The sequence below is a fragment of the Malania oleifera genome, chromosome 11 (genome assembly GCF_029873635.1).
Source record: "Malania oleifera isolate guangnan ecotype guangnan chromosome 11, ASM2987363v1, whole genome shotgun sequence".
Classification (NCBI taxonomy): Eukaryota; Viridiplantae; Streptophyta; class Magnoliopsida; order Santalales; family Ximeniaceae; genus Malania; species Malania oleifera.
Genome location: NC_080427.1, coordinates 50,560,158 through 50,632,246, shown reverse-complemented (window position 1 = coordinate 50,632,246; position 72,089 = coordinate 50,560,158). Strand labels below are relative to the sequence as shown.

At 36.6% G+C, this 72,089-nt stretch overlaps 1 protein-coding gene across 4 annotated transcripts; it reads right to left on the bottom strand.

Moving 5' to 3' along the window:
• Positions 1–21,413: 21,413 nt before the first annotated feature.
• On the bottom strand, positions 21,414–63,787 carry LOC131168654 (uncharacterized). Of its 4 annotated transcripts, none has more exons than XM_058128257.1 (9): positions 63,521–63,787; positions 46,486–46,612; positions 45,969–46,360; positions 42,009–42,197; positions 39,826–39,885; positions 38,453–38,542; positions 27,744–27,802; positions 22,743–22,893; positions 21,414–22,040 (listed from the first exon to the last, which is right to left on the bottom strand). In XM_058128257.1, exons 3-9 carry the CDS (start codon positions 46,308–46,310, stop codon positions 21,969–21,971), a joined length of 963 nt encoding a protein of 320 aa, XP_057984240.1. In that variant the 5' UTR covers positions 46,311–46,360; positions 46,486–46,612; positions 63,521–63,787; the 3' UTR covers positions 21,414–21,968. The 4 variants fall into 4 exon arrangements, with proteins under 4 accessions (XP_057984240.1, XP_057984241.1, XP_057984242.1 ...); XM_058128258.1 differs by having other exon boundaries at positions 46,486–46,573; XM_058128259.1 differs by lacking the exon at positions 42,009–42,197.
• Positions 63,788–72,089: the final 8,302 nt, after the last annotated feature.

The following is a 72,089-nucleotide window of genomic DNA, read 5'->3' as shown; positions in this document are numbered from 1 at the left end:
AAATTCCACCACCCTTACCATGTTGCTTAACATAACAATATTGTAGGTTACTATTCAAAATACTTCTAATATACATAGTATATTCCCGGTTTTTATAAATCTGTATATACGTAATAGTAACTGAAAAATTTCCCCATGGATAACTGTGTGTCATGATTTAACCCCTCATGACAAGGTTGTGCGGCCCGTAGGCGGGATTTACCCTTGCTGGCCAACTAGGAATAAATCACTATACTTCATCGGTCTGATCTGCCCACCTCAACCCATATCTGATGGGGAGTCTGTCCACGTCAAGGGCCTAGGTGATCGACCTACTACCACGTATTATCTAAATAGGTGGTTGCATTCATAACATGAATATCTGTAGCAACGGTACCGTGCTCTGTAACTGCATGGTTCAACAGGGTCTGATATTATATAATATATCTCTAAATACCACTATCTGATTTACCATGATTCTGAAATAACTGTAATAACCATGATGCTGCATAAACTGTAACTGTAATTCATACGTCATAATACTGAAATTTGTATAATCATAACACTGATAACTGCATAATCATAATACTGAAATTCTTATAATCATGGTACTGAAATTCGTATAATCATGGTACTAGAATTCGTATAATCATGGTACTGAAATTCACAAAATCATAGTACTAAAATTCGTAAACATATCTCCATACTATATTCATATTCTCAAGCCACATCATACTGTAATACATAATTTTCATAATTTAATAAACTGTATAATATTTTTAAAATACCTAGCATAACATATTTCCCTTACCTAACTATTAAAAAGCCCCTATGGTATACTGGCCCAACACCCGCAGGGCCTCCTACATAACACCCTGAAAATAACGTTTTTCAGAACAGAATATCAGTATTTCTTCGCCTACATCATTTCCTATAACTATCATAAGGCCAAAAATGGACTAAAATGTCTTACCCTGAATTTGGGATGAAATCCAACTTCATTTCACCAATAATCCGCTCCCGCAAACTTGTAGAGAACTTTGCCAGGAGCGTCGTGGTGCTTCAGATCGTCGATCCGACGACTGGCGGGGCCGAAATTGAAGAGAGAAGGGAGAGAGACCGTAGGAGAGAGAAAGGAGAGAAAGAGAGCACTGAAAATGGGTTAAAAATCCGAGTTGCACTATTTATAGGGCTATATTCGTCGACGAGATATGTCACCTCATCGACGAGTCCTTCAGTAAATTCGTCGACAAACATTACCCTTCGTCGACAAAATTCAAAGTAGCCCAAATCCATCTCTCGGTATTTTCTCGTCGACGAAACGGGAACTCGTCGACGAGATCCTGAAGACCTTCGTCGAAGAAACCCTGTATTCATCGACGAAGTCTACTGCCTCCTTCTATTCATGTTTCCATTTTCCTCCCTCCTTATTATTAAAATACTATTATTCTTCGGGTCGCTACATTCTCCCCTCCTTATAAAAATTTCGTCCTCAAAATTTACTGTTCATATAATTCATCATCCCTTAAAAGAAAATGGTCTACTTATTTTATTACCTACCCTCACTTATGGCAAAGGAATACCGTGGTTACATGGGTAGTTCTGGGATATTACAACCATAAAAGAAAATTTCCCCCAAAACTAAAATACTACCTAACTTACGCTTTACATTACATTTACACTAGACTCAACAAATTAAAATTACCATCTAAGCATATATATCAATACTATAATTCATCAAATAAATGGGGATATTTTCGTCTAATTTCATCTTCAAGCTTCCATGAGACTTCTTCAATTGCGTGGTTTTTCCATAGAACTTTCACTAGTGGTATCCTTTTGCTGCGTAATTCTTGTTCTTTTCTATCTAAAATTTAAACTGGAGCTTCTTCATATGCTAAAGCCTCACTGACTTCCAATTCCGCATGGCTAATAATATGGGAAGGATCTGGGATGTATTTCATTAGCATAGAAATATGAAACACGTCATGAATCCTAGATAGAGATGGCGGTAAAGCCAGTCGATAGGCCACTAACCCAATCTTCTCGAGTATCTCAAATGGACTAATGAACCTAGGGTTCAACTTACCCTTCTTCCCAAATCTCATGATCCCCTTCAATGGTGCAATTTTCAGGAAAACATGATTACCTACTCCAAATTCTAGTTCCCGGCGGCGAGTATCTGCATAGCTTTTCTACCGATCTGTGCTGCATTGATCCTATCTCGAATAAATCGGACTTTATCACACGCCTACTGAATTATTTATGGTCCCAAAACTCGCCTTTCACCTACTTCATCCCAAAAAAGAGGAGATCGGCATCTCCTACCATATAATGCCTTATAGGGTGTCATGCCGATACTAGTCTAATAACTGTTATTATAAGAAAATTCAACTAGCAGCAAAAACTGAATCCAACTACCTCCAAAGTCTAGCACACAAGCAAGAAGCATATCTTCTAATACCTAGATTGTTCTCTCAGTTTAACCATCAGTTTGAGGGTGGAAAGCAGTGCTGAATGCTAGCTGAGTCCCTAGTGCCTCCTGTAAACTCCTCCAGAATCGTGATGTAAAACGTGGATCACGGTTCGAGACTACAGATACCGGCATTCCATGGGGTCAAACAATCTCCTGTATATATATCTCTTCTAACTGGTTCATAGGGTAACTGACTTTAATGAGTAGAAAGTGTACTGTCTTCGTTAATCTATCAACTATCACCTATATGGCATTCTGACCGTGCGGCGCTGGTGGCAGCCCAGTAACAAAATCTATAGATACATGATCCCACTTCCACTCGGGAATGAAAAGTGGCTGCAACTGACCAGCCGGCCTCTGGTGCTCAGCCTTAACCTGCTGGCACGTCAAACACTGCTGCACAAATTCTGCTATCTCCCTCTTCGTGCCACTCCACCAGAAATAATCTTGCAGATCCCTATACATTTTCGTACTGCCAGGATGAACAGTGTATAGAAATCTGTGTGCCTCCTCTAATATCGTCCTCCTGATGCTGTTATCTGCAGGCACACACAATTTGGTGCGAAATCTCAAAGCTCCATTATTAGAAATACTGAACTCTTCCCCCTGACCATCCTGTACTCTGGCAACCACCTCTACTAACTCTGGATCATCTCTTTGAGCAGCTTTAATCTTTTCATACAGTGCAGGTTGTATCATTAAACTGGCAAAAAGCGCCTGGGGATCATCTTTCACTAATTCCACACTGATTCTCTCTACGTCCATCAGAATCGGATGCTAAACTATCGCTGCTAGCTGTGCTGTGTCTCCTGATTTATGGCTCAGTGCATCAGTTACCACATTTGCTTTACCTGGGTGGTAATTGATGGTACAGTCATAATCTTTGACAAGTTCCAACCACCTCCTCTGTCGCATGTTCAACTCTTTCTGTGTAAAGAAGTACTTTAGGCTCTTATGATCAGAGAATATCTCACACCTCTCACCATATAAATAATGTCTCCAGATCTTTATCGCATGTACAACCGCAGCCAATTCTAGATCGTGAGTAAGGTGGTTCTTTTCATATTCTTTCAACTGCCTAGATGCATGTGCTATCACCCTACCATGCTGCATCAGCACACAACCAATCCCTTTCAAAGATGCGTCACTGTAAATAACATAACCATCGCCTCCTGATAGAATCGTCAGAACTGGTGCAGTGACGAGCCGCTGCTTTAATTCCTGGAAGCTCTGCTCACATTCTTCATCCCACACAAATCCAGCATTTTTCCTAGTCAACCACATGAGAGGACCTGACAAAGCTGAGAACCCCTCAACAATTTGGCAGTAATAACCTGCTAGTCCTAAGAAGCTCCTAACTTCCTGCACATTTCTCGGCCTAGCCCAATTTACCACCGCGTCAATCTTACTGGGATCCACTGAAATATCATCCCCTGAGATCACATGGCCTAAAAATGCAACTTTTTCATGCCAGAACTCACACTTGCTAAACTTGGCATAAAGTTTCTCCTCCTTGAGAGTCTGCAACACCTGCCTCAAATGCACCTCATGCTCCTCAAAACTCCTCGAGTACACAAGTATATCATCAATGAAAACTACTACAAACTGATCTAGATACTAGTGAAAAACTCTGTTCATCAAGTCCATGAACACAATCGGGGCATTTGTCAGACTAAACGGCATAACGAGAAATTCATAGTGCATGTACCTGGTCCTGAAGGCTGTCTTCGCGACGTCCTCCACTTTTACTCTCACTTAATGATACTCGGATCTGAGGTCGATCTTGGAATATACACGTGTACCCTGGAGCTGATCAAACAAATCGTCTATACGGGGTAGAGGGTATTTGTTCTTAATTGTAACTTTGTTTATCTCCCTGTAATCAATACACATCCTCATGGACCCGTCTTTCTTCTTTACGAACAACACTAAAGCTCCTTACGGCGATACACTGGGTCGTAAACAAATCCTACAACTGCTCCTTTAATTCTCCCAATTTAGCTGGAGTCATATGATAAGGAACCTTAGAAATCGGTGCAGTCCCTGGAGGTAAATCTATAGGGAAATCCACCTCGCGCACAAGAGGTAACTCAGGTAACTCCTCTGGAAAAACATCTAGAAATTCTCGTACCACTGGGGTGCTATCAATTTGCAATTCATTTTCTAATGCTTCTTTTACAAATGCTATAAATCTCCGACCTCCATTTAGGAGTAATCTGCTTGCCTACACGGCTGACACTAGTTGTGTTGGAGCATGTACACGTGAACCAACAAATCTGAATTCCTGCTCTCCAGGAGATCTGAAAATTACTTCTTTCTAATGACAATCAATGCTAGCGTGATTGGCAGCCAACCAATCCATACCCAGTATTATATCAAACCCACACATATCCAATACAATCAAATCAGCTGGTAATACTTTTCCCTGAATTTCTATCGGATAGCCCCTCGATACCTTCTGACATCTGATCATTGACCCTGATGGTGTAGCTACTGACAGCGCTATATCTAATGACTGGGTCCCACTCTCAGATAATTTAACATAAGATACAAAAATGAAAGAATGAGTAGCACCTAAGTCAAAAAGAACAATAACTGGATGTGATAAAACAATAAATGTACCTGTCACCACATCCGTAGCAACCTCTGCATCACCCGGCGTCAGAGCGTATACTCGTGTTGGGGACATTCCTCTGTTGGCCACCATGAGGCGTCTGGTATCCTCCCCGAGCTGCCTGATGTCCTCCCTGATAGGGCTTGGGAGCTGGGACCTGATATGGCTGAACTGGGCATTCACGTATCACGTGACCGGGTCTCCCACAATGATAACATACACCTCTGCCTACCTGGCACTCCCCCAAATGATGTCTTCCGCACGTCTGACACACCAGGTAAGTCAGCGCACACTAGTTCCCACGAGGTCCTACCATCTGCCTCTGGTCTCCCCCATCGCGACCTCCTCTCCATGGACCCCTATTGGTGCCAGTCTGAATACCCTGAGCCGCAGGCCGCTTCCTCTGACTCTGAGCTGCTACACCCCTCTGTATACCACTCTCAATGATCCCAGGTCTATCTACAACCTATGTGAATGTCTGAGCCCTGAAACCAATCACCTGCTCAAACAAGTTCTGTCTCAATCCCTCTTCAAACTTCCTCGCCTTTTTCTTTTCATCAGGTGCCAGGTGTGGAGCAAAACACGACAACTCAATAAATTGAGCCGCGTACTGGGATACAATCATTTGCCCCTGTACCAAATGCAGAAACTCTGCTGCCTTCGCACTCCGAACGATAGCAAGGAAATACCACTCAAAAAACAGATCCTTGAATCAGTCTCATGTGCTACTCTATCAGACGTGCTGCTCTCCACTAGCGCTTCGTCTCCCCTGTCAACTTAAATGCTGCAAATGCTACTTTCTGTTCATCCGTACAAAGAAGCACAACCAACATCTCTTCGATATCCTGGACCCAATTCTCAGCTACAATCGGGTCAACTCCTCCAGCAAAGGATGGGGGCTTCATCCGCGTAAACTGCTCAATCGAATAGCCATGCTCCCCCGATCTCCTGGCCATCTCAGCCATCACCTGCTGAGTGACGCTACGTAGTATAGCATCTATATCTCCTCCACCTATGCTGAAAGGTCCTGGCCTGTCCTCCCCAGCATTCGTACCACTGCTTCCTAGGTCCATCTTGAAAACAAGAAACACACTTAAGCAATTTATCTCTTATACGGATCTATCATGTACCAACTCAAAATTAATTACCTTCCCTAACCTTAACTCAATATCCAGTTCTGTCACCTAGACACACGACCCGACAATAGTTTACTATGATTTTTCTGAAATCGTCACCCTAGGAAAAACACAGAAACCACCACGGTAATCCTGTACCCGAACATAGAACAAACCTCAAATCTTTTTTCCTATACTCTGGTATTGCTTCTGCTGCATTCTAAAGTCTACAGAACATAACAACCGAGGCTCTGATACCAAATTGTAACGACTTACTTAATTTTCATGGTTTTTTTTTTTTTTTTTTATAGCATAACATTTAAAATGCTCTGATACCAAATTGAATCCTTAACCTAAGCAGCAAGAAGCGGAAATCATATAAACATAACCAAAAATCATTATATACAATACCAGAGTGCTGATATAATTCCCAAAATATACATATAGGACTGTTTTCTCAAAACACCATCAACAGGCTAGGGTTATACAAAAATACTCCCACAAATTATACTCACTCTCTACTGACAGGGCAGTATTGTGGCCCCTCTATCTGCGAGCCTGGTCTGCTCGCCTACCTGGATCACCTGAAAAATGATTCAACACTTGGATGAGTCAACGCTCAGTAAGACGAAATATGCTATTACTAGTGTGTGACAAATAAGCTATAATATTATGAAAATATGTTTCCACATAATCATGTATAACTCGATATGTAAATACAGTACGAGTAATAAATTCCACCACCCTTACCATGTTGCTTAACATAACAATATTGTAGGTTACTATTCAAAATACTTCTAATATACATATTATATTCCCGATTTCTGTAAATCTGTATATACGTAATAGTAACTGAAAACTTTCTCTGTGGATAACTGTGTGTCATGATTTAACCCCTCATGATAGGGTTGTGCGGCCCGTAGGCGGGATTTACCCTGGCTGGCCAACTAGGAATAAATCACTATACTTCATCAGTCTGATCTGCCCACCTCAACCCATATCTGATGGGGAGCCTGTCCATGTCAAGGGCTTAGGTGATCGACCTACTACCACGTATTATCTAAATAGGTGGTTGCATTCATAACATGAATATCTGTAGCAACGGTACCGTGCTCTGTAACTGCATAGTCCAACAGGGTCTGATATTATATAATATATCTCTAAATACCACTATCTGATTTACCATGATTCTAAAATAACTGTAATAATCATGATGCTGCATAAACTGTAACTGTAATTCATACGTCATAATACTGAAATTTGTATAATCATAACACTGATAACTGCATAATCATAATACTGAAATTCGTATAATCATGGTACTGAAATTCACAAAATCATAGTACTAAAATTCGTAAACATATCTCCATACTATATTCATATTCTCAAGCCACATCATACTGTAATACATAATTTTCATAATTTAATAAACTGTATAATATTTTTAAAATACCTAGCATAGCATATTTCCCTTACCTGACTACTAAAAAGCCCCTATGGTATACTGGCCTAACACCCGCAAGGCCTCCTACATAACACCCTGAAAACAACGTTTGTCAGAACAGAATATCTGTATTTTTTTGCCTACATCATTTCCTATAACTGTCATAAGGCCAAAAATGGACTAAAAGATCTTACCCTGAATTTAGGATGAAATTTAACTTCATTTCACCAACGATCCGCTCCCGCAAACTTGTAGAGAACTTCGCCAGGAGGGTCGTGGTGGCTTCAGATCGTTGATCCAACGACTGGCGGGGCCGAAATCGAAGAGAGAAGGGAGAGAGATCGTAGGAGAGAGAGAGAGAGAGAGCACTAAAAATGGGTTAAAAATCCGAGTTTGCACTATTTATAGGGCCAGATTCATCGACGAGACACGTCACCTCGTCGACGAGTCCTTCAATAAATTTGTCGACGAACCTTACCCTTTGTCGACGAAATTCAGAGTAGCCCAAATTCATCTCTCGGTATTTTATCGTTGACGAAATGAGAACTCGTTGATGAGATCCTGAAGACCTTCATCGACGAATCGTCAATGAAACCCTGTATTCGTCGACGAAGTCTGGAAATTTCCTGAAAATTTTTATTATCTCCAAAGTGCGATGTCGTCGACGAAATCTACTGCCTCCTTCTGTTCATGTTTCCATTTTCCTCCCTCCTTATTATTAAAATACTATTATTCTTCGGGTAGCTACATAGATGATCTGAATTGCTAAGACAATACTGTAACGACCTGCTTAATAAATTGGTTTTTTTTTTTTCCATAATAGAAAATAACATACTCTGATATCATAGTATTAACCTAAGCAGCAGGAAGCAGAAGTCATACAAACAAAACCATAAACCATTATATACAATACAAAACCAATACTAGAGTACTACCATTTTCCCCAAAATATACACATATAACTATTTTTCAAAAATTCCCTCAACTATACTGGGATATACAAAAACACTCCCAAAAAATGTACTCACTCTCTGACAGGGCACTACAGACGCCCCTCTATCTGCAAGCCTGGTCTGCTCGTCTACCTAGATCACCTGAAAAATATTTCAACACTGGGATGAGTCAACGCTCAGTAAGAAGAAATATGTTATTACTAGTGTGTGGCAAATGAGCTACTATATATATCATGAAATCTGTTTTATATAAACATGAATAACTGAGTACAAAAGTACACCACCCCTTTTTCCTATTACTTAACATATCAGTATTATGGTTATAATTCAAAATACTTCTAGTGTACATGAGTAGGATCTCTGTTACTGTAAATCTGTACATATGTAATAGTAACTGAAACTGTTCCATGTGGCTATCTGTGGCATGACATGCTCCTCATGACGAGGTTGTGCGGCCCGTAGGTTGGATTTACCCTGGCTGGCCATCCAGGAATAAATCACTGTACTCCGTCAGTCGACCTGCCCACCTCAACCCATATCTGGATGGGGAGCCTAACCTCTTCAAGGGCCTAGGTGGTCGACTGTACCACGTATTATCTGAATAGGTGGTTACACTCATAAAGTAACATAATATCTGTAGCAACGGTACCGTGCTCTATAGCTGCAAGTGTAGTGACGTCTCGGGAGCGCGTGTGTCCTAGGCGGCGAAATAAAAATCAAATTTTAAATTTTCAAGAAAAACAAGGAATGTCGGAGTCGCCACTAACCTTTTAGTGTGGTTAGAACACATGATTACTACCCCGTTAGGGGTAGAATCGGTCTACGTTACCAGAGCTGGGGTCGGGAGTTCGGTTACGCGAGGGGAAGGTACGAGCACCCCCTACGCGCCCGTTCTTACGAACGGTACCTAATTAATTTAAAATTATCCCTAAGTTAATTTAAAAAATCTTTAAGTTACTCCTTTTATGAGTTTATAAATATAGATGAAAAATAAATAAATAAATAAATGTAATATATACATATATATTCCCTCAGAGCTTAAGGTACGTGAAGCCCGAAAGCTCATACTCTAGCATTAAAATCATAGGGATAAAAATAAATAATAAATAATAACATAAAATAAATATTGATATCATAACACATAATACAAAATATAACTATACCCGAAAAACGAAAAAACAAAAAAAATACTAAGAATATTTAATATTAGTAATAATAGTAACAATTATAAAAACAAATCACTATAATAGTAACCCTATACTAATAATATCGTGTCAATAATACAACGCTATATAAAAATATCACAATGATACTACTTAAATAATTACAGTATATTGATTATACACTTGTAATAATAATACATGATCATAATAATACTCCCTCAGTATATATATATATATATATATATATATATATATATATATATATATATATATATATATGGACATATGTATGTATGATTATAATAAATAACCGGTACGCTAATATATGTATGATAATAATAATATACATATGTACAAGTATATAATAATTATAGCAATCATTATATTAGTAATAAGAGGCCTACCTAAACACCGCAATACCTGCCTTAATCTTAACATGCAATTGATAATAACATACACAATATGGAAATAATTAATGAAGGAAACAAACCTAATTTAGAATTAAAATATGGAAAATAATAACAGAGTAAGTAAATAATAAAAATGGAAATAAGTTACTTCTACAATGTGTATGGTTACCAAAGTTAATATACAACCCTAAATATACAAATATTACATATAAAATGAGCGCAATAATAATTAAAACCCTAAATAGTGTAAAGAAACCTAGACATGCATAAAAACCTAAATAATATCTACACATGATATGATGACAATAAAAACCTTACTTTGATAATACATAATAGACACAATTTAAATTTGAATATCTAATTATAAAACAAATACTATAACAATAAAAGAAAAAAAACCCTAAATACGAATATACTACTTATTAAATAAATATATGACAACGAAAATTTTAACAATAATGTTCAATTAACCATAATACTACTTATTTAACATATATACAATTCAAAATTTAAAAATTGAAACCAGCCCCAACAAGTAAAAAGAAAACCTACAAAAAAAGAGAAAACCAATTAGTATTTACAGTAATTACTACAAAAAAAAAAATCTAAACAAATATCGCAGCAATAAAATGAAACCTAAAACACAATATTTAAAATTTTAACGTATATACAATAAAAAGTCTAGTTGTGAATATTAACTACATACTACGACAAATAATATATTAATATAAGTACCTATACAATGAAGTTTTAAGCTTTAAATATTAAAACAAATCAAAATAAGAAAAGAAACAAAAATAAATAAATAAGTAAACAAATAGCTAAATAAATAAACAAAAGGAAAATAAAATAAAATAAAATACACGTGCGCGTCGGAGATGGTGCTAAAATAAACCTGTATATTAACTCTGCAATGAACATGAATGTTAGCTATAACAAAAAATATATATATATTATAGTACTTAAAATACTAAAACAATGTTAGTTACAAGGAGTAAATAAATAAATGGAAATATATGTGCATGTGTGTGCAGAGTGGCTGCAGTGGGTAAGGCGGGCTTACAGTGGGGTTGTTAGGCTTGGGGTTGCAGGAGGGCTGTCTGTGACTCGTGCGAACGGTGGTTGCCGGAGCTAGGTGTGAGGGCACTGTGGGGTCTCGCCAAGATGATGGCTGGGGGTGGCCGGAGATCCTCGACTGTCTGGAGTAGCTGGTGCTGGCAGTAGGTCCAGCTGGTAGATTTGGAGGTGTGCTTCGGCTTCAGTTGGGGATCTCTACAGGGAGAGGCTGGCCGTGAGGGATGGATGGGAGGATGCCAAAAGGTGGGGGCTTGGTGTGATGTCGTGGGTGAGGGCGGAGGGACTGGTCCTGGAGCAGAGGTTCACGGTCGGAGGAGGTTGCAAAGTCTCGTCGGGTAACTTGGCCGTGGGGCAGAGGAGCTGAAGAAGACGACGGGGACGGTGGTGGCGACGACAATGAGAGATGGTGGCAGGATCTCCTCTGCTGCGTGTGAAACGAACACACACACACACAACACTTCTGCTAGGGATTGCGGCTATGGTGGAGATGGAGGCCATAAGGGAGAGACGGTTGATGATAGAAAAAAAAAAAAGTCTTTTTTTTTTTCTTAGGTCAGCGCTGCTCCTGGATGTAGGCGAAGAAGAAGAAGAAGAAGCAGAAGAGAAGAAGATGACAGAAAAAAATTTCTTTTTTTTTGCTTTGGTTCCCGGCCATGCGCCCCCTTTGGCTGTGGGAAAGAGCCTTTAAATAGGCTCCAACCCCAAAACCCTAGGTCAAAATAAAAAAATAAAAAAAAATAATAATAATAATCAAGCAATAATAACAATAGTATTTAAAAGTAAAAATAATAACAAAGTAATAATAATAATGTATGAAAATAATAATAATAATAAATAATATAAACAGAAATAAAAATAATAATAACAATAATAATAATAGTAATCAATAATAATGAAAACTAATAATAATAATAATAATAATAATAATAATAATAATAATAATAATAATAATAATAATAAAAGTAATAATAAAATGAAGATAATAAAAATACTAATAATAATAAAAAAAATAATAATAATAATGATAATAAAAATACTAAAAATAATAATGATAACAAAATAATAATAATAATAATAATAAATTGGGTCTGGGTAAAAATGGGGTGTCTACAGCAAGTCCAATAGGATCTGATATCATATAATATATTTCTATATATATCTATCTGATTTACCATGATTTTGAAGTAATCATAATAACTATGATGCTGCATAACGTACTGAAATCTAAATAATCATAACATGAAACTGCATATTCGTAATACTAGAATTTGTATAATCATAGTACTAAGATTCGTATAATCATGGTACTAAAATCCGTAAAATCATGGTACTAAAGTTCACATAATCATAGCTCTTAAATCCGTAAAATCATGGTACTGAAATTCATAAAAATCATGAAACTACAATTCGTAAAACATATCCCCGTACTACATACATATTCACAAGCCACACCATACTTTAATACATAATTTTCATAAATAAATACACTGTATAATATTTAGAAATTTCCTAGCATAACATATTTCCCTTACCTTAACTCTGAAAAGCCCCTATGGAACACTAGCCTAACTCCCGCAAGGCCTTCTACACAACATCTTGAAACCAACATATGCCAGAACATAATATCAGTATTTTTCTGCCTATATCATTTCCTATAACTACCAGGAAGTCAAAAAAAGTAGATAAAAGTCTTTACCCTGAATTTGGGGCGAAATCTAACTTCGTTTTCCTGACGATCCGCTCCGATAGTCTTACAGAGAACTCCACCAAGAGCGTCGTGGTAGTTTCGGATCATTGATCTGACGACTGGTGGGGCCAAAAACGAAGAGAGAAGGGAGAGAGAGTCGTAGGAGAGAGAGAGAGGCGCGGTGAAAATGAGAAATATCCCGATTTTTAGCTATTTATAGGGCTAGATTCGTCGACGAGCCACGTCACTTCATCGACGAATTCTTAGTAATTTCATCGACGAAGCCCTGTATTCGTCAATGAAATTCAGAGAAGCCTGAACTGTCTCTCAGTATTTTCTTGTCGACGAAGCCCTGTGTTCTTCGACGAAATTCTAAAGACCTTCGTCGACGAAACCCTGTGTTCGTCGATGAAGTCTATGGCCTCCTTCTGTTTCTGTTTCTATTTTCTCTCCCTCTTTAATATTTAAAATGTTATTATTCTTTGGGTCACTACATTCTCCCCTCCTTATAAAATTTCGTCCTCGAAATTTACTCTCTGAATTTCTATCTATACTCTCATCATTCTGTAAAGAAAAAGGGTCCACTTATTTTATTACCTGCCCTCACTTATGGTGGAGGAATACCGTGGTTACATGGGTTGTTCTAGGAGATTACATATACCAAAATAAAATTTCTCCCAGAACAAAATACTATCTACTAACCATAATCAATACATGTACCTGCAAAAGAAAACTTATCTAACCATTATACTTTACCTAAGTATCTCTATACCTCTTGGAACAACTGTGGGTATCTCTATCTAATATGCTCCTCAAGCTCCCAAGAAGCTTCCTCTATGTCGTGATTCCTCCACAAAACTTTAACTAACTGTATCTCTTTAGTGCATAAAGTCTGAACCTTTCTGTCCAAAATTTGTACTGGTATTTCTTCATATGCCAATGAATCCTTGAGCTCTATCTCTGCATAGCTAATGACGTGGGATGGGTCTGGGATGTATTTTCGTAACATGGCAACATGAAACACGTCATGAATACGAGCCAAAATTGGCGACAAAAATAGCCTGTAGACAACTGACCCAATTCTCTCAAGTATCTCAAAAGGGCCAATGAACCTAGGGCTCAACTTGCCTTTCTTTCCAAATCTCATAACTCCTTTCAGAGGAGCTATCTTCGAAAATACCCGATCTCCCACATCGAATTCCAACTCTCGGCGGCGAGTGTCTGCGTAGCTTTTCTGCCAACTCTGTGCTGCACTGATCCTATCTCGAATAAGTCGGACTTTATCACATGTTTGCTGAATTATTTTCAGACCCAAAACTCGCCTTTCGCCTACCTCATCCCAAAAAAAAGGAGATCTACATCTCCTACCATATAATACCTCATAGGGTGTCATGCCGATGCTAGCCTGATAACTGTTATTATAAGCAAATTCAACTAGCGGCAAAAACTGAATCTAGCTACCCCCAAAATCCAAAACACACGCTCGTAACATATCCTCGAGTACCTAGATGGTCCTCTCTGTCTGACCATCGATCTGAGGGTGGAAAGCTGTGTTGAATGCTAGCTGAGTCCCTAGTGCCTCCTGCAAGCTCCTCCAGAACCGTGATGTAAAACGTGAATCACGGTTCGAGACAATGGATACCGACACTCCATGGGATTGAACAATCTCCTGTATATATATCTCTGCCAACCTATTCATAGGGTAGCTGACTTTAATAGGCAAAAAGTGTGTTGTCTTCGTCAATCTATCAACTATCACCCAAATGGCATTCTGACCATGCAACGCCGGTGGCAGCCCTATAACAAAATCCATAGATATGTGGTCCCACTTCCACTCGGGAATGTAAAGTGGCTGCAACTGACCAGTCGGCCTCTGGTGCTCAGCTTTAACCTGTTGGCACGTCAAATACTGCCGCACAAACTCTGCTATCTCCCTCTTCATGCCACTCCACCAAAAAGAATCTCGCAAATCCCTATATATTTTCGTACTGCCAAGATGAACAGTGTATAGAGACCTGTGTGCCTCCTCTAGAATCGTCCTCCTGATACTATCATCTACAGGCACACACAATCTGGTGCGAAATCTCAGAGCCCCATCATCAGAAATACTGAACTCTTCCCCTTGACCATCTTGTACTCTGGCTATCACCTCCACTAACTCTGGATCAACTCTCTGAGCAGCTTTAATTTTCTCATATAATGTGGATTGTACAACCAAACTGGCCATAAGCGCCTGAGAATCATTCTTTACTAAGCGCCTGAGAATCATTCTTCACTAACTCCACACCGAGTCTCTCTAAGTCTATCTGAATCGGATGCTGAATTACTGCTGCTAACTGTGTTGTGTCTCCTGACTTATGACTCGGTGCATCGGCTACCACATTTACTTTACCTGGGTGGTAACTAATGGTGCAGTCGTAATCTTTGATGAGCTCCAACTACCTCCTCTGCCACATATTCAATTCTTTCTGTGTAAACATGTATTTCAGGCTTTTACGATCATAAAATATCTCGCACCTCTCACCATAAAGGTAATGCCTCCAGATCTTCAATGCATGTACCACCGCAGCCAATTCTAGATCATGAGTAGGATAGTTCTTTTCATATTCTTTCAGCTGTTGGGACGCATATGCTACCACCCTACCATGCTGCATCAGCACACAACCGAGCCCTTTCAAGGATGCGTCACTGTAGATAACATAACCATCGCCACCCGATGGAATCGTAAGAACTGGTGCAGTGACGAGCCGCTGCTTTAATTCCTGGAAGCTCTGCTCGCACTCTTCATCCCACACAAATCTGGCATTTTTCCTAGTCAACCGCATGAGAGGACCTGACAAGGCTGAAAAACCCTCAACAAAACGACGGTCATAACCTGTTAGTCCTAAGAAACTCCTGACTTCCTGCACATTCCTCGGCCTAACCCAATTTACCACCGCGTCAATCTTGCTGAGATCCACTGCTATACCGTCTCCTGAGATCACATAGCCTAAAAATGTCACCTTCTCAAGCCAGAACTCACACTTGCTAAACTTAGCATAAAGCTTCTCCTCCCTGAGAGTCTGCAACACCTGCCTCAAATGCACCTCATGCTTCTCAAAATTCCTCGAGTACACCAGTATATCATCAATGAAAACTACTACAAACGGATCTAGATACTGGTGAAAAACTCTATTCATCAAGTCTATGAACACAGCCGGGGCATTCGTCAGACCAAAAGGCATAACGAGGAATTCATAGTGCCCATACCTGGTCCTGAAGGCTATCTTCGCGACATCCTCCGCTTTTACTCTCACTTGATGATACCTAGATCTAAGGTCAATCTTGGAATATACCTGCGTACCCTAGAGCTGATCAAACAAATCGTCTATACAGGATAGAGGATATTTATTCTTGATAGTAACTTTGTTGATTTCTCTGTAATCAATGCACATCCTCATGGACCCATTTTTCTTCTTTACGAACAACACTGGAGCTCCCTATTGCGATACACTGGGTCGTATAAACCCCTTGTTCAACAAATCCTGCAACTGCTCCTTTAATTCTCCCAACTCAGCTGGAGCCATACGATACGGAACCTTAGAAATCGGCGCAGTCTCTGGAGATAAATCTATAAAAAAATCTACCTCACGCACAGGAGGCAACCCTGGTAGCTCCTCTAGAAAAACATCCTGGTAGCTCCTCCAGAAAAACATCTAGAAACTCTCGTATCACTAGAGTGTTGTCAATCTTCAATTCGTTTTTAGATACTTCTTTCACAAATGCTATAAACCTTGACCTCCCTCCAGGAGTAATCTGCCTGCCTACACAGCTGATACTAACTGCCTTGGAGCACGCACCCGTGAACCAACGAATCTAAATTCCTGCCCTCCAAATGGTCTAAAAATGACTTCTTTCTAAAAACAATCAATGCTAGCATGATTGGCAGCCAACCAGTCCATACCTAGTATTATGTCAAACCCACACATATCAAATACAATCAGATCTGCCAGTAGCACTTTTCCCTAAATTTCTCTCGGATAGCCCCTAAGTATCCTCTAATATCTTATCACTGACCCTGATGGCGTAGCTACCGACAGTGCTATATCTAGTAACTAGGTCTCATTCTCACATAATTTAACATAAGATGCAGAAATAAAAGAATGAGTAGCACCCGAGTCAAAGAGAACAATAACTGGATATGATGAAACAGTAAATGTACCTGTCACCACATCCGTAGCAGCCTCTGTATCTCCTGACGTTAAACCGTATACTCGTGCTGGGGCCACATTTCTCTGCTGGCCACCCCGAGGCGCCTGGTATCCTCCCCGTGCTGCCTGATGTCCTCCCTGATAGGGTCTGGGAGCTGGGACCTGATCCTGCTGACCTGGGCAATCACGCATCACGTGACCTACTCTCCCACAACGATAACATACACCTCTGCCTTCCTGGCACTCTCCCAAATGATGCCTCCCGCACGTCTAACACACCGGGTAAGTTTGCGCTCCCTGGTTCCCACGAGGTCCTGCCATCTGTCTCTGATCACCCCTATTGCGACCTCCTCTCCATGGACCCCTACTGGAGCCCGCCTGGAAACCTTGAGGCGCAGGCCTCTTCCTCTGACTCTGAACTGCTACACCTCTCTGAATGCCACTCTCAATAATTGCAGCTCTGTCTACCACCTCTGTAAATGTCTAAGCCCTAAAACCAATCACCTACTTAAACAGATTCTGCCTCAGTCCCTCTTCAAACTTCCTCGCCTTCTTCTCTTCATCAGGTGCTAGATGTGGAGCAAAATGCAACAACTCGACAAATCGAGCTGCGTACTGGGATACAGTCATCTGCCCTTGTACCAAATGCAGGAACTTTGCTGCCTTCGCACTCCGAACGATAGCAGGGAAATATCACTCGAAGAACATATCCTTGAATCGGTCCCACGTCATTGGAACTGGAACCGGCCTCTATTCCTCTATCAGACGCGCTGCTCTCCACCAGCGCTTCGCCTCCCCTATCAACTTAAATGTGGAAAATGCTACCTTCTGCTTGTCCGTACATGGAAGCACTGCCAATGTTTCTTCAATATCCTGAACCCAATTCTCAGTTACAATTGGATCATCACCTCCAGCAAAGGATGGGGGCTTCATACGCGTAAACTACTCAATCGAACAGTCGTGCTCCCCAGAACTCCTGGCCATCTCAGCCATCACCTACTGAGTGACACTACGTAATACAGCATCTGAGTCTCCTCCACCCATGCTGGAAGGACCTAGCCTATCCTCCCCTGCATTCGTGCCACTGCTACTTAGGTCCATCCTGAAAACAAGAAACACACTTAAGCACTTACTCCCTATACGAACCTATCCTATACCAATTCACAATTAACTATCTTTCCTGACCTTATCCAATATCCAGTTCTGTCACCTAGACACACGACCCGACAATAGTTTACTATGATTTCTTGAAATCGTCACCCCAGAAAAAGCACAGAAATCACTACGGTAATCCTATACCCAGACACAGAACAAACCTCAAATCCTTTTCCTATGCTCTGGTATTGCTTCTGCTGCACTCTAAAGTCTACAGAACCTAACAAACCTAGGCTCTGATACCAAACTGTAACGACCTGCTTAATAAGTTTGTTTTTTTTTTTTTCCATAATAGCAAATAACATACTCTGATACCATAGTATTAACCTAAGCAGCAGGAAGCAGAAGTCATACAAACAAAACCATAAATCATTATATACAATACAAAACCAATACCAGAGTACTACCATTTTCCCCAAAATATACACATATAACTGTTTTTCAAAAATTCCCTCAACTATACTGGGATATACAAAAATACTCCCTAAAAATGTACTCACTCTCTAACAGGGCACTACAGACGCCCCTCTATCTGCGAGCCTGGTCTGTTCGCCTACCTAGATCACCTGAAAAATATTTCAACACTGGGATGAGTCAACGCTCAATAAGAAAAAATATGCTATTACTAGTGTGTGGCAAATGAGCTACTATATATATCATGAAATCTGTTTCATATAAACATGAATAACTGAGTACAAAAGTACACCACCCCTTTTTCCTATTACTTAACATATCAGTATTATGGTTATAATTCAAAATACTTCTAGTGTACATAAGTAGGATCCCTGTTACTGTAAATCTGTACATATGTAATAGTAACTGAAACTGTTCCCTATGGCTATCTGTGGCATGACATGCTCCTCATTACGAGATTGTGCGGCCCGTAGGCTGGATTTACCCTGGCTGGCCAACCAGGAATAAATCACTGTACTCCGTCAGTCGACCTGCCCACCTCAACCCATATCTGGATGGGGAGCCTAACCTCTTCAAGGGCCTAGGTGGTCAACCGTACCACGTATTATCTGAATAATTGGTTGCACTCATAAAGTAACATAGTATCTGTAGCAACAATACCGTGCTCTGTAGCTACAAGTTCAATAGGGTCTGATATCATATAATATATTTCTATATATATCTATCTAATTTACCATGATTTTGAAGTAATCATAATAACTATGATGCTGCATAACGTACTGAAATCTGAATAATCATAACATGGAACTGCATATTCGTAATACTGGAATTCGTATAATCATGGTACTGAGATTCATATAATCATGGTACTAAAATCCGTAAAATCGTGGTACTGAAGTTCACATAATCATAGCACTTAAATCCGTAAAATCATGGTACTGAAATTCATAAAAATCATGAAACTACAATTCGTAAAACATATCCCCGTACTACATACATATTCACAAGCCACACCATACTTTAATACATAATTTTCGTAAATAAATATACTGTATAATATTTAAAAATTTCCTAACATAGCATATTTCCCTTACCTTAACTCTGAAAAGCCCTTATGGAACACTAGCCTAACTCCCGCAGGGCCTCCTACACAATATCCTGAAACCAACATATGTCAGAACATAATATCAGTATTTTTCTGCCTACATCATTTCCTATAACTGCCAAGAAGTCAAAAAAACTGTATAAAGGTCCTTACCCTGAATTTGGGGCAAAATCCAACTTCGTTTTCCTGACGATCCGCTCCGGCAATCTTGCAGAGAACTCCGCTAGGAGCGTCGTTGTAGCTTCGAATCGTTGATCCGACGACTGGTGGGGCCGAAAACGAAGAGAGAAGGGAGAGAGAGTCGTAGGAGAGAGAGAGAGGCGCGGTGAAAATGAGAAATATCCCGATTTTTAGCTATTTATAAAGTCAGATTCGTCGACGAATTCTTAGTAATTTCATCGACGAAGCCCTGTATTCGTCGACGAAATTTAGAGAAGCCTAAACCGTCTCTCGGTATTTTCTCATCGACAAACACAGGGCTTCGTCGACGAAATTCTGAAGACCTTCGTTGACAAAACCCTATGTTCGTCAACAAAGCCTAGCAAATTTATGAAATTATGATTATTTAATATTATCTCCAAAATGTAATGTCGTCAACGAACGCAAATCTACGACCTCCTTCTGTTTCTATTTCTATTTTCTCTCCCTCTTTAATATTTAAAATGCTATTATTTTTCGGGTCACTACAAATACGAATTAATGTTGATGATGAAGAAAGAGAGGATGAAATTGGAGCATCGGCCATTTGAGAGGCTTGAGAAAAATGCTCTAAAATTGCTTTAATACAATATCAAGATTTGTGAAAATATTTCTATTGCATTAAAATTCAATAAGAGTTTACAAGAGAGAATATATATAGAAGAAGATAATAATAAAAATCTTAACTTAATAACTAAACTATAACTATAACTAAATTAGTCTGCTGTTGCTACTGTTACTAACAAACTGCTGCAGGCTCAAGCTACTGCACTCTGTTGTTGCTATTGCTTATTGCTACTCTGCTGCTGCTATCAACAATTCATAATACACCCAATTCTCAAAGCCAATTTTATTATTTATTTATTTCTTAAAAGATGACATTACAGCTCATCTTGCTCAAGTTAATGTGGAGCCGAGAGAGAGAGAAAGAGAGAGAGAGAGAGAAACATCCCAAGGGACAGTAAATGAGAGTTCCGTGGCTACCACTCCCAGAGCAGGAAGTCCTTGCAGTTTCAACCTACATGTTTGGCATGCAAAAAAGGAATAGAATTGTATAAAATTAAATTAAATTTATCACTTGCTATTTTATATATTCTTCATTCAATTCATTCCGTTCCACCCAGTGTATCCCCTAAACCAGAACCAAACATAAGATGGCAACTAAAAACAGTAGAATGAAAATAAAATTAGGATCAGTGTCCCAAATGAACTCGCCATATTAAACACTTGATGCAAAGCAGAATGTGTTGAGCAAGAGGACCAAAGAAAATCCCATTCATGGCTCAAGTTCATGCACAAAAATCCTTTGTTTCATCCGGTAATGAATCATTTTCCCTTCCAGCCGCAGCAACATCAACCATCCGAATCATTAGTCAAGCAGAGCAACACCACTATGACTAAACAAATAAATTAAATATCTTGCAACAGTTAAATGAAGCAGCCGTTGAACTGACATTATGTATTGAATTGTGGAAGTCTACATGAAAGTCTGGCTCGGGCTGCAGCCTTGCGGGTTTGCACGTTACAACAACCTGAAATCTAATGATCTAGTTCCAACTGAGGGTGTGTGATGATGGGCACGGCATTCAAATGTACAAAAATTTACAGTTGTACAAATCAGTACAAAAAAGTAGCCGATACCTATATTTTTTGCATAAAACTTTGTGCCCCGAGTCCATCAAAAAGTAATCTAGGGCACACTTCCTCTTCATAGTAAAACAATACCTAAAAAAGTATGCTCTTTCTGCTCTTGGTGCTCATAATGTCGTGACAACAGTTCGATCTGAATGGAAGTACTGTCTTACAATGCTGAATGGCTGCTATTTCCTTTCAATAAGAACTCCAGAACACTTGATAAAAGGGCTAGTAAAGCTCTTTTTAGATGCTTTCAATAGTGCAAAAGCCTATCACGATTTGACAAAAGGGATTAACCCCACAGAGCAGCCTTGTGTTGCTGATTCCTTCACCTAGGATTCATTGATGATGGCTTACAGCGAGTGTTTTCCAGCACTTTCAACTGCTTTAATATAGTAATACAATCGCCAAAGGGTTGCATCATCCTACCAAGCAGAGAGCGGGAAGGTAATGAAGAAGGAAGAATAGAACAGGACACAACCAGCGACCAAGGGGAGAGGGCATGTAAGGCGTGCGGGATATGATGCATTAGGCGGGAAATGAAAAATAATTTTTTATTTTTACAACATTTGCAAGAAATAAATGAACAATAAATAGTTCCGACACTACTTGCTTGTTCAAAATAGTTTTATTTTTCATTTCTAATTTTTCAAAAAATTACAAGAATGCCACCTTGTTTTCCAATTTTTCAAATTTATATAGAAAATTTGATAAACATCTTTTTATTATTTTCCAAATTTCCAACCCTTTCTTTCAGTGTGGGAATATGGAATTTGAATCTTCTACTTACATGTGTGCATTATGTATGGAGTTTCTTTTAAGTCCACACAAATCCAAATTCAAGTCCCAAAATCCACAATTCCAAATGTTACCTTCTATAATTTTTGAAAAATTGGAAACAAGTTTTCTTGTAATTATTTTAAAATTTAGAAATAAAAATTTTAAAAAAAAATCACATTTAAAAAAATTCTTTATTTTCTTCCATTTTAATACAAATTTTAAAAAGCTAAAAAATAAGCTAAATTTTTTATAATTTTTTGGAAAATTTAAAAATAAAAAACGTAAAATGTTTTCTACAATTAAATGGGCCCCAATTAACTTTAAAACAATTACAAAATCGTGTTTACCTCCTTTTCCAGATCAACGTGGATTTCTTCACAAGAATGTGTTTCTGCTGGTTTACTGTGTTGGATTATTTCCACAACCCGATCGAGGTTTCTCGGAGGTAAGTTCTGAATCAGGTTCCGAAGCTGTTGCTTCTCGGTAAGGGTCATTGGCCTGTAAGTAGAAGTTAAAAATCAAGGTTTTTTCTTAAAGAACAAAATAAAATAAAATTTTCACAAATCGACACAAACTTAAAGAAGGAAATAGAAGAAGATGAATAGCAGCAACTCAAAAAAAGCACGTCAACAGTGGGGGATCCAGAAATAATAGTTGTGGGGGAAGGGGGGGGCGGGAAGCATATAAATAAAAATATCATTGCAAATGTTTTAGATCTCATCTAAAACTTGAAAAATATTAGAAATTTTTTTTGAAGGAATCCGTTATTTTTATGTTTTGTTATCAAGGAAAGCACAAAAGAAAACAAAAAAAAATTATCATATCAAACAAAATTTTAACTCTACACATCATTAACATTTAATTTTTCCTTACACTATCATATTAGAACAAATTTATATTTTTAAAATGATTTAATATAAAGAGAAAATATAATAAAAAATCAACTTCCTTCATATTTTTCTTTATTTTTCTTTTCCCAAGAAAAATCTTTGAGCCCAACAGACCCTTAGTATATTTATATTTATTATAGTTTTCATTGAATTTTTTAACTAAATTTTCTACTCTATTAACATAAAAGAATTTTAAAAAAGTTTTTAAAATTATAACCATGAATAAAAACATTCCAATAATGGTGAAAAAGAATGAAAAAATAATTTGATCAACTATTTAAAAACATATGAAGAAGAATTTGCAATATAATCCTAACTTAAAAACATTTTTTTTTCCTAACTCAAGACTCCAACTTGGATGAATCCTTCAACTCCTCTAAAGTGGAACCAAACTGGGAGAAAACGTGACCAACCCCACAATTACCTCCTAATAATTCAAGGATTGACTTTAATGCTGAATCAAACCCAAGACCTTCTATTATCAAGAAGTCTTCTGAACCACCCATATTAACTTAAAACATTGCGTTGAACTACTTTGAAACTTTAATAAATAATTTTACAACAGGACAACCTATAGTTCCTCAACCGGAAAAATAATAATAGAAAAATAAAGAATGGAATGCCCAAAATTCTTAGTTTAAATAAAAGTGCGGATATAGTAAAATCCAACCCAAGCATTAGAATGAAAATTATTCCTCTACAAAAATGTTCCAAAATGTGTGCATAGAATTAGATTGTCGGTACAAAACAAGTAAATATTCTACAATCTCACAAAACAACATTTATCATTTTAGAGGTACAATATTTGCAGCATAAATATCTTTTATATTTTTAATTGGTTTGGTCATATTTTAAATAATTGTTCAAGTTTTAGCTTTTTTTACTATCCGAAATTGAAATTTCGATATTTGGATTTGAAATTTGAAAATTAAAGTGAAAAGAATTGGGAGGGCTATGAGCTAAGCGAAAAATTAGTACGCCAAGGGGTAACGCAAGTGGAAAGAGGAGGGGGTGGAAGTTTATTGTCTTAATTTAAAATAAAATAAAATAAAATAAAAAAATAAATCCCCTAAAGATCCCCCCTGCACATCAAGGTTTTACAGAGAGTGGAAGGAGGGAGCCTACCAAATAAAGAGGAGCCTACCAAAGAAAGGAGAAGCTCTCACATTCTCTGCTACCTAGAAGTTCCCAAGGATACTTTCCAGATACGTTTTTATCCTAAATGAACATTTCAAATTGAGTGAAGTTTTCATGGACAATACTTTTCCTACAACACTTGGGCCTTGAAGAAGTCACCAAGATATATAACTGCACTATAAAAAACATACAATATCTAGGTAGCATAAACAAATGCATATAAAAGAACTGAGTCATTCACAGATTCGCTCCTATGGACAAAAGTTTAAAAGTAACGGAAGAGGATGGTAAATTCCTGTGTCTCATGGTTCATGGAACCCTGAACTCAAGAAATGGTCATATAAATTCAAAAAAAAGTTTAGATGGGATGGTGGAAGTATTTCTGGAAAACTGGGTTCTAGAAACTTCAACCTCACCCTTTGAATGGAAATCTCCTAACTCGAGGAATTCAAAGACCTCAAATGACGTGGGTTTTGAGAAAAAAATTCATGCACACAGGGATAACACCTAGGCAGTCTTCGTGGCCTTTGCAGTTTATTTAGCTTGAGCTGAATCACATTCTAGTGTTTGCACAAATCCAAGAACCGTGGGAACAAAATTTCTAAAACTTTTTTTCTGGTTACAGTTTATAATTAATGTCTGAACATTTTGTGGAGTCATATCACCATGTTGAGGATTTTCCTTTTTGAAGGGGGAGCAGGGATGTGGGGACAGATTAATTGGTTTGATTCTTAAACTCTTGGTTGGGATTTTGGCCCAAAGATCAGCATAAGAGGAGGATAGAGGGCAAGACACTCTTGTTCCAGGAGAAAATACATGATTTCAGAAGTTTAAAGTGCTCTCTGAGAATAACATGGAAGGATCAAGATCAATTGTCTTCTAGATAAAAGAAGTGGCAGAAAATCTTGATCAGCACCGAGGAAACTGGAAGAAGGATCTTGCCATACTTCAAATCAAAAATATTTGGAGGGGCAGTTCCCAATTATCCCACAGCAGACCCACCTCCTAAATCAGCTCAAACACCATCACAAGAGAGGCCTCACGCTTTGCAGCCCAGCCCTTGCTTGCAGAAAAAGCTGGCAGTTGCATTATCGCCTCCACCAAGTTTGCATCCAATCCAGGGCATAGGAGGGAACGTTGCAGAGCAAAGGGCCAAAGGATCTCATGAGAAGCTGACTGAACCCACGAGTTTGTATGGGCTAGTGGCAGTGAAAAACTGTCTTTACATGAACATGAATGAGTGAATTCTTTAGACACTTAAACTGATTAATGTAATTTCACTATTACCTAATATATGAGAATTTATATCATAGAACATAGTCCATTTTCTATTAAACAAAAATATATCTCCTCTTTATAGTGAAATTTTTTTTTTATTGTATTGATTATGGATATATGTATTATGATTTCTTTTATCAATCATGAATATTGTTAGTGCCGAAGGAGTCCATGGACGCGTTTGATACACATGGGTGAGCACCATGTATAATAAGCACCCATCTTCTACTCTATTTTTCCATTGTGGGGTAAACTCACAAGTGAAATTCTCAACAACCTCCCCCTCACTTGTGAGTTCCAACTGCGCCCCCTTGAACGAAAATCACTTCCCTCATGGAAGTAAACCCAATTATCTAACAGTTGCTCAAGTAGGACTCACCCCCGCGCCTTAGGTGTCTCAAATTGCATTCCACATGCCCTCGTACCAATTCTATCTCCCATGTCCTGACCCTATTCCGATCCATCTACCAAGCTTAGATGAACCTTATTGGCCTTGGTCACACACTTGGTCTTCCAACTATTAGCACGTCAAAAGAATTAACTTCACACCTCGATTTTATGATGTCGCTCACCCAAAGTTACGAGCCGTCAGCTCTGATACCACTTTTTAGCATTGGAAGGAGTCCATGGATGGGCTTGATATACATGGGTGAGCACCAACTTGACCCAAAAGCTTAAACCTATTAGATCTTGAGTTCAACCATGTATAACAAGCACCCATCTTCCACTCTATTTTTCCAATGTGAGAAACTCACAAGCGGAATTCTCAACAAATACTAAACTATTTATAACATGTGATATACATTATATGTAAAAGGGAGATGTTGATAAATAAACTCAGGTTTAAATGGTAACATTTGTTGACAAAAGAGGCTTCACTCAATCTTTTACTAAAAAGAAATTAGGGCCTGGATGAAATTCTATCCTCCTCGTTTTCATCACCTTCAAACCAAACACACGCAAAAACCCTTCCATTCCATTTTTCTCTCATTCCCTTTGTCTCCCCACTTTCCCATCCTACCAATCAAGTATATGGCATGAGCCCAAAAAAATGGAAGCCACAAAGCCTCCCTAAAGATTGTCCCCAACCCTAGCATCCTTAAATGAGTGCCCAGGACACAAAATTAAAATAATGAAACTGAGGATCACATCAATACTCATGTAGCAAGTACTTATGTGAAAATATAGTAGCGAGGAAGTTAGGCCCAATTTTCAAGTTAAGCCTCATGTTTGTAGAGGTTAATTCTAGGTTCAAATCCCATCCACAAGGCTTGACAGAGTAGCATTTACTATTGTACCAAGTTCTAACTTCTTAAGACAGCGGGAAAATATATCTATGTTCCCCTTGAATAACAGCAATTACCAAGTTTCATTCTCAAATCCTGGGGGCTAATTGCATGAATATTTTCTATTTAGTTTTATTCAAAGCCTCCCTCTCTCCACTCTGGATGTTGAAGTTGAAGTTGAAGTTTCAAAAGCTTAGACGCAGGAAAATTATGGGAATCTGCATAACTAATTTTTATGTATTATGTTCACGCGCCTTTGTGCTGACACAATTCAACTATAAACAGCTATTTTGAATTGCTGCTTTTTTATAATCAAGTATTTTTTTTTACAGTTATATTTAGACAAATTTAGAATGCATTCTAACACAATTATTCAAACAACTAGTCTAGCAGTACATTCAAGCAACTTTTACAGCATTTTCCAACAGCGATACTGGCACTTACACATTTTTTGATAATTTATGTGAGTTTCAGTATGCATCAATGCATTCTCTATGCATACCATGTCTACAATCAAAACGTATTGGCACCAAAAGAGTAAATGAATTGAATTATATCACAACCAGATAACATCTGTTGCTTTATTCTTGAAAACATTATTAGGTCCTCAATAGCCAAACAATTCCATGACACTACGAGAGTATCTACCTTTTCCAGTGATAAAATTAAATGTGCAGTGGAGAAAATATGAATTAGGTTAACAATAACAAATTATGCTTCACTCCTTAAAGGTACGATAGAATAGAACACAACATACCTGCATCTGGACATCACAGTATCAAGCAGTTCTTCAAGTTGCTGTTCCATGTGCTTTAGCTGAAAAAATAGAACAATTAGCCTCAGTTCAGCAATAAATCATATCAATAGTTTGCAAAATTCCCTGCACATTTGATAGGTTAAAGGAAAATTTAGATCATACTATATCTAGTTCTCGATCTGCTTTTTATCAAATTTTGGGTGCTGGCCTTTGCTTGACGAGGTTGTTCAAGACGTTGAGAGGAGAAACAACAAAGGCCTAGTATTTAAGTTTGATTCTCAGAAGGCTTTTTGGAGAAATTTTAGATAGGATGGTTTTGGTTTGACATAGAGATATAGGATTAGATTTATCATCTTATTTATTTATTTTTTTGCTTCTTTTTATATAATTGTCAATGGAGAACTTAAGACTTGGTTTTCAGCTTCTAGGGGGCGAAGGAAGGGGACCCGTTTGCTCCTTTCCTTGTTCATGATGATGGATAGTGTTGCTCATACGGGTTTTGTAAGGTCTTCCAGTGGGGATGACAATGGTAAATTTCCAAGAAATTGTTGGAATTTCAGCTTTCCACCCACTTAGAAATGCAATGACAGTAAATTTTTGTCTTACCAAATTTCTTTCTGAAATTTCCACAAATTATACTAAACTCATGGAACAATTTACTTGAAATTCTTTGTAAAGCTAAAGTTCCTTCTTAAGTTAAGGCCTTCATGTGGGCAGCAATCCTGGGAAAAATTAACTTAATGGCTAACTTCTGAAACGAAGACCTCACAATTCCTCATCGCCTGATGTGTGTCCTTTGCTTTAAGAGTGAGTAGAACTGCTCAAACTTATTCTTACATTGTTGCTTCTCTCGGTTGCTTCGGATTAAGTTGTCTGGTATTCTTGGAGAAAAGTGGATTCCTTCCTCTTTCAAGGCATTTTGTGTAATGATGTTTAGGGGAAGGAGAAGGAGGAAAAGGATTTGTGGCAATGCTTTGTATATGGCTATTTTTTGGTGTCTTTGGTTGAGGAGAAATGACAGATCTTTTAAGAGAATGGCTACTTCTATCAATTCACTTTGGAGTAGGGTGGGTTTTCTTACTTTTTTTAGGGTTTTGGCTAATTGGTTTCTTCTGGCAATTGCCCTTGGCAGATTTATAGTGGAACTGGAATGCTTTGATCCAGTAGAGCTCTTCTGTTATTAGCTGTTTTCTTTTGGTTTTCTGTTTTGTTCTTTCTCTTGTGTTTTAAGAGGGTATCTCTATGTTTTTCTCTTTCTTCCTTTTGTTGTAACTTCTTCTTCTCCAAGAAATTTCTTTGTTTATCCCAAAAGAAAATCAGATTAACAGAAATGATATGAAGACTAATGAACTTTTATCAAAATTGAATTAGATATTAATAACATTTTATTAGACCTTTATATAAAAAATAGCTACAGTTGCTTCAAAAGTTTCATTTTCAAAAATCCCATACCTCACTATGCATTTCTATCTCTTTTTTTTCAAATTGAAATCAAAATTGATATTGACATAGAAATTTCTGCACTTTTGAAGCCTTGAAAATTAATAGTTTATACCAAACTTTAAAACCTTGGTACTTGGCAGGAATGATTTAATTGTTTGCATTCACAGTTTATTGGTGATTCTGTTTTTCTATCTGACTTTTTATGGAAAAAAAAGAATATACTAAAAGGAAGAAGAATGTACTAGGAGGATGAGGAGTCCTAAAAAAGAAAAGGAATGGAAGAAGCTAATACAAAAAGAACCCTAAGACTAAGCCAAGAGAAAAAGCCATCACGTTGTATAAGAAAAAAGTTGTATTGCCTGCCTTGCAGAGAACACCTACATGGGCCAAAAAAAACACAATCCTGTCCAAAATAAAATCTACAAACGACCCACAATCTCAAAAAGTCCAGGTATTTCTCTCTGGCTAAATAACTCCAAATACAGCAAAAACAGAATGGCACCACAAAATTGTTACCCTTTTACAACTTCCAAAACCTCTAAAATCAGCCATCAATAAAGCCTCTAATGGATAAGGATACACCCAACACCCTCCCAACTAACCAAATAGTATGTTCCATAAACACCAAGCTGCGGGATAGTGCATCGACAAATGAGCTTGATCCTCATTACTATCATAAAATATAAAACATATCCCGAGAGAGAGTCACGCATGGTCTTCAAGCCTACGACAGATTGTTAGTTTTAACTCTTTTAAGAATGAGAGTCCACAGAAAAGCCTTAAACTTTGAAGGAACTTTAGCTCTCCACAATCTATTGGCAAGAATAAAAAGACCTGTTTAGATGCATATTGAATGATTTACAACAGAAACCACATAATTATCCAAATACCAAATCCGAACATCCCCATGATGTGAACAATGAAAAGAAACTAACCCGAAGAAAGTTCCACCACCTCCCTACCAATAAGATTACAATGAAACTAAAAATCCCAAAAAAACCTCATACCTACCCATAATAAGAAGCAAAGAAATAGGTGCATCAAGATGCAAGGAGAGATGAAAAATAGAGGGAAAAGCAACAAAAAAGCAAACATCTCTAAGCCATGTATCCTTCCATAACCAAATCCTACACCCATCTCCCAGTTTATATTTTATACAAGGAAAGAAGAAAGGAGTCACCTACGAGATGCATTTCCATGGTCTTACATGTGAAACTCTAGGTATAATGTTAGCATCCCACCCATGCTGCAGCAAACAAAATTTACTTTTAATGTTTTAATAACCATGTGCCCAAGAGAATCAATTTCCAAAAGAAACCACCTTACCCACCCAAGCAATGTTTTTAGGCATCAAAAACCGAGACCCGAGCCTGCCTCCTCCCTAAACCTACTATCTCCCAGATCACAATACGATCCCTCTTCTCACCCACCCTTGATCAAAGAGAATCTTGAATAATCTTACCACAAGTTTTTGAGTTCATGTCAAGATTAAAGATAAATCTACTGGAATTTCTCAGTATTTTCCTCAACCTAGGAGGGATGACAAGAGAGTGCGAGGGACAACTCATCAAGTCTTTTTCAACCAAATCCTTTTTTCTCCACCTTCTCAACCCCAACTTGTTTACTTGGAGCCACATAGTTTGGAAGTCTTAAGTCTCATCCAAGATCTAAACCTTTATCTGGAGAGTGACCTTAAATAGGATTACCACGCATGTTTTGCTTCAAATCAAAAGGCCTTACATGACTCTCATACATGATATGTGGGTGATTCATCAAGAGTCAAATGGAATGAATAATCCTCACCTTTTCGTCCATTGTACAGTTGGTACTCACCTCTAGAGTGCCCTGTTTTCTTGCTTTGACAAAGCTTGAGTGCCTCCTCAAGTTGTGGGCAATATTTTTCCTTGTGAGTTACTGGGGTTTGGTAAAAGGAAGAGAGAAGTACCTTGTCATAGTGCTATGGTTTCTATTTTTGGGACGTCAAGGGTTGAAAGGGTTGAACCACCCGGGTGTAGCAAAAAGTGGGCGAGGGTGGGCTAGGTCATCGCCCCGAAGTGACGCGCTGTGTCGGTGCCCGGGTACGGTGTCAAATATGCGAGGGTTCCTACATCATTCTGGACGTGGGCAGGTAAACACGTTAGTTCAGGAAATTAGGATTAGATTAGCAACTTGGAATATAGGAACACTTACGGGTAAAAGCATGAAAATTGTGGATACAATGATTAGAAGAAGAATTATTATAATTTGCCTTCAAGAAACTAAATGGGTGGGGGAGAAAGCTAAAGAAATCGATAAATCAGGATTTAAACTTTGGTACACTAGAAAAGAAAAACATAAGAATGGAGTAGGTATTATTACAGACAAAAACTTAAAAGATAGCGTTGTGGATGTAACTAAAGTAAGGGATAGAATTATAAAAATCAAGATGGTATTAAGACATGAGATAATAAATATCATTAGTGCTTATGCTCCTCAAGTTGGCTTAGCAGAAAATCTTAAAAGACAATTTTGGGAAGATATGAAGGCATACCAGGGACCAAGAAAATATTTATAGTAGGAGATCTGAATGGACACGTTGGAAGAGATAATAAAAATTATGAGAGAATACATAGAGGATTTGGATATGGAGACAAAAAAAAGTCTGGGGAGATGATCTTAGACTTTGCTATGTCATATGATCTTAGTATAATGAATACTTGCTTTAAGAAGAGAAAAGAACACTTAATAACCTTTAAAAGTGGACAAAATAGAAGTCAAATAATTTTTTTTTTAACTAGGAGGGTAGATCATTTATCATGCGAGGATTGTAAAGTTATTCCAGGTCAAAGCCTAACCACACAACATAGAGTCTTAGTGTTAGATATATGTATTAAAAAGTTGAAGAAAAAGGATAAAATAAACCAGTGTAAGAGAACTAGATGGTGGAACCTAAAAGGAGAAAATATAATAAAATTTAAAGATAAAATGATCAAAAATGGGGATTGGACCTTAGAGGATGGAATAGATACAAATACTCTTTTGAATAAATTAGCTAGCTCTATTAAAAAGATAGCAAAAGAGATTTTACGTGAATCAAGGGGAAGATTCTCGAATATCAAAGAAAATTGCTGGTGGGGTAAAGATGTACAAAAAATCATAAAGACAAAAAGAATTTGGTATAAAACGTGGCAAAAATGTAGAAACAGAGATAACTTTGAAAAATATAAGAAGGCAAGAAAAGATGCAAAAAGGGCCGTTAGTGAAGCTAAATATAGATCATTTAATAGTTTGTATGATAGATTAGGTACAAAAGAAGAGGAAAGAGATATATTTAAACTTGCTAAAGCTAGAGAAAGGAAGAGCAAGGACTTAGGAAATATAAAATGTATAAAAAGTTAGGATGATATTGTCTTGGTTAAGGATGAAGATATTAAAGAAAGTTGGCGAAGCTACTTTAGTAAGTTGTTTAACGAAAATCAAATAGAAGGCTTAAACTTAGAATTGTCAAATAAGGAAAAGACTAAAAATATAAGATTTATTCGCAAAATTAGAGTTAACGAAGTTAAATTTGCACTAAAAAAGATGAAATATGGGAAAGCTATGAGACCAGATAACATTCCAATTGAAGTTTGGAAATGTTTAGGTGATAACGGAATTATATGGTTAACTAATTTATTTAATACAATTGTAAAAACTAAGAAAATGTCAGATGAATGGAGGAAAAGCACTTTAATACCTATATACAAAAAAAAAAAAAAAATGAGATATTCAAAATTGTAATAACTATTGTGGAATTAAACCTATGAGTGATACGATGAAACTATGGGAAAGAGTAGTTGAACAAAGATCAAGGTTAGAAACGGAGATCTCAAAAAATCAATTTGGTTTTATGCCTAAGAGATCTACCACAGAAGCTATTTATCTTTTAAGAAGATTAATGGAAAAGTTTAGGGAAAAGAAGAGGGACTTGCATATGATATTTATTAACCTTGAGAAAGTATATGATAGGATACCTAGGGAAGTTCTATGGTGGGTTTTAGAAAAAAAAAATGGTGTATGTTATAGGTATATGGATGTCATTAAGGTTATGTACGATGGAGTAATGACTAGTGTAATGACTATAGATGGAGAAACTAAACAATTTCCAATTACCATAGGCGTACATCAAGGATCTGTTTTGAGTCCTTATCTTTTTGTTTTAGTGATGGACCAATTGACTAAGAGTATTCAAAAGGAGGTTTCATGGTGTATGTTGTTTGCATATGATATTGTACTAATTGACGAAACTAGGGACGGAGTAGAGACTGAGTTAGAATTATGGAGAGAAGCTTTGGAATCTAGAGGCTTTAGGATAAGTAAAAATAAAACAGAATATATGAAATGTAATTTTAATAATGATAGGAGAAATATTGGAGACAAAGTTAAACTTGATGATGAAGAAATAAATAGCACTTGTCGATTTCGATACCTTGGATCTATTATGCAAGCTGAAGAAGAAATTGAAGATGATGTAATGCATAGAGTTAAAGCAGGTTGGGTAAAATGGAGAAGTGTTTCAAGTGTGCTATGTGATCGTAGAATACCCTTAAAATTGAAAGGGAAGTTTTATAGGACAGCTATAAGACTAGGTATGCTATATGGATCGGAATGTTGGGCGATGAAAAAACATGATATCCAAAAAGTAAAAGTTGTCGAGATGAGAATGCTTAGATAGATGAGTGGCATAACATTGAAAGATAAATTAAGGAATGAACATATTCATGGTAAGTTAGGTGTAACTCCTATAGAAGATAAGATAAGGGAGGGACGACTCAGATGGTATGGACACTTGCAACGTAGGCCTTATAGTGCACCTATAAGGAAGAGTGACTTAGTTATTGTGGAGGGCAGTAGAAGGAGTAGGGGTAGACCTAAAATAACTTGGGAGGAGATAGTGAGTAAGGATTTAATATCCTTAAATCTATCAAAAGAAATGGTCCATGATCGCATAAATTGGCGGAAAATGATTCATATAGCCGACCCCACTTAGTGGGACTAAGGCTTGGTTTTGTTGTTGTTGTAAGAGTTGAAAGAAATGTGAGAACCTTCAATGATCACATAATTCCAGGTTTCATTGTGGGATATAGCTGTCTTTTTAGCCTCTATGTGGATCCATTATTTCAAGTCTTTTAGGAGTTTGCCAAGCAATCTTGTTAGGGATTGATGGGCAGAATTTTAGTAATTATTTTTCTAATTATTTTGCTTGTACCACTCTTTTCTCAAGATGACATCTTGTTCTCCCTCTAGGGCGCATTTGGGGTCACGGCATAAAAATTTCACAAACGACATAATGGATGCCTGCCATTTTTCTTTGGCTCATGTCATAGGATTCCAGAAATGTACACAAGATTCTCATGTCTCTAGCCCCATTTTATGAAATGACTATTATACCCTCGTCACAAGCCAAGCTTGTTCAAGTCATTGTGCTTGCCTGTGACTGCTTGTCTTGTTTGCAGGGGATGAGTTACCATCATATGTATACTAGTGTAGGTTTATTTTCAAAAGTAGTTTTGTCCTAGGGTAAAAATGAGTGTATGACTCCTCAAACAGTTTGATGTTTCCTAGTGTCAAAGCTAAATTTACATATAAAGCTCTCTAAGGAGGGGTGAGTGTTCAGCAATCTGTAAAACTCGCTAGTCATTATAAACTTGTTTAGCCTACTTGCCTCCCTTGCTAGACACACATGGTTAACGGAGGTGTTGCTTTAATGAATTACGCTACTTTGATGATTATCGATTGCTTGTCATTGCTTTCATGAATTGTTAATTGCTTCCACTTACATTTCTTTCAATGACAATGAAAGTGTTCTGTTAGTAAATTGTGGTAAACTTTTTGCTGACTAGTTAAGCAAGAGTGCTTTAGATAGCATTGTATGGTCCTTCACAAAGGTGTACAATACTCTACCCATGACACTTGGTATGAGAGTCATAAGCTTAGCGAAGCTGAACGAAGGTACACAACTTAGGAGAAAAAAATGCTAGTGGTGATCCATTGTCTCTGCGTGTGGCGACATTACCTACTTGGGTCAAGGTTCGTGGTGAAAATGGGTAACTTGATTATTAGCCACTCTTACATAGCCAAAATTATCATCCAAGCAAGGCCGATCGCAACAATTCTTGGTTGGCCAAAGATCCAGTAGCCTAGAACCTCATGAAGCAAACAAAAGAGGGCAAATCAAGCCAATTCTGGTTAGAAGACAGATTGCTGAAGACCCATGATAACCGGCTCTTTGTACCATGAGCTCAAGATCTGAGGAAGACACTATTAAGAGAGTATCAAATGACCATGTGGGCCGAACATCCAGGATGCGGTGCATTTTGGCATTACTAAATCAAAGGTATGATTAGTCGCACATACGTGATGATTTGGTCAATTATACCTGAACTTGTCTTGCTTGCCAACGAGACAAAATAGAGCAAAATAAGATTACAAGGCTGCTGGAGCCCCTACCAGTACCAACCAGACCATGGGAGAGTGTCTCACTGGACTTTATCACCAACCTGCCTAGAGTAGGCGATGGAGGGTCTATACTTGTGGTCATAGACAAGTTTTCGAAGTACGGTACCTTCATACCTGCACCAAAATAGTGTTCGGCAAAGGAGACAACACAACTATTTTTCTAGCATATTGTGAAATATTGGGGTGTTCCCCAAGACATCATCAGTGACCCAGACTCAAGATTCACTGGCAACTTCTAGACAGAACTTTTCAAAATCCGTGATCCACAACTTGCCATCTCTTCAAGTTATCATCCACAAATAGATGGACAAACAAGGAGAGTCAATGAGCTACTAGAAGAGTGCTTGCCCCATTTCGTCAACGGCAACCAAAGGAATTGGGTGCAACTACTTGATGTGGCTCAATTTTGCTTTAACACCCAAAAGAGCTCAACGACCAACAAGAGTCCTTTTGAGCAAGTCACAAGCCAACAACCACTATTACCTTACATAGTAGACAAGCCATACATAGGAAAGAGTCCCAGAGCATACATCTTCAACAAAGAATGGAGACATAATGTGGAGATTGCCCAAGCCTACCTAGAGAAAGCTTCAAAGAGGATCAACAAGTGGGCAGATCAAGGGAGACGACCATTGCACTTCAACGTGGGTGACTTGGTGCTTGCTAAGCTCAATCTTGAGAAGATCAGGTCACACAAGGTCGAGATAGGAGACTACTTCACAAATATGAAGGACCAGTCCCCATCTTGGCCAAAGTCGGGAAGGCCTCTTAAAAGATATACTCTGGCTTGGATGAAAGTGCATCCCATGTTTCATGCCAACTACCTCAGGTTGTTCTACACCGACACCAAAATTCCAAGTAGAAGTCAGTCAACCAGAGCATCGGTGAAGATAGAGAAACCTGACAAACAAGAAATTGAAGTCATCCTTGCAAACAAAAAGTTCACATCCTCAAGGAAGAAGTGGCACAAGTTCTCGGTGAAGTGGAAAGGTCTTGGAGACGAAGAAATCAATTGGATTTCTACAAAAGATATGCAACATTGGTGGACAAAGTTGAAGAGTGCCTAGCATCAAAGTCTACAAGGAAGTCAACTGCATAAGTGGGGGAGCGTCATGAGCCAGGCTTGTTCAGGGCATTATGCTTGCCTGTGACCGCTTGTCTCGTGTGCATGGGATAGTTTACCATCATGTGTATACTAGTGTAGGTTTATATTTCAAAAGTAATTTTGTCCTAGGGTAATAATGGGAGTATGAATCCTCAAACAGTTTGATGTTTCCTAGTGTGAAAGCCAGATTTGCATATAAAGCTCGTTCATCAGTCTGTAAAATTCACTAGTCATTGTAAACATGTTTAGCCTACTTGCCTCCTTTGCTAGACACACATGGTTAATGGCAGCTAGCGCCGCTAGGCCCTTCACAAAGGTGTGAAATACCCGGCCCATGACACCTTGACACTTTGTAACCAATATATGAAGATTATATTTTCAACACAAAAGCCCACTAAAAATATGTACCTAATTAACTCCATGTCCTAAAATTTCTCTATTCTCATTTGATTCTTTTCTCTAATCCCTTTCAATTACTAATGGTGTGGAAAATAAGCTTTAAAATTATAATAAATTTAGACTAAAAAATTATACTATATAAGCAAAGTTTTAAAATTATACTATTATAATCATAGAATTCATTAAAATGATAAAGTACTAACAACTTGACCACAAAAAAAAAACTAGAAAAGAAAAGAAAGTTGAAGTTAACAATATAGAAAGAAATATTAAATAACTAATGTTACTAAAATAAATATTTTTAGCAAAATATTGTTCATACCAAACTGTTAATGAATGCATATCTTGTAAATATTACAAAACATAAATAATTTTGTATCATTATAATCCTCAACATAATCTTTCCCCACTCTTCAAATAGCTTATCGACATTGATTTATGAACGGGAGGATTAGAAAAATGAGAAGAAAAACTTTAAAAATAAAAATACATTTTTGCTCCAACAGTTGTATAGCTGTTACATAACCACCGCAACAGCTGTTAAGAAACAGAAGAAATCCATAATGGCCAGCTGAGCTGTGATTTTACTCCACTGGTTTGGCAGTATGCAACAGCTATCAGGGATTCAGGAACCCAGAATCCACTGTGCAACAGTTGCAGCCACTGTTTAAAACCATGCTCCTGATGTTTATGTGATGTTGATGTGTGGTGTTAGTAATGAATCTCATGCATATTTGTTTCTTCATTGGTCTATAGACAGGACTATCTGGAACTGGAACACACTTTTCAGTTTGTTAGTTGAGTGTTGGGTGTGCTCTAGTTTTCTCTGACATTTATGCTGGTTACTTTTAGAGGTTTTGGAAGGAGTGCATTTTATGGATAATATGTGTAGAAAGAAATGCTCTCATTTTCCATGATCATTCTTTGCCTAATGATTTGACTTAGGGCAAGATAGTCTTTTTATCATCTTTTTTGCATTATTGGTGGTTTTCTCTTTTGATTTTTTTAGTCTTTTGTGGTTTCCCTAATCTTCAGCATGATCGGATGGCTTTGTTACCTTGAATTTTTTTTATATGTCACATTTTCTTTCTTCTTTTGTTTTGTATTTTTGTTAGGAGGATATTCTTATCCTCCTATATTCTTCCTTTCTCTTAAAAAATGTTATTTCTTAATCTCCAAAAAAGATTTCAGTGTATATTTAACAGCACACTGAATAAAAAATATTGGTTAATGATATTAATAGTCACTTTTATGTCTGGAAAAAGTAGTAGTTTCAGAAATTTACTGTTGCTGATAGTTCATCAGAGTATTTCTTCATTGTTCCCTCAACCTGCGAGCTATCATTCTCTAACAGGAACTTCAAATCATCATTAACCTGAGAGGGCAAAAGAGACAATATATACACAAATCGTAAAATCCATTTGAATTCTCTCCTCTGCCATGGATTATTGCATTCAACTTGTTAAAAAACAAAAAACAAAACAAAACAAAAGACAATACGCTTACACCACCCAAACTGTATCATCTATTACAAATGCCCTGTTGAACTTCTAACAGTAACACTTACACCTCCCAAACTGCCTTTATGATTGCAAAAAACCCCTTTTGTTTACAAAAAATTTTAAAACCAGCCGATTATTGTAATTTAAATGCCATATGAATGATCAGGAAAAAAAATTAGATAAATTAGCCTTATAAGTTTAAGGAATATTATCATTACTAAAATTACTATATAAACATGGCAAAGACTGTAAAAAAATAATAAATAAATAAATAAATAAAAATTTATTTTGCCCTCAGTAAACAAAAAACAAAAAAACAAAAGAAATAACATGTTAAAACATAGAAAAAATTTAAATGATTGTAGAAATAAAAAAAGAGGAAAACTTTTGAGGAATTGAATAATTTATTCTATAAAATAAAATGTACTACATCTGCATTGCATGAATAGTAATGTGTACTCTAATAGAATAGCATATACTATATGTTACAATCTTTAGCTATTCACATACTATATATGTTATGAAATTACATTTTACTACCCAAAAAAGCTTGGTAGAAGAAATCATTTTTAGCTTAATAAAAAGAAATAATTTTTGAGCATTTTATGCATAGTGTTTACAAATGATGTTTCAAACTTCACAACAAATGTTCTATTATAGTATTATAAATTAATAACATTTGGTCATGGATTTTAAAATCATTGATTTTACTTTCAATACCTTACAGGTGGTTTCCAACGATAAGAGTGCTTTTTCCAAACTTTTACTTAGGAAAAAGGAGAGCATCCTTGGTGCTAAACTTTCGGAAGCCATAAAGAAATTAAAAAAAAATTGAAACCATTTTGCAAAGCATGTAGCGAAGTGGCATTGAAGAGGAGAAGATATTGGTAGGCATATTAAGGCAGAAGGTTGTTGTTTGATTCTTGTCGTCTAGAAGTTGCTATCAAGCTAGATGGAATGAAATTAAAATAGAAAAAGGATATTAAAGTACTTTCAATATTTTAGTTAACAGATCTTAACCCCATTACCCCCCTTAATAGTTTAAGGGGTGTAAGTGTCGCTTTTAAAAGTTCAAGGGGGCATTTGTAATGGATGGTATAGTTTAGGGGGGTGTAAGTATTTTTCCCAAAAAGAAAAGAAAAGAAATTAAACTTACTCTTATTTCTCCATTTTCTTTCTCTGTCGCCATGCTTGAATCCAGAAGAGGCTCCCTTTCCTGGTCAACAAATTAAAGAGCAACTTAGCATGGTTTTTTATTTATTTATTTGATTTTCTTGTTTTTGGGTGGTGGGGGGGGGGGGGGCGCGAAGGGTTCAAAAAAATTAGCAGAATAAATCAAAGTAAAAGAAAAAAAACAGCTACACACCTTGTATAAAATTTAAAATACAGGTTTCTGAGTATTTTAGATTTTTTTTAAAAATTTTATATTTTTTTCATAATATTTTACTACATCAATCCAAATATAAATTTCAATAAACATTCAAGGTCTAGTATGGAAGCAATTTTTAGCTTGTTAAGGGGCACTTCGGATCCCAATCACATGGTCATTGGCACCAAAGTTTTATCATTTTACGCATTACCATATAAACCATGTAGAGGTCAAAAGCATGACCGTACAGACCGTATCAAATTTTATGATGAATGAAAATACCAGAAGTTTTTATTACTGTGCCTCCTGTTCATATCTACCTATATAAAAAACCAAATTATGATTTTAAGGAGGTAAGAACCTATATGAAGAATGAAAATTGTTGAGTTGTTTTTCTCTATAGCTTTCTTTCCTTTAAGACCTAGTTCAGGAGTTTCTCATGTTCTCTCATTTCTTTGAAAAAAAAAAAAAAGGAATTTTGTCTTAGCCTCTAAGAAATGACAGTGAGTGGGCCTCTAAAGAGTAACGAGGCAAGGGAGCCATATGGTTTAGGTGTTTGAAAACGGGCAAAGAAGGACGAAATGAGGGGACTTCTGATATGGATATACCCTGCTAAAAATTTTATTCTTTTGATCTTTTCAACTTGGCATCTAAAGATGCTAATATTGCTCTTATCAGACAATGGAATGGTGTGGAGCATCCCTTTTGAAAGGAATACTTAAGAGTGGGACTTAGAAACCTTCACTGAGTTTTTTATTGCTTGTACAGAAATGAGGTGCACCAGGCTATTCAAGATGAACCAGGTGGAAGCCATGCAAGGAATGGTTATTATTAAGTTAGCTCATCTTGTAAAGAGCTGAACAGACCAAACAATGATGTTGACAGAGCAAACTTCACTTGGAAGGAACAGTGTCTCTGACCAAGTCGATAATCCACACCATGTTTTTAGCGATTAAGATCTACAAACGAGAAATTTTCTGGTGAATAGATACTTTTTGAAAAGATAAATATGTGGATCATATTTTGCTGCACCATCCTTGGACTAAAAACCTAGGGATTTATGCTCCGGTTGGCCAAACTTGGCAACAACTAGAACTGTGGAGAAGGCATTGTGGGCTTGGAGACACATTCATTCACCTGCACTTGAAAATGCTTTCAGGTTGTGTTTGGGAGAGCACAGATTTTGGGGTTTGGATTTGAATTTGTGTGGATTTAGTAGAAAATACAATTTTCTACTAAGTTTTGTCCAAATCCAAGATCCGAATTCCATGCTACCAAAGGCAGGTTCAGAGCCTTAGAGCCAAGACCGATAAACCCAAATTTTCACCCTGTTTGGCACAATATCCCACACTTCACGGAGAATGCCAAACTGGGAGTTTGGGCAAGCAAACAAAAGTGAACACTACAATATTTGGTCGTGCATGCCCATCCCTTCATTTTCTCACACTGCATATCAATAAGTAAATTGCTCACTGTTGTGATGATAAGCATCCAAAAACAATGATCTGTGCATGAAATTTCCTTAGAATACTTTGACCAATCATGCTGCAGTACTCAAAATTGTAGTAAAACTTAACATTAAATTCAATTCCCAAATCAATTCTCCTCCAACATCAAACCAAATCATTTTTGCTGATAAATTTGCCAATTTTTGCTTCTTTCCTTTGATTGCACTAAAGAGAAAAAATTGCATTAAAATAGGAAAAGAAGACCATCTTTTAGAGGATAGATGGGACAAGCACTTTTACTCTAATGTTTGCCATAGAGACAGTTTTAGCATATTATAGGGAGAATATTATAAACTAATATATATTTGCAAAAACAGACAGTCCTTATGCCATGCCAAGCCCATGTGCAGGTAAATATGTAATTTTAAACCAGGCTTTACAAAAAAACTTAAATTCGTTACTGAAAATAAAATAGAAGAGCTATTTATATAGTAAGTATAACAAAGGGACATAAAGATAAACCTCTCTATTAGTTTCAAAATCGACAGGACTAGCATGAACAGGAATGCCAGTTGAGGATGACATCCTAAGCTTCTTCTGAGGAAATCCGCCTGCATCGACATCAAATACTGACCCTGAACGACTTGATTTATGCTTTTTGTATCTTAGTTGTGATCGTATCTTATGCATAGCTAAAACAGGATCCATAATCTGCATTTAGAACGTAACATAATGATAATAGCATTTCTGAATGCGTAAGAAAAAATCTTGGATATATAGAACTATTAGCATTACTTGCAACAAAGGTTTTGGGGGCGGTTGGCTTACATTATCCTAAATACATTGCCAGAATATTTTCGCTCACCCTATGTTTGGATAGAGCCTTTGAATTTGAATTTTTATTGGATTTAAATAAGATGTAATACAAAATTGTATTGAACTTTATCTAAATCCACCCAAATCCAAATCCAAGGTCCAAAACCCATGTTCCCAAACGCAGCATCAGTATCTAATGTGCAGTAATACTATTACTATTTCACGGGTATATTTTTGTCTGATTCGCTAAAAGAAACAATTTTTTTTGTTTTGATATCCCGAAACTCCAACTTAGGCGAGCCCTTTGGACCCACAAGGCAGCACCAAACCAGGGGAGGATGGGACTGACCACCACAACTCCCACCTAATAAGTGAAGGATTAGCCTTCATGGCAAATCGAACTCAAGACCTCCTATTACCAGGAATCTTTGCAGCCCACACGTCCACTTAAGCCAACCTTAGGAGCTAAAACAACAAGAAATATATTAAGAAAGCAAAGAGAAAAATTACAGCCTAGGAGAGGATAAGAGATCCTTTTCTTTTTTATGATCAGTGAGAGAATCAGAGATCCTTAAGAGCAATAAAAGAGAAAACAAAAGAAAAATAAAGAAAAGAAACAAAAACCAAAAACCCTCCCCTGACCCCTGTTTACACCCTCCCTATCATAATTGACAGAACTTTGTAAATTTTCTAATTCACACATCATTTCTTCATTTTTCTTTTAGCAGCATCCAAGCAAACTTCATTACCAATGGGACTTCAAGGAGCATGAGATTATAGTGTTTGGTATAACATGGATATTCTAATGTTATCTCAATAAGATTATTGGAACACTCCTTAACTTGTAGTGATGATAATATTACACACATTCTGGTGCTATGTATATATAAAATTATTATAATAATCTTAAATGATAAATTCTAATAATAATCATAATAAAGAAAATAAATAAATAATAGCAATGACAGCAGCAAAAAAAAAATTATTACAAAAATTAAAACAAATAACAATAACTTTTTCAAGTAACTACAATAATAACAACTGGAAGTAGTTCAAATTCATTTGATTACACAGTTTTTTTTTCTCTTTTTGCAGATTTTTTGTTTTTTTTAGGGGGGGGGGGAGTTTAATTTAGGTGCTTATTCATGTGGCAGCCACTACAAGAGCCACTCCCCCCCCCCCCCAACAAACTATTAGAGAGACTCAAAAAATAATAGTAATCATAATAATGAAAAGAAATTATAATGATAACAATAATACTAAGGAAACAATCTATACTCTATATAAAAGAAGGGACAGATTAAATCATTTTGTGGACAAAAATATCCTTATGTTTCAAAACTAGGACAAAACATTCCTGAAGAATGTAAAAAATTAACCCAAAATTAGATAAGACTAAATTTAGAAAGTCTATTTAGAAAAATTAGTCTTTGAACCTAAAGAAAGTCCATTTGGTTTAAAAAAAAAATGAATTAAAAGTAAGTCAAAAGTTCTAAAAGAAACTAAATTCAACAAAAAGTTGATAAAATTACATTTAGAAAGTTTTTATTTTTTTAAAATAGGCTAAGGTCTCAACCTAAACCAAAAAAAAAAAACCATTTGATTAAAAAAAAAATAATGTAAAGGTGTTATAATTGTTAAATAAAAGGTACATTCCAAAATAAAACAGGCAAATTTACATCTTTTGAAGTTATTGCGAAGTGTCAACATCATTTAAATAAATAGTAACGTAACCTCTAAAAGATACTTTTGAAAATAAAATTATAGACCTAGAAATACAAGTATACTACCCAAAATAATAAACTTCAAAATTATTTAAAATTAAAAAAAAATTAATTGATCATTAAGTAAACAAAAATCGACAACTATAAAGATTTTTGGTAGTTCATTAGAAATGATATTAAGATATTTTACAAAATAACAAAGAATGAAAAAACATATTTGTATTTATAAGATTTTTTTATATATAACATTATTTAAACATTAAAATTCTATACGTCGCATAACTTTAATTAGAGCATTCATGAAGTATCATATCCTATATTTTAAATATTTTTTTAGTCCCTGCCAATGAAAAGGAGTGAGTTTTATGATTAGTGGCAATAGAAGGAATAGGGATAGACCTAAAATAACTTGGCATGAAATGGTAAGATTTTAATAGCACTTAAGTAGTTGGAAGAAATTGTTCACAACCGTGCAAATGGAGGAGAAGGATTCATGTAGCCAACCCCACCTAGTGGGACTTAAGGCTTGGTTTTGTTGTTGTTTGTATTTACATGGTGTTATAATAGTATCTCATGTCTTTATTTGTAGTTTATATGTTTAAAAAAATATAAATTTTTACAAATAATTTTGAATATTCATACTTAATATTTTTTAACATTAATAATTTAACATCTACAAAAATTAATTATGGCAATATATTATTAATTGGTTTAAAAATTTAAACTTCATTAAAACCTGAGAAAGCAAACATACTAACACATAACATGGATATGGCACGATACTAATACGGAAGTACAACAAATTCAAAAAAATGAGGATACAACACAATAGGGATATGTTAATAAATTAATATAAAAATATATATAGTTAGGCACATTTTTTCTTATTAGAAGAAAAATATTGTGGTAATTTTGATTTAGAACAAAATATAAGCACCATTTATGCAAAATTATCAACTTCACATTTAAGAACTACACTATTCAATCATAAACTATATTCTTATTATAAAGTATTTGTCCAACAACAAAAACAACTCAAGGGCATGACTAATGCGGGGCAATGGGCATGGCATGGCACATTAAGGAATTATCTAAAAATCTGCAATCCAACCAGTCCAATGTCTGACTCTCAATCTTTCGACTACTCAATTTTTTTTTTGTTCTTCAACAAAAGTAAGAGGGCGACAAAATGCAGCATTTTGGTGCAAGAAGTGTCTCAGTGGTGTTCTCATTGTGTTAGCAAGTGCCGGGAAATGTCTTAGCCGTGTCAAAAAATATATATTAATTATTAATTTCCGATACATGTTGCATACATGTCTTAGCCGTGTCATACATCTACACTTCAAGCTTCCAAAAGTGTTCATGTTTCCTAGATTAAAACTTACAAAAATAATACACAAGATTATTCGCAAGCAATCACATGCGATCCACGCAACATATTTTCTAGTAATAATTAAAATATTAAAAATAATAAATAATAAATATTATTATTAACAACTACAATATTTACTAATAATAGTGAACAGTAAATGAATGGTAAGGATATTTTTGTTCAATGCAGTTGAATTTCCATCTTTTGGGAGCACCTTGCATTCCCAAGAAATCCACAATGCCTGCCATGGAAGATCCCAGCGTTCCCAAATGCAGGCATCCAACATTCTAAAGGCCACATTATCGGGAATCTTATAGGATAAACGGAGCCAAACACCCCCTTAAGATGCCAATAAACCATTTCACAGCATTGCTCATTCGTTCGCATACCAGAGTAACGCAATTAGAAAAAAATGGCACATTCAGCAGGTGACTTAATGAATGATCATTAATAAAGGCATATGAGCATAAAAATTCAATCCTCCATATCTAGAAGTGTAATTTAGTTTGTTCCCATGTCCAATTATGCACAAAAAGGAAAAGGGGGAAAAAAAAAAAAAGACAGATATACCTCATCGACTTCCTGAGTGAGAGCACACACACTCTGCCTGAGCAATGCCTTCAACCTCTCTCTTCTGAAATCAGAAAGCCCAGATCCTACACCATTACTAAACAAAGCACCAGAACCAGTCATGCCATTAGTAACTTCACTGTTATTGCAATGCTTAGTTACATCCCTGTCTTTTGCCTCCCCATGTATCCCTCCAAATTCAGTAGTCTGAACCACAAATGGCAGAAAATCCTCATCTTGTGATAGAAGCTCGGCTACCTCACGTGCACTGAAATTGAAGTGATCTGGTCCTACTTTATTGCGTTCAGCTGGAGCAACCAAATCTCTTGACGCTTCTGACATAACAATGGAAGAAAACTTGGACCACACGTGGCAACTACATTTAACTGGCCCTGGCACATAACATGATAAAAGTTCAGGCAGATAACCAGATGTCCAGGGAATGGAATCTATAGGGGGGGGAGCCAATGATATCAGAAACAGGAAATTTCAGAAAAGAAAACATTAAATGTCTTACAATGTACATGACAAGGAAACTCCTATTTTAGTGTCTTTCATTGCACAATAGATGCCAAACAGCAATGTTTCAATATATCTTCAAGTTTCTGCATCAAGCAACTCATCTTAGTGTCAAACCCCAACACCTGTATCAGGGTCAAAACTTTCATGCACAAGGGTAAACATCTTACAAGAGATATGGGAAGCAAAAACTGAAAAAACTGAACCGCTATCAGATTACAGGATCAAATAAATGAAGCAAAAGATAACAGTAAAGGCAAAAGTTCAAAAAGAAATTTCAATAGACTATTTATAGAATTAGGAATTAATACAGCATACATACTCATATTTATCATATATATATATATGCACACAATGCTTTATTTTTGCCCTAGTTGATCCTAATTCAACAATAGAAGTATATTGATTTTTCCCCAATAACCAAATACTTTTGCCTGTACATACTGCAAATATGTGTGTGTGTGTGTGTGTAACTGATGTGACTTTGTTTACCAATAAAAGGTGCAGAAATTAGATACCTTACTCCATAGCAGAATTTAGGGTTCACAGAACGCTTTCTTTGGATTATATACTAAACATGTTCCCAAAAAGGCACCCTAAACTCAATAAATCAAATTAATTTTGGCCTACTATTAATTGTCACCCTAAAAGTGTTCTAAATACCACTAGTTTTGTTGATGTAGCACCTTTTTCAATATGGCTAAATATAGGTTCTAAACTTTTGTGAAATTAACCATATTTCAACAGTTTTTTTTTTCTAAAAAGTGCAAAAGCAATGTTTCCTTGTTTCAAATTTACTGTATCTTTACTCGGCCACAAAGTTAAGAGTCCATGACATTTTCTGCCATTAACAGTAACACGGTATAGTGATTAGGGCTGGCATTTGCTTCATTAGCCAATGGATGACCCATACATTTTAATCGGGTTCAGAATTAGATAATAATGAGGCATGAAAACGGGTCTACCCAAATGGGCCAAATACAACATGTTATGCTAACAGGTTAAGCAGGCTTGATCGAGTACCTCGTTGGATGACCCATTTTCTTTTTAAAAATAAAGCACACCCAAAATTTTATTTTTTTAAGATTTTCTTTTGAAATACTCAGATTTGAAAGTCTTCTGCACGAAAATCAAAAGTCTAAGATGATGAGGGCTTAGATCTACTTAAATATGTTCAAATATTAAAGAAATAATTTAAAAATAAATTTATTGATATATTATCATTTATTAATAGGTACCCATTTATAGCCTGTTAATTTACTACTCAGGTACAGGTATAGGGTTATAAACGGGTCAACCTCAACCCAACCTATTAAAGCCTTGCCTATTGACCACCTGACCCATTTATCAAGTTTAGTGACTTCATCTATGCTATATATATAGAAGTACAAATACTGTAAATCACTTTATGAACAAAAAGATCCTCATCTTTTAAAAGTATGACCAACCATTCCTAAGAAAATTAAATTTCTATACCATATGAAGAAGTTTGAATAACGTAATCATTTGGCGAACAAAAATATCTTTCATCTTTAAAAATTAAGAGGGCATTACTTTAGGATACTAGAGTGACTTCACTCAAGGATTGTGTGGTCGGTAATTTCTCTCTTCTGTGTTACTAAAGGTTAAGGGTCCGAGGAATTGGTGGTATTCATCAGTTTACAGTCCCACACTATCTAATCTGCAGATTTCTTTTTTCGAGGAGCTTGCCAGTCTTTTTGGCAGTTGCAATCCGCAGTGGGTGGTGAATGGGAATTTCAATACCACTCGATTTACTAGGGAGAGGTTGGAGGGTTCAAGGATGAATAGTAGTATGAGAATTTTTTATTCCATTATTCAGGAGTGTGGACTTAAGGATTTACCGCTGAATAATGGCCATTTTACTTGGGTAGCATCAGAAACAAAATTGCCTCCCTCCAAATTGACTTTTTTGTTCACCTATGAGTGGGAGGATTCTTTTCCAAAAATGTTGCCCAAAAGGTTCTCATTAGACCAGTTTCAAGTCATTGCTCAATTCTTTTGGATACAAATTCGGTTCACTAGGGCCCTACTCTTTCTCATCTTGAAAATATGTGGTTGACTCGCACTTCTTTTAAAGAATGCATTAAGTCGTGATGAAATGGGAGCAATGTTCAAGGGAGGCGGGCTTTAGATTCCTAAGTGTAACGCCCTGACCCTCTAGGTGGGCCCAGAGTGCTACTATACATACGTATCATACATATCTTTGATACCATACATATACTACCCGCCCAAATAAGGGAAATCGGGTGTTTCATACTGATCTTCATATTTATGCACAGCTAAAAACATAAACATACATACATTTTCTAATAAAACTTACTAGAGTTTCTAACTGTTTCCTCACATACATCCGTTTATACTAAAACATAACCTATTATTACAAACTCCAAAAAGGTAAGCTGACCAAAGCTATACAGGAACTTACATGAACTATCAAAACACTATACCTAGAATCCCTCTAGAAGTCTAGGAACGGTTTCCTGTAGGACCAAAAATAAGATTTGTATATTGGGGTGAGACACTTCTCAGTAAGGTAGATCATATTACATCAGTGTGTGACTACATGAGTTTATTCCAACAGAAAATAGTTATACATTTAAATCATTCTCAATCTTGTAATATAGAAGATACATATACAATTCCTGCAAAAGATAGTTCGGCACATTACAAGCGAGGGTTCCCGAGATTAGGGTAAGGTACAGGCTCAAACACTCTACAATCCCTCTGCTCAGTACTCGTCGCTGTGACTTTACCCATTTTAGTTTCTAAATTATGTATATGCATACTGATCTCATCCCAACTGTGAAACATCATAACAACACCATTTACTTACCCCATGGTAAAGGTTGTGCGGTCCGTGGACCTTGACTAGCCCTAGCGGCCACCACACTAGTCACATACTTTTTCTCCAACCAGACTTGGCCTTCACCATCTCGATACGTAACCAGTGGTCCATCACACCAATCGACTACACATAGATACCCACACTCAAGAATAACGTGTGGTTGCACTGTATCTCTCTTTCTAGCAACGGTATCGTGCTCTCTTAGTAACAAGCTTTCTAAGGCGGTTCATATATCATACATATAATTTATAACGAAAGCATCGTAACCTGTTTTCATTCCATAAAGCATTTAAGCAATTTCAGTATTTTTCACAACTTCATTCATTCTTTCTTTCATTCATTCATTCTTTCTTTGGTATAAACTGGCACACACAGCTCTCGATTTAACCCTGTACATACATCTCTCGGTAATTAACCAACATCTCTTTTATACATTTCCTAATAGCAATTTGGAACCCCAGTTCCCATATCTCATACTCATATTTCTCAGTTTAGTATACTTACATTTAATATCTCATGCCACACTCATTTGGTTTAATATGCAATAGTATAGTAAATGGTTCGTAAAATATCTTTTAAATTGAAAACAAGGGTTTCAAGCATCTCCTACTTTAAGTTTAATACAAATAAAGGAGTTTTACGAAGATTGGAGACCATAACCCAAAACCCTAGTTTTTACCAAAACCGTAAAACTGAAAAATCGACAATTCTACCTAATGAAATTTTCCAAATAAGCAGTCATATTGTACATATAAACCTAAACTACAGTTCTACCGGTTTAGATTTCGAAAATAACTTATGTAAACAAATCTCCTTTCCTGAAAAACGACCTGAAACAGATGAAAACCTGAAACCCTAGCTTTTTGAACCGGTCGAACAACGAGATCCTACGAGCTGGGAGAAGAGAGAGAGAACCAAGAAGCACTAGCAGAGAGTTACTGCGGCTAGAGAGTGAGAGAAAATCGAATCTCTAATTTTAGAAAGAGAGGAAGAGAGAGAGAGTTGAGAGTTATATAAAAAAATACATAACTTAGCTCTTAAGTAACTATAAATATCTCCTCCAAGATATTTATATATATAAATATCTAAAAATATCTCCTCCAAGATATTTATTATTATATTTTAGTTTATATATATATATATATATATATTTCAGATTACTACATGAGAAAGTTAAAAAATGTGAAAAAATAGATTGAAACTCTAGAATAAGTTAGTTTTCAGTGATTTGAGAGAGAAAAAATCTTTGATTCTAAATGAGATTGAAAGTTTGGTTAGGTATGAAGAGTGTGACTTGGCTAGCGAAAGAAGCCAATCAGTAATGATTTAAAGATTATCCTTTTTAGGGAGATATATGTCACGCCTTGAACCCGGTAATGAAACCCAGAGTGTGATATAGTAACCTAACCTGTCCCTGTATCATACAAAACGCAAATGATACTATAATGAATGAGGGTCCGACCCCGTAGGGTTCCCGTATACCCTATACACATTCATATACATGACATATACGCAGCGGAAAATGTTCTTTCTATACATACATTGTATCATACCAAAGTCTATACAAACAGAGTCAAAGCTCCATAATACAAAACATAACCCAGGGTGCCCGCATATACCCAAAATGACAACCTTGTTACAGTCCTAGTACTTGCACAAGCACTTCATGCAGTACACCGACCACTATGCTCCCAACACAAGGACGCTAGTTCCGGTGACTCGAAGGACCTAAAAACATGTACGTACGATAAGGGTGAGACACCTCTCAGTAAGGAAGAATCATGTTATATCGGTGTATGGCATTTGAGTGTTATCATGACATAAAACATACACAGTTCAATATAGTTCCAGTATTTTCACAAAACAGTTCCAGTATAGTGCTCAACACACCCACACACACACGATCAAGTAACCCGGTGTTGTCACACCCTTCGGCCCGCATTACACGGCGTCCCCGGCACATGGCATAGCCTCAGGCTCCCATGGCATCGTACCGGTCTAGTGGATCCACACCCTTCGGTGATCAGCTGGAAAAGGCGGTATTTCACACCCTCGGATATAGAGTCGGACACTCTTTCCAATGGCAGGTGGTATTTCACACCCTCGGATATAAAGTCGGACACTCTTTCACAACCTGGAACAATTCGGAACCCCGTTCCTATATCTCATTTCAGCAAATCACAACTCATGCATGTTCATATAACAATTCATTCCACATTCATTTGGTAATCTCAAAATCATGATTTTCAAAAATACAGTTTAAACAAGTCAAGGCAAAGTCATCTCCATAACACATATATATAACACAATATATCCACGGTTTTCCAACGAAACCAGAGATGCAACCCAATGCCCCCTTTTTTCCCAAAACTGTAACATGAAAATCTCATAATTTTACCCGTTAGATTTTCCCAAATAAGTAGTCAAAACACATACAAGACCGTGAACCACAATTCTATCAAATCTAATTTCGAAAATAACAAATATAAACAGATCCCCTTACCTTTCCTCAAAAATCCAAACCCGAACTCTACGGCTCCTAAACAGCGAACCGAGTTCCCAAAACCTATAAATCACAGTACAAAACATACTTACAATTCCATTCTCTACAGAACTATCAAAACGGAAATGAAAACCGAGCATTACCTCGATTTTGGGTCAAATCCCGAAAACGCTCAAAATGAAGATCTGTTCCACAAGTCTCAAAGAGAATCCTTCCCTGATCCTCGTAGTAACGTCGGATCGTCGATTCTAGCAACGAACGGCGAAGAAATCTAGAGAGAGAGAGTGGAGTTTGAGTTCTTAGAGAGAGAGAAAACTTGATAACTTAACTTCTAAACAACCCAAATGGATATTTATAGCATCTTTGACTCGGCCAACCTCGTCGACGAGTCGGTGTCTTCGTCGACGAGTCAACGTAGGCATTTTGTCGACGTAGCGGTGGCCTCGTCAATGAGCCTGAGATTTCCGGATTTCCCAAAACCTCTCGGCTTCTCCTCATCGATGAGCCTCTGCATTTCGTCACCGAACAACAGAAGGGTCTTCGTCGACAAACTCTGGCTTCGTCGACGAAGCCTGCTCAATTTACTGTTTTGCCCTTTCCTCATTTATTTATACCAGATCTCACTGATCGGGCTCTTAACAGTATAAGTTGGAAACAAAAATCTGGAATGAAGTGAGTGAAAAAGGGGATTGTAATGCCAAACTATTTCATAAAGTGGCAAATGGAATGAGGAGGAAGAATTTGGATACAGAGTTTGAAACAAATGAAGAAAACATAGTGCTGGATTTAATACAAATTGGAAGAGATAAGAGAGTTTTGTAAGAGGTTGTATATAATAAGGGTTGTACAAATAGATAGATGATTAAAGGTTTAAATGGGAGTCCCATCGAGAAAAACTCAGCTACTTGGCTAAACAGACTTGACATTAATGAGATAAGGGCAGGAATTTTTTGAGATGGGTAGGTGTAAGGCTCCAAACCCTGATTAGTTTACCATGGCTTTTTTCCAAAATAGTTGGGAGGTTGTTTGAGAAGATTTAATGCATTTCTTCTGTGAGTTCTATTTTCCACAGAAACGCCGTGGTGGGGAAGAATGCCAAAGCTACGTTTGTAGCTCTAATAAGACCCTAGGGTTTCATTGTGGAGAAATTGAGGAAAATTTAAGAAGGGGAAATAGTAAGAGAAAGGGTTTGATCAATTTGAGGGGATCTGCCTCCAAATTAGCCAAAGGCTATGAATTAGTTATTGGTCGGATGGAAAAGCCTTGTAGGGTTACACATATATAGGGTAGGGAAACTTACTCCTATTAGGAATGTAAAATATCCCAATCCAAGTCCTTAATGAACTCAATCCCAATTGATTTGGGAATCCTAACACATTAAAATAAAAGTCCCAACATTAAATAATCCTAACATTAAATAGAATTCATTGGGAATCATATAGATTAATTAGAAATCCCAATTGATTTGGGAATCGTAACATTCTCGCCTCCTTCAAATCAGCCTTGTCCTCAAGGTTGAGCAGCAATAAACTCTGGGAATCACCCTCCAAGGAGTGATAAGTTTCCCAAGTTGCTTCTTCAAATGGTAAGTGAGACCAAAGAACTAAAACTTCTATAATGTCTCAACTTCTACGTTTGACCACCCAGCGATCCAAAATTGCTTGTGGCTGCACTTGAACCTCACATGTAGGTGCAACATCAGGCAAGTGGTGTTGCACAGTAACTTGTTCCCCTAACTTCTTTTTTAGGAAAGAGACATGAAAAACTTGATGTACCTTAGAACCTATTGATAAGTCAAGACGATAAGCAACAGGGCCTATACATTTTAGGATCTTATAAGGCCTATAGAATCGAGGAGACAACTTAATTGAAGAACGAACAGTCACAAATATCTATCTATAGGTTCGTAGCCTGAGAAATACCCAATCTCGCATGAGAATTCCCTTTCACTATGGTGCTTATGAGTTGCTTGTTTCATACGAACTTGAGCTACAGCAAGATTTTCTTCGAGGAGCATAAGCACTTGTCTAGATCATGTAACTCCTTGTCAACTCGATCAACTCTAGATGATCTAGCTGAATACCTAGCCAAAACAGGAGGAGCTCGACCATAAATAGCCTCGGATGGAATCAACTTGATGGAGGAATGATAAATGGTATTATACGACCACTCCACCCATGGGAGCCATCACACCAAATCCTTCAATTTGTCGCTAGCAAAGCAACAAAGATAAGTCTCCAAGCACCTGTTAACAACTTCAATTTTCCCATCCGAATGTAGATGATATCCAGTGTTCATATTCAATTGTGTTCCTTGCAAATGGAAAAAGATCCTTCCAAAGTTTTTGGTAAAGATTTTGTCACAATCACAGACAATAAACTAAGGAATTCCTTGCAACTTGACAATATTCTCAACAAAAGTACAAGCAACACTTATAGCAGATAAGGGTCAGTTATGGCACAAAAATGAGCATATTTTGTGAGACAGTCCACAACAACAAAAATAGTAGACTTACCATGAGAAAATGGTAGTCCCTTAATGAAATCCATGCAGATATCAGTCCAGGCTTCTTTTAGAATAGGAAGAGGTTGTAGAAAGCCTAGACTCGCCACGATTTCCCCTTTCTGTCTTTGACAAACATCATATTTTGCCACAAAATTTTTCATTTCACCTTCATTCCCTTCTAGTAAAATTTCTGAGAAATGCGCTTGTAGGTTCTAAGAAAACCAGAGTGAACTGCAATTGGTGATGCATGTAATTCTTGCAGTATGGTTTGCTTGTCGGTTGAGTTAGGCACTCATAAAATCCTCCCTTTATACAGTGAGAGTTTAAAGAGTCCCAAAGGTAAGGAAGGACTAAAGTTGGCTCTTTTTGTAGCTTTTGGATAATACCTCTAGTCTCCAGATTTTGCCACCATTCCTTCCTAATTTGTTCAAGAGTAGTACATCTAGGTATAGAAACAGCTATAAGTTCAACTTGTTCAAGAAGTCATGCAAGTGCATCTGCCACCACATTCTCGATCCCTTGTAAATAATCTCATAGTCACAGCCCAACAACATAGTGACCCAATTTTGTTGTTCTATGGAAAAGATTTGTTGCTCCAAAAAATACTTAAAACTCTTGTGATCAATTCGGATTTGGAAAAGCCGACCAATTAAATATAGTCTCCACTTTGTAACTACATGCACTATGGCTAGCATCTCTTTGTCATAAATAGACATGCCAATGTGAGCTAGAGAAAGAGCCTTACTAGTAAAAGCAATGGGGTGTCTATCTTGCATTAAAACTGAACCAATGCCAACTCCTAATGCATCAAACTCAACAATGAACACCTTGTTGAAATTTGGCAGGGCAAGAAAAGGCGTGGTGGATATTGCGTGATTAAGCTTGACGAAGGCTTGTTTAGCTTCCTCACTCCATTTGAATGTATCTTACTTCAGCAGAGCGGTCAATGGAGCACTAATCTTTCCGTAATCCTTGACAAACTTGTGGTAGCAACCAATTAACCCCAAAAATCCTTGCAGCATTTTGATTGCTTGTGGAATAGGACAGTCTGTCATCACTTGTATTTTAGAAGGGTCAACTGAAACACCTTCTTTGGAAACAATATGCCCAAGGTATTCCACATGTGATCGAGCAAAACTGCGTTTAGATATCTCGACAAACAGATGATGCTCACAAAGAATGGCGAGCTATATATAAGGATATCATCAAAAAAAATATGAGAGCAATCTTATGTAGGTAAGGTCAAAAAATGTCATTCATAAGACTTTGGAAGGTTAAGGGCACATTGGTTAACTCAAAAGGCATAACCAAGAACTCGTAATGGCCATCATGAGTTCTAAACGCAGTCTTTTGAACATCATCCTTATGTACCAAATCTTAAGTCGAGTTTGGTGAACTGTTGGGCACCTCCCAACTCATCTAAAAATTCATCCACAATCGAGATAGGATATTTATCCTTCGCATTGTTCTTGTTCAGTGTTTGATAATCAAGTAATCAACACACATCTGCCAAGAGCCATCTTTCTTCTTCACCAATAAGACAATTAAAGAACATGGACTAACACTTAGTTAAATTATGCCCACATCTAACATTTTTTTCACTATCTTTTCTATTTCTACTTTCTAAAAATAAGGATAGCAGTAAGGACGGACATTAGTAAGGACACTACCTAGCAATAGAGGAATACGGTGATCATGTGTTCGCTGAGGTGGCAATCCCTATGGCTCTACAAATAGGTCAGAAAATTCTAAAATAAGAGAGTCTAGCCCTTCATCCTAGCTAGATTGATGTTGTAGCTCTGGTGCTCGAAGATTGTACCAAGCAACCATGTCACTCCTTTTTAAGCAGCTTCTCCATACGATAGCTTGAACACATTACCACAATGTTTGCCTTTAAGAGTCACTCTCTGGCCATTCATGGCGAACTTCATAACCAGTTTAGAGAAATTCCCAACTATATCATCTAAATTCCTTAACCATTCAATACCCAAAACCACTTTATAGTCTTCAAGGGGCAGCAAAAATAAATCAACATACAAGCCATGGTTTTGCATAGTAAGTTTAACCTTCGAACACTTGCCCTAACATGTCAAGGTCCTTCCATCTGCAACCTTGACGTCAAACTTTTCACATTGCTCCACAGGATAGGCTAGTCATTTAGCAATTTTAGTATCCATGAAATTATTAGTGCTACCCATATTAATTAAGATAGCAAAAGGTTGGCGCTTTAGGAAGCCACTAATTTTCATGGTTTGAGGATTAGCATAACCAGCTAAAACATGAATTGAAGGAGTGATGATTGAACCAGTGGAAGAGTCAAAAGAGGTTGAGGATGACACCCCTTCGTCCTAAGTCAATCATTTGGCAAGAGAATTGCGAGGAGCAAGTGCTGTGATAGTGTTGATGACATTCTGCTTGCTAATGGTCTTGTTGGAGTGACGTCATTCTTCTCCCAACTTCTCTTCTTCTAACCATGCAAAGGAAATTGCAGCAGTCATAGTCCGTGGCCGATGTAGTTTGACCTCACGCTGAGTGTCAAGTCGGACATTCAATAAAAGTACCAATGAGTTGGCTTTCATTCCAATCTTTAGTCCTGTTTGATAGCCACTCAAATCATGTCTGGTAATCCAAGACAGTGCTAGTTTGGCATATTTTAGCAAGCTCACCATGGATATTCTCATATCCAATGAGCCCAAATCAGACAAGTAATCCAAAAACAAATTCTGCCCATGAAGGCATTCCATAACGAGCTTCAAACCAGTCATACCATTGAATAGCATCGCCATCCAGACTAATAGCAATCTCAACTTTAGATTTTCTAGAGTGCAGTGAAATCAAAAGTATTTTCTAGCACTAGAAACCCAACAAGTAAGGTCATCACTGTCCCAGTGTGGAAATTCCACCTTCATACAAAAAGGACCACAATCATGCTCTCCTTGGTAACCTCTCCTTTGCGCACATACGGCTACTCCCTACAATTAGCTAATGAAAGGCATCATCTTCTCTCTCTTTGTGGGAAGATGTAATGAGTAGTTTAGAGAGTGATGTCATTGCATATTAGTGAAGATAAAGAAACTCCAAGATCTTGCTTTTGTTGGCGGGTTAACAGCATCCACAAGAATGTCGACTCTAATACCAAATGATAAGACCATAAGGTTTTATCGTGGAGAAATTGGGAAAATTTTAAGAAGGGAAAATAGTAAGAGAAAATAGGGTTTGAACACTTTGAGGGGATCTGCCTCCAAATTAGCCAAAGACTATGAATTATGTTATTGCTTGGATGGAAAATCCCCATAGGGTTACATATATATATATATATATATATATATATATATATATATAGGAGAGGGAAACTTACTCCTATTAGGAATGTAAAATATCTCAATCCAAGTAAGACTCAATCCCAATTGATATAAGAATCCTAACACATTAAATAAAAATCCAACATTAAATAATCCTAAAATTAAATAGAATTCAATGGGAATCATAGTAGATTAATTAGAAATCCCAATTGATTTGGGAATCCTATCATTAAATAGAAAATCCCCATTGATTCAGGAATCCTAACAAGCTCTTGTTCCTAATAGGGAGGGTTCAAAGAAGAGAGACTCCCGTCTAATAAGCTTAGTGACCAGCCATTGTAGAATTTGCCAAGATTTTGTCTAAGAGGCTTCAAGAGGTGTTAGTGAGAACAATTACACTAGAAAAGTCTGCCTTTAAGGATAGACAAGAGGATGTGAGGAAACGGGGAGGGAGGGGTGTTTTACTCAAATTAGAATTTGGAAAAGCTTACAATATGGTTAGTTCTAGTTTCTTGGATAATGTGTCGACCTTGAAGGGTTTCGGTGGGAATTGGAGGAAACGGATAAAGGATGCGTGTTGACAGTGACAATGTCAGTTATAGTGAATGATCAACCACAAGACTGGTTTCAGGCCTCAAGTGGTTTGAGACAAGGGGATCCTCTTTCCCCGTTTCTATTTACCATTTTACCTTAGTTGTGTATGTGCTGAGTAAAATGATCTATCATGCCCAAGGCCTCAAAGTAGGTACGGAGAATATTATAGTGTCCCACCTCCAATTTGCCGATGACACCCTCCATTTTCTTGAGATGGTATTCTGAATTTTTTTAACTCTTTCCCTTCTAACAATCTTTTAGAATATTTCGGGTCTTAAAATTAACATGCCTAAGAGTGGGATTGCAAGTATCGAAATAGGTTTGACAAAGTTAAGAGGGTTTGGCTGGATTAGTGGGTTGCATATTTTGCAGTGGCCTCTGACTTATTTGGGTCTTTCCCTTGATAGTAATCCTAGTTATATTTCGTTTTGGGACCCAGTGGTGGAGCCAGTGCAGAATAGATTTTCCGGGGGTGGAAGAGAGCTTACTTGTCTTTAGGAGGTCTTATCAACCTCAAAAATGCTGCTCTTTCTAATATACCTATACATTTTCTTTCCCTTCTCGAAATTATAGTTGGGGTTGTGGAGACCTTGGAGAGGATTATGAGGGATCTTTTATGGTTAAGAGTTGGGGAGGGTAAGAGGGATCATCTAGTAGTTGGGATAGGATTAGAAGAATTAAGTTTGAAGGGCTTTTGGGGCACAGGAACATGGAGTCTAAAAACATTTTGCTCATTGGAAAATGGCTTTGGAAGTTTCCTTTGGAGGTTGACTCCCTTTGGCACATGGTAATTAGAAGTAAATTTGGTCTGCTTTGGAATGTGTGAGGTACCAAAGGGAGTGGTTGTGCTTCTCATGCTAGCCTTTGGAAATTCATTTCCTAGATAGCCCATTTATTTTGCCTTCTTACTCGTTTTCAAGTTGGTAACAGAAAGATCTTTCATTTTTGGGTGGGTGAGGCTTCATTGGAGTCTTCAGCCCCCTGTCTTTTTAGACTGTCTAGGTTGCACAATTCTCCAATTATTGATTTCTACAATTTGGAAAGGGGCTCCCTCAAATTGTAGAAACTGCAGCACTATGATTCAAAGCAATAACTGTACATCAACTTGCATGTCCAGCACTTAAACCAATACTACAACTAACGTGTATGTACAAATATGACCCAACTAAACACATAATTACAAAATAATAAAAAAATACAAAGAGGTTCTTCATGCCCACCATTTCCTCAAGCTTCTTAAACCTACGCCTAAAATACGTGGGCCGAAGAGGCGATCTAGTGGCTGTACTTTCCCTTTGAATAATTTTATCTAGAAGGCAAAGGTTCCATTCAAGACTAAAGTTTTCATTTGGACTTTGGTACTTTATCAGCTAAATACCAATGATTTGTTGCAGAAAAGGAGGCCTCACGAAGCTAAATTAAAACAAGAATTATGAAGCAGTTTTTCAGGAACCTGCAGTTTCTCTTGCGGGTGGTTCTCCACAAAATTAGGAGAAAAAATCAAAGTTGATTGTGGCAGTTTTTCCTTGTGTAATTAATCCTCCTTGTGCATAAATAGTTGTGTTGAAAATGTAAAGAATCATCAGGAAAAATAGAGTTGAGAGAAGAGAGTGGGAAGGTAGAGAGAGCTGTGAGAGTTTTGAGTGAGTATTTTATCTCCTCTTCCTCCTATGTGTTTTCAGGAAATACTAGCTATCTCTCCCGTGGACGTAGGCTGAATTTGGCCGAACCACGTATATCATGATGTTATTTTTGTGTGTGTTTTATGTTTATTTTTGTCCATATTTCCCTAAAGTCCAGATATATGTATTCTGTGTCAAGACTCAAATGAAAGTATGAAACTATCAATCATTTGTTCCTACATTGCAATGGTTAAGCGGCCTTTTTTTTTGTTGTTTTCAGTCTTTGGTGAGGCTGTGATTTTACCAAGGATAGTCGTAACTTTTTCAAAAGTGCATTATAGAGGTTTTAGGAGAAGGGAGGATCCTTTGGAGATGTGCTATCTTTGCTCTCCTTTGGACTCTTTGGACAGAAAGGAATGCAAGGATTTTAACAAACGGCCCCTTAAAATTTCAAACAAGTAAACAAAATTGGATTTGAATTTGATGTTCAACATTTAAGATTTAATTTTTAACAAATGTCCTCTACAACAAAGCAGTCCTAAGAAAAGTAAATTCAACCAAAATTAAATAAAACTACATTAAGAATTTCTAAATGAGAAAAATTTAATCATTGGACATAAAATAAAAAATTTTCTTTTTATTAAAAGGAAAAAAAAAAAAAAAAAAACAAGGTCTAGTATATAAATATAAATATACAAATAGGGTAAATTATCTTGGCTAAAAATATCCTTATATTTTAGAAGTAAAACACAACATTACTAATTTACGTAGAGTAAGATAAAATTACATTTAAAAAATCTACTTTAGATAAGCTAAAATGTTAGAACCTAAAGAGAGAATCTCCATTTGGTTAGAAAATGAAATAGACCAACAATGTCTAAGCATATCATTTTGTAAATCTTTTAGAAGTAAGACCAAACGATTCCAAACAAAAAACCTAAACTCGATAAAATTAGATAAAACTACATTAGAAATTTTATTGGTGTCTATTAAGGTTTGAACCTAAAAAAAACAATTCCATTGGGTTAACAATAAATTAATGAATAAAAAAAAGGTATTGGTATTATAAATGTTAAATAAAAAGTATATCCCAAAATTTAAAATAAAATAAAATAAAAGTAAATTCCCTATTTGTCTTCTAAATTTATTTAAAGTTCCTAATCATTCTTGATAAATAATTATATAAATTCTAAAAGAGATAAAATTATGGATCTAGAAATACCCTTCAAAATAAAATTAAATTTATTTGAAATTTTAAAAATTCATTAATTGATCATTAGGTAAACAAAATAACAATTATAGAGATTTTAGGTAGTAAATCACAATTTAGACATTGCAATAAACTTATTGATATTTTTATTGGAATAAGTCATGCATTGATATTTCAAAAAATAAAAATAAAAAGTAAAATATATATATGTATTTATTAAATTGTTTATCCATAATGTTGTGCAAGTATTAAAATTTAATTTTTTTAACATAACTTTAATTAGAGCATTCATGTGATCCTTTCATACCATATTCCACGTGTATTTTTAAATTTCATTACTGTTTCTGTAAAATACAACAATAAATTAGTTTGCATAATTGCCTCAAAATGATGAGTCTTAGATTCTCTTTAACACTTGTCTATTTTCTTTATTGGCCAGTTCTGTTACCTTTCTCAACCCTTGCTATTCCTCTCTCCCTCCTTCTCTGAGAACCATCCCAAAAGGTTGGAAAAATTTCCAAGAAAATAATTTAAATGAAAAGTGTATTGACAGGAAGCATTTGTCACACTTTTTAAATTTAAATTTCTACAGGGTAAAGACCTTTTTTAGCCTGAATTTCATGCATCCTAAATGAAATCCATTTAGTCTGAGACTTTATTGCTTTTTTTTTTTTTTTTACTCTCTTCATACCTTAATGAAACATGGGGCAAATGTCATCTATAACATTATTTTTGTAAAATATTAGAGTCCTGCTTCCCATGATTAGTCAATTTAGTCCCTTCAATTAAATTATTATATTTCAAATTAAGAACTTGGAGCAGTAATATGTTTAAACTAATGAATTACCTTAGAGATGAAATGAGAACCCTAGCACAAGCTTGAAGGCCAACAACAAATGAATTACAATAGTAAATTACACTATATTACAAGGAATGCAGTCTGCTAATATTCTAGTATCTGAAAAATTCAGTAATAAACCAATAAGCCCAGACGCTTGAGATTAGGAAATTATACTATCCTATTTGAGTTGTTAAGTTTGCGTGCCCAGACAGGTTTACAGCCACTTGATTCGCGCCAACTTTTAACATTCCCATGATTGTGATATCCATGACATTTCATTCCCATGTTTGTTTTGGTGTCCAAATACGATGCAACAGTAACCTCACTCTCCCTGAGAATGAAGGATTCCCACAAAACATGGAAACCCCATTCTCATGCACTCCTGCAGTAAATTTCATAGGAATCTCACTCTTGTAGGCATCTTATTTTTGGGATTAAATTGCCCCCATGACTCTGATCATTAATGACCCCATTATAGAATAGTATTACATGCTATCACTATATTCATAATAGTAAATTATTTAAAAAATAGAAATAGAAATAAAATACAATTACTATCATGTTATAACAATGAATAATTGATTATTAAAATAATAGAAATAGAAATAAAATACAATTATTATCATGTCATAATAATATTAATTTCGAGACCATGTTACCCCCATTAGTTTAGTTAGTTGGATTATAAATTTCTTTTATTTATAATGTTGGAATTTTTAAAACATGGATTTAATTTTGTGCATATTCTTCATAGGTTTTTTTACTGAAAATATGACTATTCTTTATACATCGTTCACACAAGTCCAAGATATAATGGTAATCTTGTTAAAATGCCTACAGGATCCATTTGGATCAAGGGTCTTATTTGGGGAAAGAAAAGGAAAGGAAAATACAAAAGGAACTCCATTTCCCATAGCATTTTCATACTACTAAAAATAAAATTTTGTTTATGGTTAAAAATTTTAAAAGATCAAATGTTAGTGATGCGTACAAATAATTTTTTGTTCATTAATTTGAAATTTTTATTTTCTTTTTCACTTTCCTTGATAATTAAACCTGAAAAGATGAATTCCTTCCTATTTTACTTTCCTTTCCCCAATGTTTTTCGAGCTCCAAACTGGACCATAATGATTCCCACATTGAACTGAGCAACGACATATGCATCCTATGTACACAAAACAAATAAATATATTCCAGGCATCCTATTCCCAGAAATGAGTCATTTCTTGTGAATATTTTTTATCCCCTGAACCAAAAGTCATATTTATTCAAGCTAATCAACCAGAAGAACCAATTATATGCTCTTCTGAACTCAAATCTATAATAGAACAAACACCACCGTGGCACTCTTAACAAAGTTTGAAGCATGACTTCCTTGAGCTGTTAGCTATTCTTCAGCAAAGAGTTATAACCGGAAGAAAAAAGCATTACAGAGTTCACTCAAGTATTCAACAACCCTGAATTTGAATACTAACAACTACAAATCTGTCAAAGAAGAACACCCATCCCAAATTTCATGCAACACATTTCCATTATCTGGAGAAAAGAAAGAAGAGGCGAGAGCATTTCCTCTAATTCAGTGGAGCTTACCGGATCGGCGTGTTGGCCAAATGCAGCAAGGTGATGCACAAATCAACCTGCAGAGCGGCGGCGAAACCGCGAGAGAGCTCGAGAAGTACTCCTGGTGTCGTCTCGTCTCGAGCTCGACTGGCCGCAATCCCGCCAGTGAACCGACAGAGACTGTAAACCCTATAATTTGGGAATTGAGAAACGGGGTCAATTTGAATTCCGGATATAATCTATTTTACCCGGGCATATGATTGTTTTTGGTAACAAAGAATGGCTGTGTTTGGCAACATGGATAATGTGCATCAAATTTGAATTGATATTGATTTACCTATGTTTCCAAAACCTTAAATTTGAATTTGTGTAAATTTAAATAAATGTAATATAAAATTATATTATATTTTGACTAAATTGTATCTCAACTCAAATTCAAAATCTGAAATCTATGCTCCCAAACTCAGATTTAGAGTAGTGTTTTGGTTATAAAATTTAAAACTTAAATTTAAATTAATTTAAATAAAATATAATAAAGTAAATTACATATTTTCTAATTCTAACAAAATAAATTTAAATTCATGTCTTAAAATGAAAATTTTCAAACATTATTTTTATGAAGATATATATTCCTTAGAATAAAATGTAATATGGTAAAAATTTTAGAAATATATATAAACAATTATTCCTTGTATATTTCTTAATATTTCATTTTACATGTAATCATTAAAAAATTTAAATTCCCATGATAAAATTTAGAAAAAGTTATTCGTTATCCTTTTATTGTTATTATTTTCTTATAAATAATTAATAAAAATTAGGATAAAATTCAGCAATGTTTTCTGAATTTTCTAAACATGACACTTCATCTCCTAAGTTTTTTAAAATCACCATAAAATCTCTTGAGGTTTCATTTTATTGGAAAAATAAACCTTACATTAGTTGATCATTAGTCAACTATTAAGTTTAGTGAAAAAAAATTAAATTTTATTCTGAATAAAATGACAATTATACTTTTTTCATTCAACTTTAGTAAGATAAATTAAGAAAATTATACTACAACAACAATAACAAAACCAAGTCTTAATTTCCACTAGGCGGGGTCGGCTATATGAATCTTTTTCGCCCAATTTATGCGATCATGGACCATTTATTTTGACAGATTCAGGTATATTAAATCCTTACTCACTATCTCCTCTCAAGTTATTTTAGGTCTACTCTCACCCCTTCTTGTAACACCACGATTTTTTTTTTACAATATTCATGTATCTCTGATACCATACCCTAACGACAACCCGACCCGAAATGGGGTACCGGGGTGACCTGTCAATCTCTCATGATAAACTAAGTAGCAGAAACATACATATACATATAATCTCAAACACAATACCAGAGTGTTATTACCATCATAATTACATAAATAACTCCCCACAAATATTTTTACATATCCCTGAGACAAAACATATCTGCCTATACACACAACAGTGTCTCATCGGTACTTACTTTAATTAACACCTCCTAGATCCCGCCCTGGAGTTCCTTAGACTTGATTTCTGATATTTCCTGAAATGTTAAGATTATAGGGGTGAGACACCTCTCAAAAAGACAGAATAAATTATTGTTAGTGTGTAGCAACATGAGTTTTAATATATCATAACACATTCATTTAATAATTAATTTAATTGAGAAATCATGAAAATTGTACTTATAACCACATATATATATATATATATATAATTTGCAATTATATATTTTTCTCAAAAAAAATGCTCGTGCTCAATAAGTTTCTCTGTGTATGAAACACAACATGTCTGTTAGTGTAGAATCATTATGTTTGTAATGAGGAACCAACCTGAGTGGACATTCATATATCACCGTCATGTAATAACCCTACATGACCGAGTTGTGCGGACCGAATGCGGGATTTAACCATGATTGTCCTACCAGGCTAAGTCAAACTGTACGCGTCTGCAATATAATTAGCCTACCGCAGCCTAGTCCGAACCCAAGGGCAGTCAACATCTCTCCGCAGGCCTAATCGACTTCCAATATTAACACTCTTCTCGAGTAGTGTGGTTGCACTAACTTATTCATTAGCAACGGTGTCGTGCTCTCGTGTACATCACTGGTCCATTAGAGTTCTCATTTCCACATCTCAGTATAAAAACTATTATTTCTGTCATTTCATTTCCCAGTATAATACCATCATCACATATCAAAAATATCATGTCTGTATTTTGGTATAAAACCGTCATCACATATTCTAATATAAAATTATATTTCATCATTTCACAATATCTATTATATTTTCAATATTTTCCATAAACCAGTATAAATCACATTTCATCATAAAATATTTTCACATGTTTATTGTACAGTAACAAAACAATTTCTCATGCCACACAAATTTTAAGTAAGATTTCATAATATAATAATTGCCCAGAAAAATACATGATAATCCAAAACCATTATTTTCATATGTCTGATAAGTCAGAAAATCATATACAATATTTTCATATTCTCATGCTTTAAATTAATCAGTTAATTTTCAAAATGCCTGACATAATTTATTCTCCTTACTTGTTTACTAAGAATGTGTTTGCATGGATCCTAACCCGACGCTTGTGGCGTTCGGAGCACAAAATCCTATAATCATATATTTTAGTTTAATCAGCTATATCCCGGAATAATTACTCATGTAACATCCCTAGGCTTCCATGCTTCCACTAATCAGTTAAATTCTAAAATGAGACATGAGACACATAATTCATTTTTCTTACCTTAACTTTGGAGTGGTGCCTTGGATCCCCAAATCACGAATCTACTCCGATTAAAATAACGAGAATCGAACCTAGGACCCCGTGGTGGTGTCCAATCGTTGATTTGGCTGAAGATTTGAGAGAGAGAGAGAGAGAGAGAGAGAGAGAGAGAGAGAGAGAGAGAGAGAGAGAGAGAGAGAACCGCAGCCTAAAGAGATGGAGTGAGAGAGTTTTTAATTTCCTTTAAATAAAATGAACTGAAACCTAATTATAAGCTATTCTCAGACATAACCATCAATGGTTTTCCTGAAACCATCGATGGTTTGGTTTTTAACCAACCCGATTTTTGCCGTTTTATCCTTATTGGGCCTCAGTAACTAAAAATCGTTGACGATTTTACTCAAAGCTCACCAAACCTTTGACGGTTTGGTCCTACACCAAACTGATGCCACACAATTAAATAAATATTGAACCCATTTACTGAAATCTGGATTTTCTTGATAATAAAAGTAATTTATATCCTGCAGAATTTTTCCCTCTAACACACATATTTTCTGATAATATTTCCAAAATTACTAGTATAACATATTTCCCTTACTTGACAAAATTGGCTCGTCTACTAATTCTAACTCACGCCCACGGCGTTCATAATTCCATAATCTTGAAATTACACACACACACAGGCACATTTATATATATATATATATATATATGTGTGTGTATATATATATTCCTGTCAAATAATTGAATTATTTGGAATAATTTCCATACCTACATTACCTAAATTATAAACTATTCATCATTTTACCTAGATTTTCTAGGAACACCCACTAGGTTCCCTAACCTGCCTACAGTATAAGTCCCAAAACCCTAAAGTCACAACACCCACATAAATCATCTCAAACACCAGTATAACAACATCTACTACCAAATTTGGGTTCAGAAAAACCTACAAACCAAATGATCCTTAAATAATCTACTTACCTTGATTTTGGGATGGTGCACAAACTTCTCAAATTGAATTTTTGCTCCGGTTAAGTTGTAGAAAATCTCCCCAAGATCAACGTGGTAGCTTCTAATCGTCAAACCTGGGAGAAATGGGGCCGGATTTGTAGAGAGAAGTCAGAGCAGTCGAAATTCTAGAGATAGAAACAGTGAAATGAAGGTTTTCTTGCCAAAATCGGATTTTTTGCGTATTTATAAACGACTTGACATGTGGCTTCGTCGATGAAGTGAAGAAGGGAGTTCGTCGACGAAGGTAAGGATTTCGTCGATGAACCAATGGGTCCGAAACACCCCCTAATGGTATCTCTTCATCAATGAACACTGAACTTCATCCATGAATGTTTTAAGGAGTTTGTCAACGAAACCAAGGCATTCGTCGACAAACCCTATTTTGCCCCTTTAAATTTCTCCTTCTTCTCTATTATTTAATTATTATAATTTTTAGGTCTTGACATTCTCCCCTCCTTATAAAATTTCGTCCTCGAAATTTGCTATCTGTATTGTACACCATCCTCTAAGAAAAATTGGCTACTTATTTTATTACTTACCCTCACTCATGGCAGAGGAATACCGTGGTTACATTCAGAGTTCTGGAAGATTACAAATATATACATAAAAGAAAATTCTCCCAAAACCAAAAACACTATCTATCCTATAATCTAACATACAATTCATACCTTAACTATTATGCACTGAATTTAACATTACTGATTTTATCTAATTTATTATTTCTAACTACTACCGATCCCACCAAACAGGTGCAGGTATTTCTATCGAATTTCCTCCTCCAACTCCCACGAGACCTCTTCTACTGCATGATTCCTCCACAGGACTTTTACTAATGGAATTCTTTTAGTATGCAATTCCTGTTCATTTCTGTCTAGAATTTGCACTGGTGTCTCCTCATATGCTAGTGTATCTCTAAGCTCTATCTCCTCATAGATAATCATGTGGGAGGGATCTGGGACGTATTTCCTTAACATAGAAACATGAAATACGTCATATATTATGGATAAAGCTGGTGGTAAAGTTAGCCTATAGGTGACTGGACCCACTCTCTCAAGTATCTCGAATGGGCCAATAAACCTAGGGCTCAGTTTACCCTTCATCCTAAATCTTATAGCCCCTTTCAGCGGTGCTACTTTCAAAAACACCTGATCTTCCATATAAAACTTCAATTCCCGGCGGCAAGTATCTACGTAGCTTTTCTGCTGACTCTGAGCAACACTGATTTTATCTTTAATTAGTCGAACTTTAATTATATACTTGTTGCACCAATTCTGGTCCCAAAATTTGCCTTTCGCCCATTTCATCCCAGTATAATGGAGAACAACATCTCCTACCATGCAATGCCTTGTGAGGTGTCATGTCGATACTAGCTTGATAATTGTTATTATACGCAAACTCAACCAACGACATATACTAAGTCCTATTACCTTCGAAATCCAGCATGCATGCTCGCAGCATATCCTCAAGTATTTGGATCGTCCTTTCTGTCTGCCCATTAGTCTGAGGATGAAATGTCGTGCTAAATGATAACTAAGACCCCAAAACCTCTTACAAACTCCTCCAAAACCGCGATGTGAAACGTGAGTCATGATCTAAGACTATAGATACTAGCACTCCATGGGGTCAAACTATCTCCGGAATGTAGATCTCTGCATCTTTACAAGTTTGTTCATAAGGTAGCTAACTTTAATAGGTAGGAAGTAGGCAGTCTTCGTCAGCCGGTCAACAATCTGACGATAAACCTGTGACGAAATCCATGGATATATGGTCCCATTTCCACTTAGGGATGTGGAGTGGCTGCAACTGTCCTAACGACCTCTGGTGCTCAGCCTTTACCTATTGGCACGTCAAACACTACTGCACAAATTCAGCTATCTTCTTCTTTATACCGCTCCACCAAAAAGACTCTCGAAGATCCTGATACATTTTAATATTATCAGGATGAACTGTGTACAAGGATCTGTGAACTTCCTCCAAGATAGCCTTCCTAATCTCAACATCTGCAGGAATGCACAGTCTGGTACGGAACCGTAGGGCTCTATCATCTGATATACTGAACTCCTTCCCTGACCGTCCTACACTTTCTCTATCAACTCTACCAACTCTATGTTATTTCTTTGAGCAGCTTTTATTCTCTCTTGCAACGTAGGCTGCATCACCAGGTTGGTAATGAATGTCTGGTGACCTTCCTCTACCAGCTCCACACCTAACCTCTCTAGGTCCATCTGTATTGGATGCTGAATCTCGACTGCTGACATCGTTGTTCCTACTACTTTATGGCTTAGTGCATCAACCACCACATTTGCTTTTCCTAGGTGGTAGCTAATGGTGCAATCATAATCCTTAATAAGCTCTAGTCATCTCCTTTGCCTCATATTCAAATCTTTCTGAGTGAAGAAATACTTTAAGCTTTTATGACCAATGAAGATCTCGCATTTCCCACCATAAAGATAGTGCCTCCAGCTCTTCTGAGCATACACCACCACCGCTAACTCTAGATCGTGCATAGGGTAGTTATTTTCATACTCCTTAAGCTGTCGAGATGCATAGACAATAACTATTCCATGTTGCATTAACACACATCCGAGCCCCTTCAAAGATGCATTACTGTATATAACAAATCCATCCTCCCCTAATGGAATAGACAGTACTGATGCAGTGACCAACTGCCGCTTTAACTCCTGGAAGCTCTACTCACAATCATCGGTCCATTCAAACCTCACATTTTTCCTCGTGAGTCGTGTTAGTGGACCAGATAATCTAGAAAAACCATCTACAAAGCGTTGGTAGCCTGTAGACCTAGAAAACTTCTAATCTCCTAGACATTTCTTGGTCTCACCCAATTCACTACTGCCTCTATTTTACTCGGATCAGCTGATATTCCATCTCCGGAGATCACATGCCCGAGGAAAGTAACCTGTCTCAACTAGAATTCACATTTCTTGAATTCAGCATATAATTGCTTCTCTCTTAACACCTGTAAAACCAGCTTCAGATGATCCTCATGTTCCTCAAAACTCTTTGAAGAGATCAGTATATCATCAATAAATACAACAACAAACTGGTCCAAATACTGATGGAACACTCGATTCATTAAATCCATAAACACTACTAGTGTATTAGTCAACCCGAACGACATCACCAAAAACTCGTAATGCCTATATCTGGTTCGAAAAGTTGTCTTTGAAATATCCTCTGCTTTAACTTTCACCTGGTGATATCTCGATTGAAGATCAATCTTGGAGTAGACCTAGGTCCCCTAGAGCTGATAAAATAAATCATTAATTCTGGGAAGAGGATATTTATTCTTGACTATCAATTTGTTTATTTCTCTATAATCTATGCACATTCTCATGGTCCCATCTTTCTTTTTCACGAACAAGACTGGTGCTCCCCAAGGTAACACACTAGACCTGATGAATCCTTTATCCAGCAACTCATGCAACTGATCTTTCAATTCTTTCAATTCGGCTGGAGCCATGCAGTAAGGTGCTTTAGATATCGATGTCGACCCTGGTAGTAGATCCACGGTAAACTCAATCTCTTAGTCTGGTGGTAAGCCAGGTAATTCTTCTGGAAAAGCATTTGAAAATTCTCTAACTATTGGAATATCAATATGTTTCAATTCTTTTATTGGCAACTCTTTTATGTAAGCAACGTACCCCTGGCAGCTGCCCTGAAGCAGTCTCCTCACCTAAATGGCTGACACTAATTGTGGTGCAGCGTGCACCCGTGAACCCATAAATCTAAATTCCTGTTCACCTGGGGGTCTAAAGATTACTTCTTTTTTATAGCAATCTATGCTGGCCTAATTAGATGCTAGCCAATCCATACCTAATATCATGTCAAATCCCTGTATATCTAATACCATGAGATTAGCTGGTAGTACTTTCTCGTGAATGCCCACTGGAAAATTTCTAAGTACCTTCCTACATCTCACAGTAAATCTAGTTGGTGTGGCTACAGACAACTCGACATCTAACAAATGTACCTCTACCCCAGATAGTTTAACATATCTCGACAACACAAAGGAATGGGTGACACCTGAATAAAAATAATAATAACTTTATATAGTAAAACAATAAGTGTACCTGTAACAATGTCTCCGACAGCCTCAACATCTCCCGACGTTAATGTGTAAACCCTCGCCGATGTCGTGTTCCTTTGCTGGCCTCCACAGGGCGTCTAGTATCCACCTCGGAATGGTCTATGAGCTGGTGCGTGAGTCGGCAATCCTTGACATGCCCAAGCTTTATGACTAGGTCTCCCACAACGATAGTAGACATTCTCTTCTCTTCTACACTCTCCCAAATGCCCTTGACCACATATAGGGCAAATAGGGTAAGTCTGCTCACTCTGAAACCCTAGGTGCCTTGTTGTCTACCTCTAACCTCCACCGAACCGATCTCCTCTCCATGGGCCCCAGTTAGAACCTGCCTAGTAACCCGGAAGCATAGGCCTCTTCCTCTGGCTCGGTACTCCTACATCTGTCTGTTCACTCTCTTCTGCTACTGTGGTTCTGTCAACAAGTTTAGTAAAGTCCTACATCTTTAGAACCGCCACCTGCTTGTATATATCTCACCTCAAGCCCTTCTCAAACATCCTGACCTTCTTAGCTTCATCTGGTACTATATATGGAGAGAATTGTGACAGCTCAATAAATTTTGCCGCATACTGCTGAACTATCATCAGTCCCTGGGTCAAACTTAGAAACTTCTGTACTCTAGCCTCTCTAACTATGGCAGGAAAGTATCTGTTGAAGAATATGTCTTTGAATCGAGCTCAGGTCATAGGCACTGGTATGAATTTTCACTCCTCCAGTAGTC

Coding starts and splice junctions, on each gene's coding strand:
- LOC131168654 (XM_058128257.1), bottom strand. CDS start 46,310: ATGTCAGAAGCGTCAAGAGATTTGGTTGCTCCAGCTGAACGCAATAAA. Junction 42,198..45,968: donor TCACTCAGGAAGTCGATGAG/GTATATCTGTCT, acceptor TTCTAAATGCAG/ATTATGGATCCTGTTTTAGC. Junction 39,886..42,008: donor ATTTTGAAACTAATAGAGAG/GTTTATCTTTAT, acceptor TTTGTTGACCAG/GAAAGGGAGCCTCTTCTGGA.